Consider the following 72,089-nt stretch of genomic DNA (forward strand, 5'->3'; position numbering starts at 1 on the left):
GTAGGAACTTGATAAGGTAGTTGTACCTTCTCTTGAATTGGAAGGAAGTTCATCACAGAAATCAGTTCCAGTGATGTCTACACCAATTAGTGAGGAAGTTAATGATGATGATCATGAAACTTCAGATCAAGTTACTACCAAACCTTGTAGGTCAACCAGAGTACGTTCCACACCAGAGTGGTACGGTAATCCTGTTCTGGAGATCATGTTACTAGACCATGACGAACCTACGAACTATGAGGAAGCGATGATGAGCCTAGATTCCGCAAAATGGCTTGAGGCCATGAAATCTGAGATAGGATCCATATTGGAGAACAAAGTATGGACTTTGGTTGACTTGCCCGATGATCGGCAAGCCATCGAGAATAAATGGATCTTCAAGAGGAAGACGGACACCGATGGTAGTGTTACTATCTACAAATCTCGAATTTTCGCGAAAGGTTGTCGACAAGTTCAAAGTGTTGAATATGATGAGATTTACTCGCTCGTATCGATGCCTAAGTCTGTCTGAATCATGTTAGCAATTGCCACATTTTATGAAATCTGGCAAATGGATGTCAAACCTGCAATACTTAATGGATTTATTTAAGAAGAGTTGTATATGATACAACCAGAAGGTTTTGTTGATCCTAAAGGTGCTAACAAAGTCAGCAAGCTCCAGCGATCCATCTATGTACTGGTGCAAGCATCTCGGAGTTGGAATATACGCTTTGATAGTGTGATCAAAGCATATAGTTTTATACAGACTTGCGGTGAAGCCTGTATTTACAATAAAGTGAGTGGGAGCACTACAGCTTTTCTGATAACTGTATGTGAATGACATATTCTTGATCGGAAATGATGTAGAATTTTCTGGAAAGCATAAAGGAGTGTTTGAAAGGAGTTTTTCAAAGAAAGACCTCGGTGAAGCTGCTTACACATTGAGCACCAAGATCTATAGAGATAGATCAAGATACTTGATAAGATTTTTCAATGAGTACTGCTACCTCTTGAGCACTGCGTTGGTCTTCCTTGAAGAGGAAAGGGTGATGCAGTAAAGTAGCGTAAGTATTTCCCTCAGTTTTTGCGAACCAAGGTATCAATCCAATAGGAGGCCACACGCGAGTCCCTCGTACCTACACAAGTAAACAAACTCCTCGCAACCAACGTGATAAAGGGGTTGTCAATCCCTTCACGGCCACTTGCAAAGATTAAATCTGATAAATATGATAAGATAATATTTTTGGTATTTTTATGATAAAGATGCAAAGTAAAATAAAAAGGCAATGGAAATAACAAAGTGTTGGAAGATTAATATGATGGAAAATAGACCCGGTGGCCATAGGTTTCACTAGTGGCTTCTCTCAAGAGCATAAGTTTTTACGGTGGGTGAACAAATTATTGTTGAGCAATTGACAGAATTGAGCATAGTTATGAGAATATCTAGGTATGATAATGTATATAGGCATCACGTCTGAGACAAGTAGACCGACCACTGCCTGCATCTACTACTATTACTCCACACATCGACCGCTATCCAGCATGCATCTAGAGTATTAAGTTCATAAGAACGGAGTAACGCCTTAAGCAAGATGACATGATGTAGAGGGATTAGCTCATGCAATATGAAATAAACCCCATCTTGTTATCCTCGATGGCAACAATACTATACGTGCCTTGCTGCCCCTACTGTCACTGGGAAAGGACACCGCAAGATTGAACCCAAAGCTAAGCAGTTCGCCATTGCAAGAAAGATCAATCTAGTAGGCCAAACTAAACCGATAATTCGAAGAGACTTGCAAAGATAACCAATCATACATAAAAGAATTCAGAGAAGATTCAAATATTGTTCATAGATAAACTTGATCATAAACCCACAATTCATCGGTCTCAACAAACACACCGCAAAAGAAGATTACATCAAATAGATCTCCACGAGAGAGGGGGAGAACTTTGTATTGAGATCCAAAAAGAGAGAAGAAGCCATCTAGCTAATAACTATGGACCCGAAGGCCTGAAGTAAACTACTCACACATCTTTGACTATGGTGTTGATGTAGAAGCCCTCCGTGATCAATGCCCCCTCCGGTGGAGCGCCGGAAAAGGCCCCAAGATGGGATCACACGGGTACAGAAGGTTGCGGCGGTGGAATTAGGGTTTTTGCTCCGTATCTGGTAGTTTGGGGGTACGTAGGTATATATAGGAAGAAGAAGTACATCGGTGGAGCAACAGGGGGCCCACGAGGGTGGAGGGCGCGCCCAGGGGGTAGGCGCGCCCCCTACCTCGTGCCCTCCCTAGAGATGCCCTGGCGTGGACTCCAAGTCTTCTGGCTCGCATTTGTTCCAAAAATCACGTTCCCGAAGGTTTCATTCCGTTTGGACTCCGTTTGATATCCTTTTTCTCCGAAACCCTGAAATAGGCAAAAAAACAGCAATTTGGGTTGGGCCTCCGGTTAATAGGTTAGTCCCAAAAATAATATAAAATGTATAATAAAGCCCAATAATCATTCTAAACAGGATATAATATAGCATGAAGCAATCAAAAATTCTAGATACGTTGGAGACGTATCAAGCATCCCCAAGCTTAATTCCTGCTCGTCCTCGAGTAGGTAAATGATAAAAAACGGAAATTTTGATGCGGAATGCTACTTGGCATAATTCTTAATGTAATTCTCTTAATTGTGGTATGAATATTCAGATTCGAAAGATTCAAGACAAAAGTTCAATATTGACATAAAAATAATAATACTTCAAACATACTAACTAAGCAATTATGTCTTCTTAAAATAACATGGCAAAAGAAAGTTATCCCTACAAAATCATATAGTCTGGCTATGCTCTATCCTCACCACACAAAGTATTTAAATCATGCACAACCCTGATGACAAGCCAAGCAATTGTTTCATACTTTTATGTTCTCAAACTTTTTCAATCTTCACGTAATACATGAGCATGAGCCATGGATATAGCACTATATGTGGAATAGAACGGTGGTTGTGGTGAAGACAAAAATGGAGAAGATAGTCTCACATCAACTAGGCGTATCAACGGGCTATGGAGATGCCCATTAATAGATATTGATGTGAGTGAGTAGGGATTGCCATGCAACGGATGCACTAGAGCTATAAGTATATGAAAGCTCAACAAAAGAAACTAAGTGGGTGTGCATCCAACTCGCTTGCTCACGAAGACCTAGGGCATTTTGAGGAAGCCCATCATTGGAATATACAAGCCAAGTTCTATAATGAAAATTTCCACTAGTATATGAAAGTGATATCATAGGAGACTCTCTATCATGAAGATCATGGTGCTACTTTGAAGCACAAGTGTGGTAAAAGGATAGTAACATTGTCCCTTCTCTCTTTTTCTCTCATTTTTTTTTATTTGGGCCTTTTCTCTTTTTTTTTCTTTTTTTGGCCTCTTTCTTTTTTTCTTTTTTCTTTTTTATTTTTTCGTCCGGAGTCTCATCCCGACTTGTGGGGGAATCATAGTCTCCATCATCCTTTCCTCACTTGGGACAATGCTCTAAAAATGATGATCATCACACTTTTATTTTCTTACAACTCAATACTTAGAACAACATATGACTCTATGTGAATGCCTCCGGCGGGGTACCGGGATATGCAATGAATCAAGAGTGACATGTATGAAAAGATTATGAACGGTGGCTTTGCCACAAATACGATGTCAACTACATGATCATGCAAAGCAATATGACAATGATGGAACGTGTCATGATGAATGAAACGGTGGAAAGTTGCATGGCAATATGTCTCGGAATGGCTATGGAAATGCCATAGTAGGTAGGTTGGTGGCTGTTTTGAGGAAGTTATATGGTGGGTGTATGATACCGGCGAAAAGTGCGCGGTAATAGAGAGGCTAGCAATGGTGGAAGGGAGAGAGTGCGTATAATCCATGGACTCAACATTAGTCATAAAGAACTCATATACTTATTGCAAAAATCTACAAGTTATCAAAGCAAAGTATTACGCGCATGCTCCTAGGAGGATAGATTGGTAGGAAAAGACCATCGCTCATCCCTGACCGCCACTCATAAGGAAGACAATCAATAAATAAATCATGCTCCGACTTCATCACATAACGGTTCACCATACATGCATGCTACGGGAATCACAAACTTTTAACACAAGTATTTCTCAAATCCACAACTACTCAACTAGCATGACTCTAATATCACCATCTTCATATCTCAAAACAATTATCAAGCATCGAACTTCTCATAGTATTCAACACACTCATAAGATTTTTATTTTATTTTATTCATTTTAGCATAATGGGATTAATTTCCCAATTAAAGCCAATTACCATGCTATTTAGGACTCTCAAAATAATATAAGTGAAGCATGAGAGAATAATAGTTTCTATAAAACAAATCCACCACCATGCTCTAAAAGATATAAGTGAAGCACTAGAGCAAAACTATATAGCTAAAAAGATATAAGTGAAGCACATAGAGTATTCTAACAAATTCTGATTAATGTGTGTCTCTCTCAAAAGGTGTGTCCAGCAAAGATGATTGTGGTAAACTAAAAAGCAAAGACTCAAATCATAGAAGACACTCCAAGCAAAACACATATCATGTGGCGAATAAAAATATAGCTCCAAGTAAAGTTACCGGTGGAAGTAGACGAAAAGAGGGATGCCTTCCGGGGCATCCCCAAGCTTAGGTTTTTTGGTGTACTTAGATTATCTTGGGGTGCCATGGGCATCCCCAAGATTAGGCTCTTTCCACTCCTTGTTCCATAATCCATCTAATATTTACCCAAAAACTTGAAAACTTCACAACACAAAACTCAAAACAGAAAATCTCGTGAGCTCCGTTAGCGAAAGAAAACAAAACACCACTTCAAGGTACTGTAATGAACTCATTATTTATTTATCTTGGTATTAAACCTACTTTATTCCAACTTTTCTATGGTTTATAAACTATTTTACTAGCCATAGATTCATCAAAATAAGCAAACAACACACGAAAAACAGAATCTGTCAAAAACAGAACAGTCTGTAGTAATCTGTAACTAACGCAAACTTCTGTAACTCCAAAAATTCTGAAATAAATTGCTGGAAGTGAGGAATTTGTCTAGTGATCAGGTGCAAAAATAATCAACTAACAAGAACTCTCTGAATAAAAATGGAAGCTATTCTCGTAAGCGCTTAAGTTTCTGTTTTTTACAGCATGATCATATAAACTTTACCCATGTCTTTGCAACGGTTCTACTTGGCACAAACACTAATTAAAAGCATAAAAAGACATCTAACCAGAGACTAAACAAATTATTTATTCAATAAAAGCAAGGAAAAACATTGGGTTGTCTCCCAACAAGCACTTTTCTTTTAAAGCCTTTTAGCTAGGCATTGATAATTTTAATGATGCTCACATGAAAGACAAGAATTGAAGCGCAAAGAGAGCATCATAAAAGACGTGACAAACACATCTAAGTCTAACATACTTCCTATGAATAGGCATATTATAAGCAAACAAATTTGCAAGGAAATCAAAAACTAGCATATGCAAGGAAGAAGGAAGTGAGGATAGCAATCTCAACATAACGAGAGGTAATTTAGTAACATGAAAATTTCTACGACCATACTTTCCTCTCTCATAATAATTACATGTAGGATCATATTAAAATTCAAGAAAATAGCTATCACATAACATATTCTCAACACAATCCTCATGCATGCAAAGTTTACACTCTTCCAAAATAGTGGGATTAACATTAACTAAAGTCATGACCTCTCCAAACCCACTTTTATCCAAAACTTCATAAGATTGATCAAAATCCAAATATGTGGGATCTAAAGTTGACACTCTTCCAAACCCACTTTCAAAATTATTGCAAACATTATTATAAATCTCATATTCATCATGGGGATTAAATAAATTTTCAAGATCATAAGAAGAATCACCCCAATCATGATCATTGCAACAAGTAGTGGACATAGCACAACTAGCATCCCCAAGCTTAGGGTTTTGCATATTATTAGCACAATTGACATCAAGAGAATTTATAGTAAAATCATTGCAATCATGATTTTCATCAAAGGAACTATCAAGTATGGGTGCAATAGCAATGATCTCATTTTTAACATAAGGAACTAAAGCAAATTTATCTTCATAAATATTGGCATCGTGGCCACAAGAATAGCAAGCATCATGTTCATCAAGGGATATTTCATTCAACTCATCGGAATCATCATTATCTATAGATTCATGCATATCATTATTTCCTTCCAAAGCAACAGTCATTCTCTCAATAAATTCTTTGACATAGACATTATGAGCATAGTTTTCATAGCAATGTTTAAGTATGTCAAAATTTTCAAATTCACGAATTTCAAGCAAGACTTCATAAAGATAATCTAGTGCACAAGACTCACTAGCAATTGGTTCATCATAATTGGATCTCTTAAAAAGATTAGCAAGCGGATGAGGATCCATAGATCTTAGCTTCTCTGTTTAGTAATAAATAAACAATTATTCCAACCAAACGAGCCAAGTAAGGCATCAAGGAAAACGAAAACACGAACGGAAGAAGGGTGAATAAAACGGCAAGGGTGAAGTGGGGGAGAGGAAAACGAGAGGCAAATGGCAAATAATGTAATAAGAGAGATGAGTTTGTGATGGGTACTTGGTATGTTGACTCTTTGCGTAGACTCCCCGGCAACGGCGCCAGAAATCTTCCTGCTACTTCTTGAGCACTGCGTTGGTTTTCCATGAAGAGGAAAGGGTGATGCAGTAAAGTAGCGTAAGTATTTCCCTCAGTTTTTGAGAACCAAGGTATCAGTTCAGTAGGAAGCCACGCGCGAGTCCCTCGTACCTACACAAGTAAACAAACTCCTCGCAACCAACGCGATAAAGGGGTTGTCAATCCCTTCACGGCCACTTGCAAAGATTAAATCTGATAGATATGATAAGATAAGATTTTTGGTATTTTTATGATAAATATGCAAAGTAAAATAAAAAGGCAATGGAAATAACAAAGTGTTGGAAGATTAATATGATGGAAAATAGACCCGCGGGCCATAGGTTTCACTAGTGGCTTCTCTCAAGAGCATACATTTTTTCCGTTGGGTGAACAAATTACTGTTATGCAAATTGACAGAACTGAGCATAGTTATGAGAATATCTAGGTATGATCATGTATATAGGCATCACGTCCGAGACAAGTAGACCGACTCCTGCCTGCATCTACTACTATTACTCCACACATCGACCGCTATCCAGCATGCATGTAGAGTATTAAGTTCATAAGAACGGAGTAACGCCTTAAGCAAGATGACATGATGTAGAGGGATAAACTCATGCAATATGAAATAAACCCCATCTTGTTATCCTTGACGGCAACAATACTATACGTGCCTTGCTGCCCCTACTGTCACTGGGAAAGGACACCGCAAGATTGAACCCAAAGCTAAGCACTTCTCCCATTGCAAGAAATATCAATCTAGTAGGCTAAACTAAACCGATAATTCGAAGAGACTTGCAAAGATAACCAATCATACATAAAAGAATTCAGAGAAGATTCAAATATTGTTCATAGATAAACTTGATCATAAACTCACAATTCATCGGTCTCAACAAACACACCGCAAAAGAAGATTACATCGAATAGATCTCCACAAGAGAGGGGGAGAACTTTGTATTGAGATCCAAAAAGAGAGAAGAAGCCATCTAGCTAATAACTATGGACCCGAAGGTCTGAAGTAAACTACTCACACGTCATCGGAGAGGCTATGGTGTTGATGTAGAAGCCCTCGATGATCAATGCCCCCTCCGGCGGAGCGCCGAAAAAGGCCCCAAGATGGGATCTCAGGGGTACAGAAGGTTGTGGCGGTGGAATTAGGGTTTTGGCTCTGTATCTGGTAGTTTGGGGGTACGTAGGTATATATAGGAAGAAGAAGTACGTCGGTGGAGCAACAAGGGGCCCACGAGGGTGGAGGGCGCGCCCAGGGGGGTAGGCGCGCCCCCCTACCTCGTGCCCTCCCTGGAGATGCCCTGGCGTGGACTCCAAGTCTTCTGGCTCACATTTGTTCCAAAAATCACGTTCCCGAAGGTTTCATTCCGTTTGGACTCCGTTTGATATCCTTTTTCTCCGAAACCCTAAAATAGGCAAAAAAAAACAGCAATTTGGGCTGGGCCTCCGGTTAATAGGTTAGTCCCAAAAATAATATAAAATTGTATAATAAAGCCCAATAATCATTCTAAACAGGATATAATATAGCATGAAGCAATCAAAAATTATAGATACGTTGGAGACGTATCAAGTACATACCTTGACAAGATTTTGACGTAGTTCAAAACGGAACAGTCAAAGAAGGAGTTCTTGCCTGTGTTACAAGGTGTGAAGTTGAGTAAAGACTCAAAACCCGACCACAGCAGAAAATAGAAAGAGAATGAAAAGTCATTCCCTATGCCTCAGTCATAGATTCTATAAAGTATGCCATGCTGTATACCAGACCTATTGTATACCCTTCCCTGAGTTTGGCAAGGGAGTACAATAATGATCTAGGAGTAGATCACTGGACAGCGGTCAAAATTATCCTTAGAGGACTAAGGAAATGTTTCTCAGTTGTGGAGGTGACAAAGAGTTCGTCGTAAGAGATTACGTCGATGCAAGCTTTGACACCGATCTGGATAACTCTTAGTCTCGATCTGGATACATATTTAAAGTGGGAGCAATTAGCTAGAGTAGCACAGTGCAAAGCATTGTAGACATAGAAATTTGCAAAATACATACGGATCTGAATGTGTCAGACCCGTTGACTAAAATTATCTCACAAGCAAAACATGATCACACCTTAGTACTCTTTGGGTGTTAATCACATAGTGATGGGAACTAGATTGCTGACTCTAGTAAACCCTTTGGGCGTTGGTCACATGTCGATGTGAACTATGGGTGTTAGCCACATAAAGATGTGAACCATCGATGTTAAATCACATGGTGATGTGAACTAGATTATTTACTCTAGTGCAAGTGGGAGACTGAAAGAAATATGCCCTAGAGGCAATAATAAAATTATTATTTATTTCCTTATTTCTTGATAAATGTTTATTATTCATGCTAGAATTATATTAACCGGAAACATGATACATGTGTGAATACATAAACAAACAGAGTGTCACTAGTATGCCTCTACTTGACTAGCTCGTTGATCAAAGATGGTTATGTTTCCTACCCATAGACATGAGTTGTCATTTGATTAACGCGGTCACATCATTAAGAGAATGATGTGATTGACTTGACCCATTCCGTTAGCTTAGCACTTGATCGTTTAGTATTCTGCTATTGCTTTCTTCATGACTTATACATGTTCCTATAACTATGAGATTATGCAACTCCCGTTTACCGGAGGAACACTTTGTGTGCTACCAAACGTCACAACGTAACTGGGTGATTATAAAGGTGCTCTACAGGTGTCTCCAAAGGTACTTGTTGGGTTGGCGTATTTCGAGATTAGGTTTTGTCACTCCGATTGTCGGAGAGGTATCTCTGGGCCCACTCGGTAATGCACATCACTATAAGCCTTGCAAGCATTGTAACTAATGAGTTAGTTACGGGATGATGTATTACAGAACGAGTAAAGAGACTTGCCGGTAACGAGATTGAACTAGGTATTGGGATACCGACGATCAATCTCGGGCAAGTAACGTACCGATGACAAAGGGAACAACGTATGTTGTTATGCGGTTTGACCGATAAAGATCTTCGTAGAATATGTGGGAGCCAATATGAGCATCCAGGTTCCGCTATTGGTTATTGACCGGAGACGTGTCTCGGTCATGTCTACATAGTTCTCGAACCCGTAGGGTCCACACGCTTAAAGTTCGGTGATGATCGTATTATGAGTTTTTGTGTTTTGATGTACCGAAGGTAGTTCGGAGTCCCGGATGAGATCGGGGACATGACGAGGAGTATCGAAATGGTCAAGACGTAAAGATCGATATATTGAATGACTATGTTTGGACATCGGAAGGGTTCCGAGTGGTTCGGGCATTTTCCCGGAGTACCGGGAGGTTACCGGAACCCCCCGGGAGAAGTTATGGGCCTTATGGGCCATAAGAAGGAAGCACACCAGCCCACAAGGGGCTGGTGCGCCCCCTTTGGGTAGGAGGCCGAATAGGAGAAGGTTTGGGGGGTGCCCCCCCTTTCCTTCTCTCCTACTCCTCCTTCCCTTCCTCTCCTACTCCAACTAGGGAAAAGGGGGAATCCAACTCCCGGTGGGAGTAGGACTCCCCTAGGACGCGCCATAGAGAGGGTCGGCCCCTCCCTCCTCCACTCCTTTATATACGAGGGTGGGGGCACCCCAAAGACACAAGTTGATCACGTTGATCGTTCTTAGCCGTGTGCGGTGCCCCCCTCCACCATAATCCACCTCGGTCATATTGTAGCAACATCATCACCGTTATCACACCGTCGTGCTGACGGAACTCTCCTTCAACGCTCGGCTGGATCGGAGTTTGAAGGACGTCATCGAGTTGAACGTGTGCAGAACTCGGAGGTGTCGTGCGTTCGGTACTTGGATCGGTCGGATCGTGAAGACGTACGACTACTTCCTCTACGTTGTGTCAACGCTTCTGTTGTCGGTGTACGAGGGTACGTAGACATCACTCTCCCCTCTCGTTGCTATGCATCACCATGATCTTGTGTGTGCGTAGGAATTTTTTTGAAATTACTACGTTCCCCAACACTACATGGAGGCACCACACACACATAAGGCCAACTCCACCGCGCGACCCCAAACGGGCGTCCGTTTTGTCCGGTTTCTGTCCGTTTGGGTAGGGCAATGGGGTCGTGTCCGGGCTTGTCCTGGGATGCGGTGGCCGTGCGCCCAGCGCGCAGACGCATCCCGGCCGCATTCTCTCCGCGTACTTTTTCTATGCAAGCCCTTCTTGGTTTCATCATTCATTCTTGGTACATGGGAATACATCACCAAATTTTGACTAGAAAAGTAAGACCAAAGAAAACAAGAACCACAAGAATACATTTTAGAAGATATCCAACTTCCATAACTGCTCCTGTTAGTTGGATTAGTGCCTTCTCGATGCATTCATTGTTGATCTGCGGAGGAGACGCCTCGATCTTGCGTGTTTCCTTCTTCTTTGAGTCTAAAGAAGTCGATGTTGTTTCCTCGCATCTAGTCTCGTGTCTAGCCTCTAATCTAGCAACAAGTGCACTTGTCTCATCTACAGCCTCTATGCTTGCTACAAGTGCACGAACATCTACTAAATTACGCTCTATCAATATATCGATGTACTCTTCTTTCCAATACCAAAACTTGCATCCATTCTACACAACAAAATTTGAAGTTAGCACAACTAGTCAAATCTAGAGGACAAACCGAAGCTAAAAAGAGCACATACCCCGTCGGTTAAGCACTTGATGAACACCCATCCGGGATGTTCCGGCATTGTAGACATGCGGCGCACAACCTTCTTTGTGCAGTGGTCGCACTTAATGAGCGGCAACGGTGCGCCGACGAGCTTTTGGGCTAGCACCGAGCCCGGCCGGCCGCCATTGGTGTATCTGTCGGCGGACCACCGACGGTGTAGATCCGAGCGGCTAGAGGAGGAGCCACTGCCTGCATGTGGCCTTGCGGCACTGCCATGGCCTTCCGGCCCGGTGTCCGGCCAGTCCATGGCATGGCGCGGCCTCCCACAGCCGGGCGAGCTCAAGACCGACCGGATCCGGTCCAAATCCGGCCGGCGGGTGTGCAAAAAAAGGTGGCCGTGGTTGGGTAGCTAGGGGGCGCCGAGGGGAAGAGCCGGGGCGAGCGCGCGTCCGAGGTGCACAGCTACAATGGCAGCGGCGGCGGCTGCGAGGGAAGAGTGGGGAAGGGTGGAGAAGAATGGAGGGCGTGCGGCCGGAGGGAGGGAGGGGCGGATAGAAAAAGGCGCCCCTATGCCACCGACGGACGGGCCAGGGGAGGACACGCGCAGACCGTTTCACCCCAAAAGCGGCGCAAATTTGGGCCGGGGATGGATCCAAAGCGGACACAAAACGGACAAAAGCCCATTTGCGCCCGCGTGCTGGGCCGTCTGGTTTGTCCCTTTACCCCAAACGGACGGGGACGGACAGGATAGGGTCGCGCGGTGGAGTTGGCCTAAACATGTACCCACACCCACATGCATACACACACATGCGCCACACATATGACGTGCTCATCATTAACTTTTTGGTTCTGCCGATGGAGCAAAATAAACACTAAAACTAAAAAACTTTTTTGAAGGAGAAACAAATTAAGGGCATTGATATAATGATATTATCTCACGAAACAAAATGAAAAAAGGGGCAACTATGTGTTAGGTGTCTAAATTTTCTCGGCGTTCAATCAAATCGCTCTCCACCATTCGATCTAGATCCAAAGGTCTAGCTGGCTTCTTCACCCACCCTTTTCTTCCCTATATGAAAACTGAATTAAAAACCACAAATTCAAAAAGGAAAATAATATTATTCAACTATGTGTAACATAATAGAACATAAAAACTTATACTATATCTAGCCTTCTATCCCTATACTTATATACTAGAATTAAAATAAAGAAAATAAAATAAAATGAAACTATACGGGAGGCGTTTTGGCTCCCGGGTGTATTTGCACCCGGATGAACAGTACCCCAAAAAAACAATTTAAATGTTTTCGAAAAATTCTGAAAAAATTTGTGGATGATCATGTTGGTGTAGCAACACATGCTTGACAAATTTCATGCGGAGCGGAGCAGCGGTGTTTCGTCGGTGAAAAAAACAAATTTTGGGTGGCATTTTGGGGTGACATTTGGACTTTGATTTGTTTTTTTTTTTGCGCAGGCCAAAATGCTTAATTTCTTGTATCAAAATTTACAGGGAGCATTTGTATGTGACAAATATCACAAAAAAAAATTGTCACAACAATTTTTTTTGACATTTGAAAAAAAAATGGCCCCGGGTGCAAATGCACCCGGGAGCCAAATTGACTTTCTGCATATACTTAAAGTAAAATTTAAATAAAGGAAACCAAAAAAAATGAAGTTTTATACATAATAATTTATTGTCATTGGTATTACCGTTCAAAGAAAGAAAACAAAAAATAAATTAAACAAATAATGACAAAATTTGCATACAATTTACACAGAAATTTTGTTTTTTATAAAATGCAAGAATAAATATATAATTGCGGAATTTTCACAAAAATAAGTTTTTCAACAAGAAATGAATTAGTGACATTGGTATTACCCTTTAAGAAGAAATAAAATAAAAAAATAAACAAATAATTGCATATTTGCACACACACACACTTTACAAAAAGAGTTGCATTTTCTATACTATGCAAGAATAAGCATATAATAGTCAAATTTCTCAAAAATATAAGTTTACTGAAAAGAATTGAATTAGCGACATTAATATTATTCGTAAAAATAAAATAAAACTAAAACTAAATGAAAATAATGAAGTTTTCTAAAGAATAATGAACAAGTGGCATCGGTATTAACCATAAAGAAGAAAGAAAAAGAAAGAAAAATTTAAACAAAATTAAAATAATAAAGTTTTCTAAGGAAGAATGAATAAGTGGCATTGGTATTACCCTTAAAGAAGAAAGAAAATGAAATAAAAACTAATTTCTTTTATTGTAAGACTTCTCTTAGTTGGATAAATGAGCCTCCGGCCCGTTTAAGCATTCAACGTCCCCGGTTTTGGAACCTTCTAGATGTTCTCAGCCTCTTATTTGTTTTAGGAAACTTCTACAAGCTTCCTTAACCAGTTTTTTTCTTGTTCTATTTTTTTGTTTTCCCTTTTTTCCTTTTTACTGTTTTTTTTCGCCACTCTTTCCCATTTCTGTTTATTTTTCTTTTGTTACTATTTCGTTTTTTCTTTTCTTTCCTTTCACTTTAATTTTTCATTTCCAATTTTATTTTTATTTCTTCAAAATTTTCCTTTTTAAAAAAAATTGTTGTGTTCATTGTTTTGTTCAAACATCTGAAAATGTCTAGGATTTTCAAAAAATGTTCAGAATTTAAAATGTTCCCATTATAAATAATTCATCACAAATTTTAACAAGAAATCATGTTTCGAAAATTGTTTGCAAAATGTCCATTTTGTTAGTATTTCAAAAAATGTTTCACATTTCAAAAATTGCTTGTACTTTTCAAAAAAAATGTTTTTTAAAATTTTATTCAGCATATTTTTCTTCAAAATGTGCACAACGTTTTAAAAATTTATTCGGAATTTCAGAACATGTTCCTGCTTTAAAACATAGTCCACAAATTTAAGAATATGTTCATGTTCCCATATTTGCAGGTGTTTCAACAATTGGTTGCGGTTCAAAAATTGTTCACAAATTTCAAATAAAGTTCATGTTTTCAAATTTTGTTTGTATTTTTCAAAAATTATTCTGAAGGTTATTTAAAAATATTCGCAACTTCATAAAATGTTCCCGTTTTAAAAAATTGCTTATAAATTTTTAAAAATATTCATGTTTCCAAATTTTTAGAAGTTAAAAAAATATCCTATCCCAAAAATTGTTCATAAATTTCAACAAGTGTTCGTGTTTTAAAATTTTCTTCGGCAGTTTCAGAAAAAAAACCGCTTTTCAGAATTTTCAGAAAATGTTTTCAGCATTTAATGATTTGCGCTGCCATAGAAAAAATTGCGCTCGTAATTTTGGAAATTTTGCGAAGTTCTACTGAGGTTCTTAATAGTTTGTGTTGTCTTATAATCACTAAAGCGCGCTGGTTCAGCTGGTTGTATCGCCTTCCCGCCTTCCCGAGTGTTTCCTCAGCTGGAGGTCCAACAATATGTGAAAGAACGCACTCAACTTTGACTTAGTGCTAAGAAATTCTCAGGCGACTAAACTATTATGGTATTGTTAACGGGATTGCTAAGAAATCCTCAGGTGAAATATTTTGGAAATGATGGAGCAGATAACAGCACGCAGCACAGTGCAACTAGGTTGTAAATTATTAATCCAACGCTCACAAAGAAAGCAGCGACAAGATCCTAAAAAAAACAGCAACAAAATAATCCACGGCTAGGTGCGGTCCACCGGGCGAGCAACTCCCGGCGTCGGTGACATGGCCGGACACGTCTTCCCGCGCACCACCACACGCTTGGTTCGCAGGCGACACCGGCGACCCGCGCGCCGTACACAGCAGCAGCAGTGCACCGCAACTTGCCGGCGGGGCGCGGCCGCGACACAAGGGATCCCATGCATGCGCAGGTGTCTGCTGTACTGTGCCACGCGGCTCCACCGAGGCGCCATGATCAGCTGGTCCGCCGGCCCCGCGCACGCGGCCGCGCCGGCCGGGAAGACATTAACGCACGCTAGAGAAGCTGGTGGTCGGCGAGGCGGACGGCGGCGCGGCAGAAGGGGCAGCGGGAGGCGGCCTGGACCCAGGGCACGGCGCAGGCCCAGTGGAAGCGGTGCGCGCAGGGGAGGTGCGCCAGCACGTCCCCCGCCCGGAACTCCTCCAGGCACACCGCGCACTCCGCCTGCTGCTGCTGCTCCTTCCTCCGGCCCCAGCTGAACCGCCGGCCGCCGCCTCTCTTCGTGAACACCTCTCGCTGCAGCGTGCTCGCCGCCCCTGCCGTGTCCTTCGCCGGGTGGTCGCTGGTGGTGCTCGACGGGACCGGGAGCCGGAGGCTTCCCGTGCTGTGGCGCCTGCAAGTCGCAACGCAGAGGATTGATTAAGCCACCGTTACTTTCCTTCAAGCTCGTATATTAGCAGAATCAAATACAGAGCCAGCAAGGCAGAGCTCTGCTCGAGAACAGAGAAAACACAAGGAAGTATATATTTGATACTGACTCAGATTTTCTTGAGAATAAATCAGCATCTGCAGCCCAGCTGAATGATCAGTGAGTGACATCATGACTACATCTACATGCATGAACTCACTCATCAATCATGAGCAAATTACATCCCACCCTCCCCAAATAAGTACTAAAATTTCTCTCTGAAAACGAAACGATGCCACATGAAGTTATATTCCTGCACAAAAGTAATTTGGCTCCTTCACTAAAAAAGGACCTGCTATCTAATGATTCATGCCCATGTTTCTTATTGCACAATCCAACCAGTTTTTCAGCAAACAGGGGTCTCTGAAGTCCGAATTCGGTCGGAATCTTGAGTTCTTGACACAACATGAAGTGAATTCAAAAAGGGTAAGAAGAACCGTAAGTACCTCTTGACCACAGATTCTCTCTGGCTCCTGAGCTTGTGATCCAGCCTCTCCTTGGCCTCCCGGGCGATGCTGTCCAGCTGCGTCGCCCACGCCTCCTCGCACACGCCGCTCCTCTGCTACAAACCCGTTCCATCGACCCACAGGAAACGATCGAGATTAGTACTGTAATCCACATGCAAGCATCAATCAAACAGTAGGATGATGCACAATCCATGGCTTCTACTATAGTTGTTATTACCTTCGCAAAACCTGCCGAGCCGAGGTGGGCGTGGTCATGCCCGAACACGCCCATCAACGCCGGCCGCCGCGCGCCGGCGCACGGGGCCTCCGGCGCCGGCCGGAGCCGTCGCCTCCTCGCGAACTCGACGCCAGGGAGCATCCCGGCCATGAGGCCCATCCACCGCCACCACCACGTGATCTGTACCACGACAACAACACAGCACCCGCCTGCCGCCTAATGCCTACAAAACGCACGTACCTATCCACCAGCAGCAATCTACCAACCTAGCTGATATATTCAGGGGCTAGGAGAGAATTGTATGTGGAAAGCCTCCATTTTGAGCAGGAAGAGGAGGAGGAGAGCGTCCATGCCCGGCCGACCATCAGCCTGCAGGCTCGTCGTCCGGACGGGGGGCAGCGGCTTTCTATCTAGGGGAGGTTGGAGGAGGGGGTCATGCTCATGGAGTGGGCGCGCCCCAACTGTGCATGCCAATTGCCCCAACCACCTTCACTCTATTCATAGCATAGCTGGGAAATCGAGTGGATGCGCGTGTATTTATGCGATCCCCGTGGGCCCACGTGACCGGAATTTCGAGCATGATTTTTATAGGTGGTGCTAGGACAAACCTCGTTGGATAATCGGCTCCGTGGCTATATATGCGGCACCTGTCTGAATGGCTGCCATACGCTCTGTCTAAGCCTAGCCTTCCAAGAATTGCACACTTTGTTTTTATCTTTTTCGTTTTCTACTTGATTAAGTCACTTGGATGCGTAATAATTAAGACACATCTAGATATATCCAAGGCATACCCTTTGCCTGGAAAAACTGTTTTGGACTCATTATAAAGTTTCAACAAAAGTACAAAGCAGCTCAAACATACAAAACTTACATCGAGGTTTTTAAACCATTGAGCGACTACTACTACCATCAGAACGAATTAATCTGAAGCCCTTAACACCAAAACTCACAGGCCGTACGCCAGACGAGAAATCGTAAGCTTGCAACCTCCAGGAGATGACGGAATCTATGCCCAATCTTCCTTCATCTTGTCCCGCTGGGCGAATTCGAGGTGGATTAGAGCCCAGAAGACCATCTCAAACCACCGAAACAATGGTGGGGTGGGAGATTTTTTTTTCATGCTGCCACCGCCATTGTCTCACCACTTGTTCCTCTACCACGAACTCGGACACTCAGATCCAGGGTTACCTCATCCTCTCGCCACCGCAGAGTCAACGGAGGCTTACCGGTACATGCGACAGCACCGGCGCTGGCGGTTTAAAGGGGAAACCCTAGGAAAATCAGGTGCTAGACTAGAGTTGCACACCTTCAGCCGCATTTTCTAGATCTCAAACTTTTGGCTAGCGAGAGAGTCCTCGGAGAAAGCACAGGGGAACACTATTGCGTTTCATCTAACTCGAATAATTGCACATTTTGTGGTGTTGATGAACCAGATGACTCAGTTGTCATGTCGAGGAAGAAAATTTTGTGTTGCTTTAGTGCACCAACTACCAAAATCGCTGTCGCAAATTATTACACAGCAATAGTCCTTTTGCCTGCGAACAAATATGTAGGATAATTAGAAGGACAGAGGTATCTTCATCTCACCAGCTCCATCTTTGCTCGCATTTTTCTGGATTTATTTCAGGCTTGCCGGCGATGTGCGTTTAATGGGAGGAGACGTTCCCATCGACTACAAAGACGTCTGTCGTGACTTAATCTTAAGATGATGTGACGGCTTAGTGTCTCGGAGATTCTCATAGGAGTGCGGTGTGCGTGCGTACGTTCCTAGGAATGAGTTTATGTGCACATGTATAAGCTTTGCGTCTGTAATGTGTTAAAAGAAATACTCCTTTTGCGCTGATAAAAAAATTACTCATTTATACCGTGTCATAGGGGTAAGCTATGCGTGCGCGTGTTCACACGAATGAGTTTATGTGCGTATGTATAAGCACTGCGTTTGTACCGTGTTAAAAGAAATTACTCATTTTACGCTGATAAAAAAATCGAGCACGAAACATAGATAAAGCGTGAAGGAATGAAAGCTCATCAAACTCGACGTGACCAATCGGTGGAGCAAACCAATCAACCGGCCATCCCATCCCCCACCAGGTGCCATCGAGATCTCTTCAAGCGCACGAAAGCAACATAGTTGGACTCTCCGGCGGGCGGTGGCCGCTCCAATCAAGACGGACAGGGACCCCGGCCACTTTTGATTTTCTTTTCACACCGCCCTAGATCGGAGCATCTACATATCCGCCGCCGTCGCCGTCGATGGCCAGCCAGCTCAGGCGAACAATGCGTGGCCCTTGTGGGCGACGCGGCCGAGTGAGCGAGTGAGTGGGCGCGTAGAATCCAACGAACGGGCGAGGGAGCGAGGTGGCCGACGTGCGCCTTGTGCGCGGCGCAGTGCGATCGACGTGGATGCGTGCTGAGTGCGAGATGGGGAGCCCGGAGAGGGAGCAGACGGCACCCCCACCACGCCCAGTTGCCATGCACCGTCGCTCTCCTCCTCTATACCGCCTGCCCCTTTCGCCGGTTGGGTGCGCGACCGCGATCGGTCTCGGTGCTTATCGTGAGTTCGTGACGGAGGAATCTAGATCGAGGGAGAGGTGCTGGCGAGGATCGATATTATTTGCTCGATCGCGACGAGAACTATGCTGACGCGACCTGCTTTGAACCGGATTCAGATATGGGTTAGGTGCTGTGTGCGTGCATACTGGAGATAGATAGATACCTAAACAGTGCGTTTAGGTTGTTCGGTTGCGACATGGCATCCAATCTGCCGCGCGCAACGACATGGGCGAATTTTTTGTGGTATGCCTAGTTTTAGTGCGTCACTACATTAGTAGAAAACAGGGCTTTGGTTACAGGGCAATATTAACATTAGTGAGCATTGGTCCCGGTTCGTGCGGCTAAAGCATTAGTCCCGGTTCACCTGAGCCCTTTAGTCCCGGTTTGAGACACGAACCGGGACTAAAGGGTGTGATGCCCTTTAGTCCCGGTTCGTGTCTCAAACCGGGACTAAAGGGCTCATTTTCGAACTCTACCGCCCCCCCCCCACCCCCGGTGATCGCCTTTTTGGTTTTGTAAAAAGCAAAAGAAAATGATAAAAACTTCAAAAATTAAAATCCTTCGAGATGTAGTTATGTTACTACATCTACTAGTTAGGAAAATTTAAAAACTTAAATTTAGACATGTTTTGCAAAATGTGTAATATCAAAATGTTCAGCACGAAAATCCGCATCCGATTTTGACGGCCTACGGCCGGTTTGCAAATTTTTAGAATCCTCAAATTCTAAAAGGAAAAAAAATTATGCTCAAATTTCTGTTTTTTTTTTGAATTTTTGTAAAATCTGGTCAAACTATGGTCAAACTACTTATTCAAGAAGTATTAGTGTTACTAAATAATTATTCAAGAATATTAGTGTTACTAAATAATTATTTTAGTTTTTTTGAATTTTGGTCAAATCTGGTCAAACTGTGGTCAAACAATGGTCAAACTAATTATTCAAGAAATATTAGTGTTACTAAATAATTATTTTAGTTTTTTGAATTTTGGTCAAATCTGGTCAAACTGTGGTCAAGCTATGGTCAAACTACTTATTCAAGAAATATTAGTGTTACTAAATAATTATTGTTTTTTAGAACAATAATTTCAAACTCAAACAGTGAAATGTGTGACTTCATGCTCAAGCTAAATTCCTGAGGGTTAATGGGATTGACATCTTACTATTGTCAGGAAAACAACAAGTGCAGACTTGGAAATGAGGGAGAATAGAACCCGGAAGTTAAGCGTGCTCAGGCTGGAGTAGTGAGAGGATGGGTGACCGTCCGGGAAGTTAGATGATGAGGGGTGATTAGAGATTAGAGGTTAAATTGAGCAGTGATGAGGGGTGATTAGAGATTAGAGGTTAAAATAATTCAAAATTTTGAAAATCATAAAATTTAAAAAAAAAATTAAAAAAAATCATAAAATTTCCTTTAGTCCCGGACTAAAGGTGGAGCTCCAGGTTGCGGCCACGTGGACGGCCTTTAGTCCCGGTTCGTATAAGAACCGGGACTAAAGGGGAGGCTTTACTAACGACCCTTTAGTCCCGGTTCCAGAACCGAGACTAAAGGCCCTTATGAATCGGGACTAAAGACCCTTTTTCTACTAGTGCTAGTAGGTTGGGTGTGTAAAAGGCAATGTGATGCCACCAAAGCACTAGCGGCATTATTTGTAGAGGACGATTTATTCACGTGTTATTTATTATTGTTGTTCTTTGTTTCTTTCAATGATCTTTTGTGAATTGTGACAATCCATGGCGACGGAAACCCTAGACGCTGCCTCATCTACTCTGTCACCCCATCTGCTCTCCCTCTCGCCGCCGCTAGCGCGCGTCGCTGGGGAAACCCTGTGCGGCCTTGGCGGCGTCGGGGAGGTCCTGATTGCTGGCGGCTTGCTTGTAGAGAAGTTGGAGGGCTATTGCGGGATGACGAAGTTGATATGTGCTTGAGTGGCGGCCTTCGTGGGAGTCAGTAAATGGTCCTTCAAAAAGTGCTCCACCGAAGTGGAGTCCCAAAGGTGGCATTGAGCTATGCTCATGGCACACCGCCGGTGGATGCATGAGGAAGAAGACTTCGACACCTCCCAATGATTTGATTGTAATTTTATATTTTATATAGATGTTTTGTAAGGACCTGTAACGCTCAATATATGGTCTTGGGCCCTTTCACAAAAAATGCTTGGATATGTATGCATTGCACTTCTATGACAATTGACCAAGAGAAGGGGAATTATTGTTGTTTCTATTCATTGTCTTATATGTGGGAGAAGGGGGGGGGGTGTCATGTTTTTATCAGATGAGAGGGGGCATAAGTTCTTAGAGAAGATGAGAGATTTATTGCTTGATAATGTTCATTGGGATACAAAAGGAATCAGCGGGCTGCGCATCCAAATATGTCTGCCTCCATTAAGGGGGGGGGGTGAAATTTTCACTAAAGCATGCACATCTCTATTGAACTATCTCCACGTCAAAGATGACCAACTAGAACATTGCCTTCCACCTATTAATCTCTCTTAGAACATTGCCTTTCACTAAAGCATGCTCCTCGAGTTCAATCTTTGATCACATCAGATAATCAACACTCTTGTTGCATGTAGCTCAGAGGCCATAGACAGAACCTCACATATCATTGTCGCTTCAAGAATTTCCGTTGCATTCATACCTTCAAGTACCATGGCTGAGGCACCCTGGTAGCTTCCATGCTCACAACGGCATACAATACCGGAGGCACCACGTCTCTCATATTTTGCTAGCCCCTCATTAACATGGATTGAACATGCCTGGCCATGGAGGAGTCGAGTTTCTTGTCGATGAACTAATCAATCTTTTCATGTCCAAGCTTGCATCCAAGGAGTTAGCTTCCATCTCAGAGATATCGACCATAAACCAGGTTATAAAAGCATGGGTTCATAAAAGGAGATTGCAATTCATTTCCATGTATCACACGCCTTCTCGCCCACCATATGGCCCATAAAATCACAAGCGTTCTTGCATAGTTCTCCCAGTTCGGCCTCTTGCTCATCTCAAACAACCACAATTTTGCATCATGTGTTTTATCCAAAGTAAACATTGCATAATGATCCTGACCAGTGATGACCCAAACAAAAGGTGCCATGTTGCACTCCATCAATGAATGCCTCTAGGTGTCGACTGTTGTCCCGCGGAACCTATACAAGCCACATTCACCACCATGTGATGTTGTACCTCACCCGTGGGTAGGGATGACCTAGCAAGACATCATGAAACGTACAAAGCTTAGGCAGAGCTTAACTCCCCATAACCTCTTCTAGCCCGACCGTTCATCGACTATTTTCAATGTCAGGATTTTTATCAATCCACGCTTATCTTATTCTTTTCGTTTCCATCACCATCCTGTAAGCTGAACGTGTAGAGAATGTGTCACTCTTCTTAAAATGCCTTGCCCCAAAACCGTTCTGCTAAATGTGACTAATTGGAATACGCCAAATGGCCTCCACATCCATCAGTAAAATATGTCCGTGTAACTTCTTCAATTCGGGTGGCTGATACAATTAGTTTTGAAACTAGTTCCAGGGGAGGTGGCTCGGTGATCACATGGACACATGCCAGACAAACGGGTCACGAGGTATCCAGTTATCCTGCATGATGCAGATAGACGCTCCGACCTCAATCTTCTTGAATAATCCCTGACAAAGCACATTCCGACCGTCACATATAAAGGGAGAAGCACTTCTTGCCACCGTAATTTCGTCTTTTTTCATCCATCCACCTCGCTCCCATAATTTTCCTCTGCTTCTGTACTTTCTTTGCAGCTTTGCAAGTCAATGGGCATGGATTTTTGATATGGGCCTGTAAAAAAGTTCGACCTGACGATCCGCCCTTCCCTGCCGGCTGCAGCAAACGATTTTCCCCCCTTAATTATGCATGTGCTAAAATTTCATATCCTATATACCTAAATAGATGATCCCCACTACTTTGATTTCTCTTAACATGCAGCCATGCCACCTCAGCATATGTGCCACATCAGCTGCCATTTTCCCATCGGTGCTTCCGTTTTCAACTGCATGCATGCAGAGGCAGCTGAACTTAGTAATTGCATGCTGAGGCTTTGACCGCATGCCTTCTCCACAACAATTTTCTCTTTTGTCTTCTCAATTACTCAACCACCGAGTGAATTCCTTCTCTCTATCTCTCTTCACCTTCTGCACTATAAATCCCATCATCTTCATTACCAAATCGACACTTTGCCTTCTTCATCTCATGGGTTTGTCCACCATAGCATCAGTTGATTCAGTTCCACTTCCACCTCGCTCAGCCCTGTTATCCGATTGCTCCACCACCGCCTATGAGAGACTCTTATCCATATGTGTGCACTTTTTTGGCTGCCATTAGCGGACGGAGAAGCAGAGAAAGGTCCCTTTCTTCGTGCTCCTCAACAGTCGTCTTCAGGTCAAAAGATGAAGGGTTTCATCATGAACGCCACAGGACCTCTCGGATGTACATACATCTTCCTTCGAAGATTCATCTGATTATCCATCCTGTAATCCGTCTTCCATGCATGTCAAGTGGGCTTGGATATCAAATGATAGATCACATGACTGGTAAGATATTTTCCTTGATTCTTGGTTCCATGGGGCATGTGAAGTTTCTTGCTTGTCTGGTTGTTATTTCGCACGCATCAGAATTGGTTATTTCCTATAGATGTGTGTGAATCATGACTGTTGCTGCTGTTCCAGGAAGAGGTTCAGTGCACGTACGCATCAGAAATAGCGGGCGACGGCGGACACCCTGATGCACGTTCCAAATCTCCATTGACCCAAAATCAGTTCAAAGCTGGATAGGCTGCTATTGCTAATATCCAGCTCAAAAACTTGCCGGTGTCCAAGCCTCATATCCAGCTTATATATAATGTAAGAATAAATTTCAAACGGTGTCCAGAGACACCGGCTAGCTTTACGTGCCTCCGTCCCTGCCATCTTCCAGAGTCCTGCAACATTGATGGTAAACAACGTGAATGCTAATTATACTAGCTTCATGTATTACTTTATGCATTGAACTTAAATCTATTCAGAATTTTTTTTTTTAGGAAGCATTCAGGTCTATGCATGCAAAGCCATAGTATATTTCATTTTTCACGGGCTTTCAATTAATACATGCAATTTTGACCACTCTAAGTCATCATTTGTGTAAATCTCTCCATCATGAGATAAGGCATCCTATATCACACACACACACACACACACACACACACACACACACACGCACACGCACACACACACACGCGCACACGCACATGCACACGCGCGCGCGCACACAGAGACACAGATGAAATTACGGTGGCAAGAAACGCTTCTCCCTTTATTACTAGGTATAGATAAGAAGGTTACATCATGTTTTTTCTTTTCTTTTCCCTTTTATGCCTTTAGTTCGTACCCTTTTTCTTTTGATTTTTTTTACAGTTTCTATTGGCCATTATTCAATTTTCAATTTCTGAACATATTTTAAAATTCCAGGATATTCTATAACTTGGTGGATATTTTATATTTTGTGAACCTTTTTTCAAATTTACCATTTTTAAATTTCAATTGTTTCCCAAATTGTTATTTTTTGAGATAGAACAATTACTAATATTTTTTCCGCAAAAAAAATTTACTAATATTTTTTAAAGTTCGTGATCATTTCTACAATTTGGAACACTCCTTTAGGTTTGCGATCACTCATAATATTTTTTTAAAGGAAAATTTTAAATCCATTAACATCTTAATTCAAGAATTATATTATAAATTCAAAGATATTTCAAAAATTGCAAACATTTTATGAACTTAGTTTAAATCCTCTATAATTTTATTTTTTTTAATATTATTTAGAATTTGTTGACACCCTTTTAATTCGCAAACATTGTTCAACTTTGGAAACATTTTATAAATACTTGAGCACTTAAAAATCTGAAAAGATTTTCAAAGTTCTCAACTAATTTTTAAATTAATGAAAATTTTCAAATGTATTTACATATATTTATATCGTACTACTTTCATAAATATGTGTCAATTTTTAAAATTTTGGAACATTCAAACAAATGTTTTTAAACACAGTACAGATGCAGACACTTATACATATGCACATACACTCACCCGCTATGAACCTGCACACACACACCCGTATGAGCACCTCCGAGATATTGAGCCGACACATCATCTTGAGATTGACGAAGTCGCCACTGACACCTTCGTAGTCGACGTGAAAGTCTCCTCCTATTAAACGCACAACGCCGAAAAGTCTGAAATAAATTTAGGAAAGTGCGAGCGACAATGTCAAGTCTAGGACTTAAACCCTGGTGAGTGGGGATACTACTGTCCGCCTAACCTTCCAACAAGAGGTTGGTTCGCATATTCACAAACTTTTGAAAATTTTCGCAAACATTGTCTTGTTTGTGAACATGTTTCCCAATTAATTAATTATTTTTAATTTGAATGATATTTTTTAATTCATGAAGATTTTCCTAGTTAGTCAAACTTTTTAAAACTTGCATGATTTTTAAATTTTGTTGGATTTATAAATGAAGACATAAAAAGAAAATAGAAAAGAAAAAAATGTGAGCCTACCACCCCTTATTGTCCCGGGCCAAATTGCGCTGGTTATCTTCTCGTATCAGTAGAGAACTCCTATTGGACGCTCATTGGTGTCCAATGGAGGAGGTATCACCTGAACCGAGACGCTAATGTGCCGGCATTTTGGTGCGCTCAGTTGCACGGGTTAGCCTTTCTTTTTCTCTTCATTTTCAGGTGGTATTTTCATTTGAAACCTGACCGTTGGACTTTTTTAAAAGCTATATAATTGATAAAAATATTTTAGGTAATGCAGGAAAAATTAAAATGGTCAGTGTGTATTTGTAGAAAGTATGGTGTGCATTAGATAAATAGTTCGCCATATATTTTAAAAAATAGATGATATAGAAAAATGTTTGTGTATTTTAAGAAGTTGTGATATTTAAGAAAAGTTTATAAAATGTACAATATTGTTCACGTTGTTTTCAAAAAATGTTGTGTGCCATTAAAAATAGAGTAATGCTAGTGCCACAGACCCTCTGATACTGATCCAACCGACTGAAGTTATGTGGAATTATTTGGTTGGAGATTAAGGGGTGGGGACAGGCCACCCCCTTGGAGTTCAGGGGTAGAGCTAATTAGTATGAGGGGGTCCCTAAGATGGCCGTTGAAGTCCCTACAGAAAAATGTTTGTGTATTTAAAAAAGTTGTGATATTTAAGAAAAGTTTATAAAATGTACGAAAATGTTCACATAGTTTTCAAAATATGTTTTGTTCCATTAAAAATAGAGTAATGCTAGAGCCACAGACCCTCTAATACTGATCCAACGGACATAAGTTATGTGGAATTATTTGTTTGGAGATTAAGGGGTGAGGACAGGACATCCCCTTGGAATTCAGGGGGAGAGCTAATTAGTATGAGGGGGTCCCTAACACGGCCGTTGAAGTCCGTTCATATATGATTATTGTTAAAAACATGTTCAATGCGAATTGATCTTTTCTAGCATGTACTCAAAAATGTTCAAAACATTTATTTGAAATAATGTACATCATATATTTGAAAAAAAATCAACATGTATAAAAATGTTCCACATCTATACACCATATATTAAAAAATAGACATGAATTGAAAAAAAGAAAAAGAAAAAAGGAAAAAAAAAGGAAAGAAACCCAATAAATAAACACAAAAAAACAAAGAAAACCCGGAAGAAAACTCAAAAACAAAAACCACAGAAAAAGGAAACACGTCTTTTTTTTAGGGTGGAAAACCAACTTTATTCATGGAATTCCACATTGAGTGGGATACATCTTGGGTCATGGGGGGCACCAAACCAAATGTGCCTACCCGGCCCTCTAGATAAACGAAATTTTGCTAAACTATGTGCTTCATAATTAACAGTACGATTCTCAAAAGTAAAAGTACAATGGAACGATGAAGCTTTCAGATTTATCTCGCTAATGATTGCTCCATATGGACCACGTGCGTCCCTTCTGATGTCCAACACCACCTGCTGGCAGTCCGATGCAACCACAAAATGATGAATACCCAAATCTTCGGCGAGGGCTAGGCGCCTCCCGACATGCTATTGCTTCTAGACTTGCTGGATCGGTTACCCCTTCGATCACGAGAGCAGAACTGCCAAGAAAGTTTCCACCTTCATCCCTGCAGACTGCAGTGGCAGAACCTCCTGTCCTTCCCCGGACTCCTGCATCAACATGGATTTTACAGTAACCTGTTGGTGGCTTTTTCGGCTTCGTATTTCTTTGCATTAGCGTCGGCACGCCCCTGCCTTTCTGCTCTTGACAACCCCTTACCACTTCTAGTTCAGAAATGAAGCTCGTGATAAAACCATGTGTGGCATGGGGACTTTGGAATATCGCCTCATGGATGGCTTTCCGCCTAGCGTACCATATCGACAACAACGTCACGGCCACAAGGACGAAATCTTTGTGGGACATTGAATCCATCAGAGTGAACAGCCATTGCTTCGCCTTGGGCTCGGTTGTTGTTATGATTTTATGTGTAATCTCCTCATTCATAAGAGCCCAAACGCTTCTCGAGGAGGTGCACTCGACAAGGGAGTGGTGCCATGAGTCCCGAGCCCCACATAGACCACAACAGGGTGAATCAGACATGTGGCGATGTGCCTGCACATCATTTGTCGGCAATGAGTATTTAGATAGACGCCATAAGAACATACGAACTTTCCCTGGGACCTGAGTTTTCCACAAATGTTTCCATGCTCGTTCCTCAGCCCTGGAGCTAGACGGCCCTGGCCCCTCCTCGAGCCATGCTTCCCTTCTGTTTCTAGTTGCAACAAGCATGTTGTACGCTGATTTTACTGAGAAAAAACCATGTTTTTCATGATGCCAAGCCCAGAAGTCGGGAACATTGCGAGTGCACAGCGGTATCCCCAATATCACTTGAACATCCATTGGCAAGAAAGTTGCTTGCACCAGCTGCTTATCCCATGTTGCTGACACATTAGAGATGAGTTCAGAAACTAGCATAGGTGGGTTCAGGGTCCGGCAGGCGTAGGGCCTTTTCATCTCGTCCCTTGGCAACCAGTTGTGTGTCCAAATTTCCGTTGTGCTTCCGTTACCAATCCTCCTGATCAACCCCTGCTTTAGAGTGTCTCTACCCTCTACTTTTGCTCTCCATACCTGGCTCGGGTGCCCCCCTAGCTCGGCTTCAAGAAGATCTATATTTGGGTAGTAAACACTTTTCAGAATTCGAGCACTTAGGGTTTCAGGATTCTGCAAGAGACACCATGCCTGACGAGCCAGCATGGCCAGATTAAACAGTTCGAAGTCTTTGAACCCTAATCCCCCCATGCTCTTAGGTTGGGTCTTTTGATAGTGTTTACAGGGAACAATTTCTGTCTTCCATTGATTAAATATCAGTTTGTGACACTTGGGGTTTATATGTCTGAAATAGTTCACTACCTATTTGCTAGGTGCAGGCTGCTATCAAAGTTAAGGCTTTGGTCATCATTTGCTTCACCTCATCTGGACGGGCTGCAAGGTAGAAAGAGAAAGGAAAAGAGTATTTCTTCTTATAGGAGCTTCACCTCATCTTGTAGTTTAAGGAAATTGATTCATATATTATGCCGTATCGAGTATCTGCAGGCTAATTGCCAAGTACAGGCCCACCATGCCATTCCTCGTCTGAAAACAAATCAATTGAAGTGGAGCTTCACAAGCGCATTTGAAGTATGTGAACAACCTTTTTCCTTGTAACCTTTTGAGTACCTCCTTTGTGTGTGCTATATCTAGGTAATAATGATTCAGAACTAGCATGTTGATCTTCAAACTTTGAAAGATAACTTCAGGCTATAGTTTTTGTTAATGACAAATCTCATAGATTTCCAGGAAACCCAATGAGGTTTGCGTTTCCCTTCTTTGCTCCCCCACCAGAACTTTCTAATGAACATGTTTAGGTGTTCACAAAGCCCTCTGGGAAGTTTAAAACAGGACATAGAGAACACCGGTACTGCCTGGGCCACAGCCTTTACAAGAACTTCCTTCCCTGCCATGGACAGCGTTTGCTCTATCCAACCTTGGACCTTGCTCCACAAACGATCCTTAAGATACTTGAATGCACCATATTTTGAACTACCAATATCTGAGGGCATCCCTAAGTACTTCTCGTTGAGAGTTTCATTAGGGACGTTGAGTGTATCCTTAATCTCCTGTCTCACCGCATCCGGCGCCCCTTTGCTGAAATATACTGATGATTTTGAGTAGTTGATGCGTTGCCCAGTTGCTTGAAAATATGTGTCCAGAACTTGGTATACCTCGTTTGCCCCCACACCGTTTGCCTTGAAAAATAGCAGACTGTCATCAGCAAATAGAAGATGACTCACTGGTGGCGCCGTAGGAGCTACCTGTAGGCCATGCATGTTGGATGACTCACTCTTGGATTTTAACAGGCACGAAAGGCCCTCTGCTGCTAGCAAGAACAAGTATGGAGATATCGGGTCCCCTTGTCTGATACCTCTTGAAGGGATGAACTGTTGCAACTTCTTCCCGTTGAACAAAACAGAAAATTTGACTGTAGTAACCATGCTCATAACAATATTCACCCATCTATCTGTAAAGCCCAACTTAAGCATGATTACTTTTAAATAAGTCCACTCGACCCTATCATAGGCTTTCATCATATCAAGCTTGAGTGCGCAGGATTGATTTTTCTTTGCTTTGTTTCTCTTCATAAAATGCAAGCACTCGTAAGCCGTGATGATGTTGTCTGTGATCAACCTGCCAGGAACAAAAGCTGACTGCTCTTCCGAGATTATGTCAGGAACAAAAGCTGAGTGCGCAGGAAACACAGCTCTAGAGAAGGAAACATAACTACCGCAAGCAAACCCTTGAAATGGGCCGGCCCACATCACGCCTACTGGTGTTTGCCGTATCAGTCCGCGTGAAGATTTATTTTCCACTTCTAACAGAAAAATCCACTCAAAAAGAAACTTCCAAGAGAAAAAAATTTACCGCTCAATTTTTTAAAATGATTTACTTGCAGATTATAACAGAATTTCTTTCTAATCACAACTACTTACGTATATCCTTGGTTGGGTCAACGTCGCTGTCCAAGAGGCGGAGGAGGAAGCATTTCGATCGGCGATGGTCTCGTCAGTCCGATGTTGTCGGTCGCTGTTGACCCGTTAGGCCTTGTTTGACAGGAAGGGATTGTGGAGGTTTGGGGAGGAGAGGATTCCAGGGGATTTGGTGAATCCCCCTCTTCCACCCAATCCCCTTGAAACCTCAAATCCCCCTCCAACCACATATCCCTCAAATCCCCCTCCATACAGAACACTGTTTGACAGGGAGGGATTTCCATATTGAACTAAAATGGTGTAAAACAGTTAAAAATCTAATCTTGCAACAGTTCTTCACATGAACAACATAATTTGCTTGACTTGGAACCAATATATCATCACATAATTGCAATGTCACATAACAGCAACATAATCTCTCACATCAGCATGACTTGGAACCAAAAATATCTCGTACGTTTTCAGCATTCACAAGTCCGAGGAAAGGCATGCGTACATTTAAGCATGCTGAGAATACATAAGACATGCGTACATAAGCATGCTGACAACAATAGCGCCGACACAAAAGCAACTGACGAGACTCAAACAGACGATTTCGAGGGACCCTGCAAACGTCCCATTCTTCCCGTGCTTTGTTCCACTTCTCAACCTGGTTTAATGACACCAGAAAAAAAACTGATGATACTGAAGAAAACAAGGTAATAGTATGAATTATTTCATGGCCTTGTTAGAGCTACATCAAGACCAACAGAATACAGAAACTTCCAGACCGAACAGATTTTTCGTGGAAGAGAAAAACTCACAACAAAGTCCGATGAGCAAACAATTTATTTGCAGTTTGAAACAGTCACAAGGCAAGACAAGCACAAGAGTAGTCTCAAGTAATTTCTTTTAAAAAATGTGCAGTAATTTCTTGAAAAAAAATGTGCAGTCACAAACCAAATTGCCTCCCTTCTGAAACTCCAAACACTACTACTACACTGTCTTATCTTAAAAAGAATGTGCAGTAATTTCGTTTGCATATACTATGTTAGTGAGCTAAGTAAATAAAGTACACTACCTTCGCCAAGCTCTGCTGCACACGGCGATAAATTCCTTTTGAAGTAATCTATCCATCCTGGAAAACAAGTGCAGCAGAAATGGGCAATTAAGACAGACTTGTAGCTTGTCGTCGACAAAATAGGCAATTAAAACAGAACTACAGAACACTGGGTTCTGCACAAACTGATGCAGCAAAAACCTATGCGAGGGCCATGAATTTTAAGCACAAACTTTTGGAGCTGAAATGAAGAGTGGATTACTTATTTTGGTAAAGTATTTGCGCTGGGATCACTGGATCACTCAGGGATGGTACTCAGGTAAATACGTGGACTGATCACTGGATCTCGGCGAGTGCTACAGCCTCTGTCAGCATAATAATCTACAGTACAAGAATAGAGGAAAACAAGAAATCTCCACCAACCAAATAAGAAGTCAACAATGCTTCTTGCTGTTGATGCTAAATAAACAAGCAAGCAGGTGCACAGCATTGTAGAACAAGACGGAGCACTGCTCCAATATCCATTACAGAGTTGCAGAAAAGATGCACAAATGGAGATCAACTTTGTCCCCAGCAAAACAACACAATGCATCAAATACACATCTGTTCCTAAATCACAAACCCATCATAGATGGGCAAAACATCTCTTGATAAATAAAGATATATGTTGAACTCCACTCCACTCGTCTCAGTCGGATTTCACAGACTCGTCGTCCTCCTCCCACACCAAGTTGATGCAGCCAACGAACCAACAAAGCATTGGCACCGATTCGGCAGTTCACATCAAGCATTACCACTACTACTTGCAGATAACCACATCAAGCATTACCACTACTTGCAGTTCACATCAAGATTCGGAGTCGACAGTGAATCACTAAACCAACAGTAACCTGCTACTAGATATAGGGGACACAATCTAAGAGGAGGTGAACTTGGTGATGGCTTTGGTGCCGGCCCTCGGATACGTCGTGCTTGGTGAGCTCGCCGGGGAAGATGAGGCGGCAACCATGGCCGGGCGGATTGAAGAACCCTAGACGACGAGGGGAAAGGAGGGGAGGCGAGGCGAGGGCTTACCACCGAGGAGAAGGCCAGTATGGAGGAGGAGGTACGCCAGCGTAGAGATGTCGTTCGACGGCGTGTTGAGTAGGAATCGAGCGGCGGCGCGGTGAGCAGGCGGCGGCGGCGTGGTGTCGTTCCTCCCAAATCCGCGAGGCCCCCCTCGAGGGTTCTGTACCGCGTGGAAAGGAGGGTGTAGGAGGGGGTCGGAGGGGGTTGGGCCGTCGAATACCCGCGTACCAAATGGGCCCTCGCGGTTCTGCGGGGTTTCTGGGCCACGCGAGGAAATTGCCTTCAAAACCCCCTCGATCCCCTCCTACCAAACGAGGCCTTAAGCACGTTCTCTCACTTGTATCCCTTTAGACTAGGACTGATTATGTTTCTGCCGATGTTCATGATCGGTCGCACGACTTTATATAACTGGCTAAAATGTCTTACTTTCGGCCGGGGATCAGTTCCACATAATTTCCCTCGGGAAAAATCAATCATGGCTATATCATGCGTTTTTCTTCTTGCTTGCCAATCTAACTAAAAAGTGTCATCTAGCTAATTTACTAAGTCACTTAGTGCTCTTGCAACGAACTAACAGTAACACTAAATCCGGCGTAGTAGTAAATCAGTTCGCTTGTGGTTCAATTGTGTCAAACTCTCAGGCCATGGGAATGTGTTCCTTTGCTGTGTGGGTTTCAGTCCCCTGGCCAGGGATTCTTCTATATCCCTGATTTGTGTACGTCTAAACAAAACTCTGAGAAAACTAATACTGTAGTCATCACTATCATAGAGGGGACTGCTACTGTGAAAGAGATCGAGCATGAATTTAATTGCATTTTGCCCGCAAACTTGGCAAGAAAAAATGGCGTTGCACTGCTCGTTCCATCAGTCCAACTCAGTTTGTCATGCGGTTTCCTAATGCCAGTGAAGTTGAGAGAGCATGCTGTTATGGTAAACGTCTCCCTTTGAAAGATGGTTTGGTTATTGTTTGCATTACTCCCTGGTCTGCTTCTGTGGGGGCTAAGGGGAGCATGGAAAAAGCTTGGGTGCGAGTGAGAAACATACCATTAGAAAAAAGATGCTTTGAACATGTTGCTTATGCTGGTGGGTTGGTTGGTATAACTTTGGAAGTTGATGAGGCAACTATTCATAAACCTGAATATGCCAGGATATTGCTTGGGTGTCGAGAGGTTAAAAAAATTCCTCCATCTGCTGAAGGGATGTTGGGCGAGCAATTTTATGACTTCTTTTATGAAGTTGAGAAAGTGGTATTGGTTGGGGAGGAACAAAATCAGGCTACTGTTACTGTTGATAGCAGTGCATCCCCCTCGTTTCCGAAAAAAGCTAGGGTGGATTCATACCCTGCTTCCTCTGCGGAACCAGGAGACACCAATGCATCTATGGTTGGCAATTATTCCTCACAAAATTATGAAAAAAGTTCGCAGAGGCTGACGGTGGTAACTGAGAATGAAGAAGAGGAGGATAGTGACGAAGGGAATCATACGGAACTACTTATTGAGTCCATGGCCAGGGAACATGACAAAGAAAAAGTACCATATTATGATTCTCCTATGAACATGTCTTCTGATAGCATGGAGGATGGGATGGGATGTGACAATGAAGATGTTTCTGTTACCAATGTTAAAAAAGGTGCTTGGGAAATCATCCAAACTCCTATTCCTCCTTCCCCCATGTTTCTTCAATATTATGATAACTCTCATGGGGCTGTGTTTCCTCCTGTGCCAGATTATGTGAACTGGCCTTCTTTACCTCATATTGTTCCTCTTGAAGAAGATTCAACTGAGGGGGGAGAGAACTGCAGTGTGTACACTGTTGAATCGCCATCTGGGTCTCCTCTGCATGATGTGGTGGCTCCTGAAAAGCTGTCTTCACGCAGACAGTTTGAGAAGCTGGAAAACATGGAAGACAGGACCGCGAATAGGAGGAAGAAACGAGATCTTGAAGGTAAAAATATGCTTGACACAAAAAATCAATTCTCTGTCTTATCTGATACTGAGATCGTGTTGCGTGCATCTCTCATGGGAGTGCAAATTCCTGATGATAATTTTCATACTGTTGATGTTATTCGTGAACTAGAAATATCTAGGAATTTACTTCTTGATAAGAAAAATGAAAAAGCTCATTCCGATATAGCCATTAGGGATGGACTGGGTAACAGTACTCCCTTGTCTTTAACTTGGGATGAATCAGATAAGGGAGAAGAGGATGAACCCTTCATCCTTGTCCAATCTAAACAAAAAAAGAGGAAAAACCTGCGAAGGCGAACAATGGTTTTTTCTGCACATAAAGATTCTGTTAGACCCATGACTAGAAATCAGAAAAAAGAGGAAGAGGGTAGGGCTGCTATGCATCCTGGCAGACCTACCAGGGCTAGAGAGAAACCCAGTCGTTATAAATGATTGGCATCTTTTGGAACTGTAGGGGGGCAGGTAAGAAGGGCATGTCTACCTGCCTCACTGACATGATTAATGCCAATGAGGTGGATTTCCTTGGATTACAAGAAACTATGAAGAGCAACTATTCCCCTTCGTTTTTTAGAAAAATGGACCCACAACAAAAATTCCATTGGGAGTGGAATCCTTCTAGGGGGAAATCTGGAGGCATCCTTTGTGGGGTTAATAAAATCAAGTTTGACATTCTTGAGGTGGTTCATGGGAAATATATTTTACAGGTTAATTTGGTGGATAAGAGTAAGAATTGTAACTGGGCCTTGCTGGTGGCTTATGGGGCCGCACAAGATGATAGTAAGCCTGAATTTATAGCAGAGTTATCTTCTATGTGTCATAGGATTGTTATTCCTTACATAGTGGGAGGAGATTTTAATATTTTGCGTCATAGTGGGGAGAAAAATAAGAAAACCCCATTGTCCCATTTTTCTGATGTCTTCAACTCTGTGATTCATTTACTGGGGTTGAGAGAAATTATCATGTCAGGAGGCCTTTACACATGGTCGAACAAACAAGAGCACCCTACTTTGGAAAAGTTGGATAGGGTATTAATGTCCTCGGATTGGGAGGATCTTTTTCCTTTAGTCTCAGTTCATAAAATGGTCAAAGAGATATCTGATCACAATCCCTTGCTTTTAGATGGGGGGATTGCTTCCTCTAGAACTCCTGGAAATAGATGCTTTAAGTTTGACAATGCCTGGTTGAACAACCCAGAATTTCTTCCTCTGGTGGCTGAAATATGGTCCCAACCTATTTACACTAATGATCCCATTGATGTATTAAACATCAAGCTGAAGAGAGTTAAGAAATTTTTCAAAGGTTGGGGGTCCAATATATTTGGTCAGAATAAGATCAGGAAAAATCTTATTAAACTCGAGCTACAAGAGCTAGAAAAACTTGAGGAAGAGAATGACCTTTGTGGGGAGGCCTACACTAGGAAGTTGAACATACTAGTAGAGCTTAACAATATGTATGTTGAAGAAGAGACCCATTGGCATCCGTTTTCTAATGGGAGATGGCTCCTGAAAGGTGATAATAACACAGACTTTTTTCATAAAGTGGCCAATGGGCGACGTAGAAAACATTCTATGATCTCGTTGGAATGTGGAGGGGTGATTGTAGAAGGGACTAATAATCTACTGTCCCATGCTACTGCATATTATAGAGACCTATTTGGACCGGCTCCTGGTAATATTTGTAAGAGTGATGCTTCCATTTGGGCCCAGGATGATAATATCACACCTGAAGATAATGAGTATCTGACACGTCCCTTTTCTCTTGAGGAAATAAAAACTGCGTTGTTTGAGATGAAACCCAACCGCGCTCCTGGACCGGACAACATACCGGTGGAGTTCTATCAACATTGTTGGGATGTTGTGAGCCCTGATTTGTTCAATCTTTTTGAATGGTTTTACAAGGGCAACTTGGATGTTCAACGCTTGAATTATGGGATCATCACGCTGCTGCCTAAATCAGCTGATGCTAAAACTATCCAACAATATAGACCCATTTGTTTGCTGCGGTGTCCCTATAAACTGATCACTAAAGCTATGGATCTTAGGGCCGCGAAGTTTGCTAATAAACTGTTTAGTATTCAACAGAATGCATTTATTAAGGGGAGACATATTGTGGACGGAATACTATCCTTACATGAGGTGATGCACTATACTCATGTGAAAAAAGAAGTGGGAGTGATCTTTAAGATCGATTTTGAGAAGGCATACGACAAAGTGAATTGGGAATTCCTACTTGATTGTCATGTTAAGCGTGGTTTTAATGCAAAGTGGTGTGGATGGGTGTCGCAAATCCTAAGGAATGGCACGGTAAGTGTCAAGATTAATGACGAGACAGGACCTTATATCCAGAGTGCTAAGGAGGTGCGACAAGGTGACCCACACTCTCCGTTCCTGTTCAATCTTGCAGCAGACTGCTTGACTAGAATGGTTCTTACAGCCCAGAAAAATAATCTCATCAAAGGGCTGGTTTCTGGATTGATCGAGGAAGGGGTGGGCATCCTACAATACGCTGACGATACTGTCTTGTGTTTTGAACATGATATTGAAAAAGCCATCAATATTAAGCTGGTGCTTTATCTCTTTGAGCTTATGTCGGGGTTGAAAATCAACTATGATAAAAGTGAAATATTTGTTATCGGAGGAGATAATGAAACGGACAGGATCTATGCAGAGATGTTTGGCTGTCGAGTGGGTACCTTACCCATGAGATACTTGGGGATGCCAGTTACTTATTCCGCTCTCAAAAATATTGAGCTGGACTTCCTGGATGGTAAATTGATCAAAAAACTTGATGCGTGGGTAGCATGCAGCTTCTTCGGGAGCTAGGCTTACTCTGTTGGGGTCTAGTTTGGATGGTATTCCATCGTATCTAATGTCCATGTTGCTTTTCAACAAAACCTTTGTTGAAAAAATTAATAAACACCGCAGACGTTTCTTTTGGAGGAAGAAGAATAAGAAGCGAGCTTATCATATGGTCAAATGGACTAGGATCTGTTGATCTAAAAGAATTGGTGGCCTGGGTTTGAAGGATATTCACAGGCAGAATATTAGTCTCCTGGTGAAATGGTGGTGGAAGTTAGAAACTGGTGATGGGTTATGGCAACGTATTGTTCGAGCGAAGTATTTCAGAAATAAAACCGTTGCGAATATTCACGGTCGTTTCTTTGATTCCCCTTGCTGGAAAGCTATCATGAAGGTCAAAGAGGTTTATATGGCTGGGAGGAAAGTCAACATTAATAAAGGGGATTTGGCCAGGCTTTGGCATGACCCGTGGATTGATAACTACATATTGAAGGACCAGTTCCCTGTCCTGTACGATATCTGTCAAAATCAAGAGTGCACCATTGCTTCCTTTGTGGCCAATAACTATAAGCTAGATTTTAGACGTAGGCTGTTTGGTGATTTAGAGGAACAATGGTCTTGGGTGGTGTGCGAGGCTAAGAAGAAGATTATGAACGATAACCCTGATACTATCTCCTGGTCTATGCATAGTAGGGGCAAATTTACTACTAAATCGGTCTATGAGTGGCTAGAAAGAGATTTATCTGGACCCAGCTATAAAATGATTTGGAAAGCTACGATCCCCTTGAAAATAAAGATTTTTCTATGGCAATTGTTTCAAAATGCTGTGCCTACGCGCGATAACATGCGGCGCAGAAATTGGCCTGGAAACCCTATGTGTTCCTTCTGCACAAATGTGGAAACTGCTAATCACCTCTTTTTTACTTGTCCTCTCGCCCGTACGGTTTGGGGCACACTGGGGTTAACAGCAGGAGTCTCTTGTGCCCCCGGATCTATTTGGCAAAGCTTAGCTTGGCTATATAAATTCTTTCCAAACGGAAAAAGATTTTATATGATGATTGTTGCAGCCGTGTGCTGGGGGGTGTGGTGTCTTCGTAACAAAACTACTTTTGACAATTATAATGCTCGTACTCCTTTGGAGGCTGTCTTCACCGCCTGTTCTTTTATGTTATATTGGGCAGGGTTGCTGAAGGATGATGACAAGACAAGATTTCAGGCTGGTGTGAAGAGACTTGCTCAGGTGGCGGCTACCCTGGCAGACAGACCATATACGCATGGCAGGCGGCTCTTGGGAGATGGGGATGGCATTCAGATTGGCTAGTCTGTTCAGTGCTCGCTGTGGTTTAAGTCTTATATCCACTGGGGTCTGATGCCCGCTGGATCGATCTTTTGGTGTTGTTGGTTCTGTTCGCTGGAGTTTTATCCTCTAGTTTGTTTCATCTGTGTCGTGTAGTGGTTATAGTGTCGTCAGGTTTTCGCCCCACAGTTGATAGTCCGTTTCAGGGTTGTCATGCAGTGGGTTTCCTGGCGATGCACCAACTCGCTACACCCTTTTCAGTCTCCTTTGCTCAATAGTTGTTCTATTTTGGCTGATGCCTAGCTAGTGATCTTCGAACAATGATACCTGACTGATGTATTTCCGTTGGTTGCAAAATTAATGGAAAGGGGTGTGTGCCCGGTTGGAAAAAGTAAATCAGTTCGCTAAATCCAGCTGGTTCATTGAACAAATCTCTCTCTCTCTCTCACACTCTCTCTCTCTCTCTCTCTCTCTCTCTTCGTACGTACTTGTTGAGGAAAACAAACAATGAGTGCTAGGCTGGCTCCCCTCGCTACTGCAATGCTCTGTGCTGTGGTAGCCGCGCTGCTGCTCCTGCCGGCGCCGCCGTCGTTGGGCGCCGAGGAGGAAGCAGCTACAAGCCGGAGTAACTGCACCACCCACTGCGGCAACATCAGCATCCCATACCCGTTCGGGGTGGAGCCCGGCTGCTACCACGACAGCGGCTTCAACCTCACCCGCAACCAGTCCTACAGCCCGCCCCAGCTCTTCCTCGGCGACGGCACCGTTCAGGTGCTCGACATCGATCTGCCCAACGGCACGGTACGTATCAACAGCAAGCCATTGGAAATCCCCTATGGCGACAATGGAAAAGTAAGCCGCCGCACATGGCGCGCCGGCGGCCTGGGATACGCTGCCGACGGGCCATACTTTCTAGCGGGAGCAGGGCGGAACAACTTAGTAGCACTCGGGTGCAACTTCCAAGTCGTCCTCTTGGGAGAGAACAACAACCTTGTCAGCTCTTGCTCTCCTTTCTGCCCGGGCACAGGTTACAAGGATACAGATACCTGCTCCGGCATCACCTGCTGCCAGGCAACCATACTGGAGGGTCGCGCTTCCTACGGACTCCTCGTTCAACGGGTTGGTTTCGGTTATTATAGATCCTGGGTCAATGTGTTAATTATGGAATCGGACTATTTGCTTAACGTGACGGACTATTCTTATGACCAGTACACAGTCCCTGCCATGCTAGGCTGGGCGATCAACAGCTCCGTATGTCATACCAATGGGTTGTCACCTGCCTGCCGCAGTAATCACAGCTTCTGTCTTAACTACACCACAGATTTTGATCAAGGTCTTGTTTATGGTTATGAGGATCAACGGCATAACTGCAGGTGTGCTGGTGGTTACCAAGGCAATCCATACATCTCCCATGGCTGCTATGGTAATACCGTAATAGTAATACACTGCTCAAATATTTCTTTTTTTTTTATCTAGATGCTCAAAGTAATTTACTCCCTCTGTACTCTTATATTTCTTTAGGGAGGCAATACTTTTATGCAGCCACCGCACCTAGCTAAGTAGAGTGTTTTCCGAGTAACCATATCATCATGAACCTCAAGGATGGTGATGCTAACACAAATTTTTTCTCCTAGCTATGTAGCCACCACACCTAGCCAAAGTTGAACCTCAAAATAGATAAGCGCCTTATAAATTAAGATGGAATTAGTTCAATATACATATACATACGGGATTTGCTATCTCTCAGTCACTTAAAAAAACATTAATAGATATGTTTTTTCGCTCACAGTAATACAAATCATCAAAATTGGTGTAGCTACAAGATCTACAAGCTCACTCCACCAAGAGCTATCTGATCTGAACCTTGAGAGCCTCCACCATGTAGTATGTAGTAGCCGGTGTTGACGTATAAATGTATTGCCTAGTCTCTTCCATCATATCGATTTTTTGGTTACATTGGCTAGAGCATGCACTTCTACATGGTATTGGAGCCTATAGGTCTTGAATTCAAGAACCGGTTGGCTGCAATTAAATTGCAGCACACTTTCGGTCCATGTTTTAGTCTCTTCCATCAGATCCGTCTTTTGCTTGCATTGGCTAGAGCATGCACTTCTATAGGCAGAGCTTGCATTTTAAGTGGACTTATCCATGCCACAATTATCAGTTTAGTTATGACATGGTTAACTTTATATTAACTTCATTCTTTACTACAGAAATATATCACTTGTTTTTTAAACTATATATGGAATCAATTTATAATCTTTACCATATTTGGAAATCAAATAATTGGAAATCAGATCTTCAATTCCACGACAGCTTGCGCGGCATTGACCAGCAAATAGTTGTTTCTTAGCCGACCGACTTGTGTGTTTATATACATTTTCTACTCATTGACTACATGAACCTACATCGGTATAACTAATTTTGGTTTTTTCTATGTTGTGGTACATCCAGATATCAACAAATGTGATTATCCAAACATCTATCCATGTTACGGCAATTGCAGAAACACACACGGAGGATATGATTGCCAGTGCCCTCCTGGCTTCATGGGCGATGCTTTTACACCAAATGGATGTGAAGGTACAGCTCAACTTAATTGATTGCTTTATGCTTATTTGTTCACTACGATGTTATATAGGGACCAGCCGGATATTTTTGTAGTTCTACTACCTGCAGAATAGTCCAGCTAGTTACCTATTTAGCATGCATATTGCTTATTCATTCATACTTTTATGTGCTTTGCCCAGACATTGACGAATGTAAACACAAGGAAACATATCCATGTTATGGAATCTGCATCAATTTGCCTGGGACATTCCATTGCCGGTGTCAAGATGGTGCCTATGGAGATCCATTGATGAAATTGGGATGTGTCAGCGTCAGAACAAAAAGGCCATTTACAGGTAATGATACCATATTTTTATAATCATCATCAATCTATTATTTTTGAAGAATTCAGCTGCCCGAAATTAATGACTTTGTATTTTCGTCTATGATACCATATTTTACAGGTTTGGGAATAGGTCTTGTGGCTAGTGGCAGCTCAATCATTTTACTTTTAGTGCTCGCTGCCCCGTTTATAGCACGCAAAATGAAGTTAAATAGGGCAAACAATCTGAAAAGAAGATTGTTCAAGCAAAATCATGGGTTGTTGTTGCAACAACTAATATCCCAGAAAAGAGATTTTGGTGAAAGGATGATCATTCCTTTGTTGGATCTAGAGAAGGCCACAAACAATTTTGATAGAACTCATGAAGCCGGTGATGGAGGCCACGGTTTTGTGTATAAAGGAATTTTAGACCTACAGGTTGTCGCCATCAAGAAATCCAAGATCGTTGTACAGAGAGAAATTGTAGGGATTAGTGAACACTAACTAGGGGATAGCAAGACTCCATGGTTCGTGTGCTCAGGATTTGGATAGGAGCGTACTGGAGAGTTCTCTCCGTTTCCTTTCCTTTTCTTTATAATCAAGAGTACACCATTTTACACTTTAGACCCTCTGACAACAAGCTATTTACACTTGAGTACAAGATATAACTCAACACTCCCCCTCAAGATGGGGCAAATACATCAAATAACCCCATCTTGCAACAAAGACTTGAGAATTGCCTATCTGGTAACCCTTTAGTTAAAATATCTACTACTTGGTTAGAAGAACTCACATAGGGCATGCAGATGACTCCTTGGTCCAGCTTTTCTTTAATGAAGTGTCGATCAATCTCAATGTGTTTTGTTCGACTGTGTTGTACTAGATTGTGCGCAATATCAAGAGCTGCCTTGTTATCACAGTACAACATTAAGGGTTTCGACCGAAACAAGCCCAGTTCCATTAATAAGATCCTTAACCACAAAATTTCACATATTCCATGTGCCATGGATCTGAATTCTGCTTCTGCTGTAGACCTGGCAACCACACTCTGTTTCTTGCTACGCCATGTAACAAGATTTCCTCCAACAAAGGTACAATAGCCAGATGTTGATCTTCTATCATCTAATGAGCCTGCCCAATCTGCATCTGTATAACATTCTATCTGTAAATTGCCATGGGAAGAATATAACAAACCTTTACCAGGACACCCTTTAAGATAGCGAATAATCCGATTTACTGCATCCATATGATGGGTTCGAGGATCATGCATAAATTGGCTAACAACACTTACAGCGAAAGCAATATCAGGGCGAGTATGTGATAGATAGATCAAGCGCCCAACAAGTCTTTGGTATTGTTCCCGGTCTACGGGTGAGCCTCCCTCTTTAACAAGGCGACAACCATGTTCAATTGGTGTAGAAGCTGGACGACACCCCTTCATTCCAGTTTCTGATAGGAGATCCAAGATATATTTTCTCTGAGAAAGATAGATACCTTTTGAACTCCTAGAGACTTCGATTCCAAGAAAATATTTTAATTGACCCAAGTCTTTAACTTCAAACTCCTGTGCCAGTTGCAACTTCAATCTCTTAATTTCCTCCTCATCATCTCCTGAAATAACAATATCATCAACATAGACTATCAATATAGCCAGTTTGCTTGCATTACGTTTGTAAAACAGAGTATGATCGGCATTACTCTGTTTATAACCCATTAGTAGTACCGCGCGTCGAAAACGATCAAACCATGCCCGAGGTGATTGTTTTAAGCCATATAATGATCGATGCAGCCTAAGTACTTTGCCCTCAGTTTGTGCAGTGCCAAAACCTGGAGGTATATGCATGTAAATCTCCTCTTGGAGGTCTCCATGAAGAAAAGCATTTTTTACATCTAGTTGATGTAAATCCCAGTCAAGATTAGATGCACATGATATCATAGTTCATATTGTATTCATTTTGGCAACTGGAGCGAAAGTTTCTTCGTAGTCTATCCCATATGTCTGAGTATACCCTTTTGCTACTAAACGAGCCTTGTACCTCTCAACCTTACCCTCAGGATTATGCTTAATGGTGTATACCCATTTGCACCCCACAGGTTCTTTACCAGATGGTAAGTTCACGAGTTCCCATGTATTGTTCTTCTCCAAGGCTGCCATCTCCTCTAGCATGGTTGTCTTCCACCTAGAATCCTTTATAGCATCCTTCCAATCTCTTGGAATAGATGTGGAGTCTAAAGAAGCAATAAATCCTTGGAATGTTGGGCTACATTTTTCATAAGAAATAAATTTGGCAATATCATGCTTATAGACAACACAATCCTTAAGGCGCGCTGGAATATCAGTACGTCTTGCAGACTTACGCAATGCAATAGGAGGATCAACTATAGGAGAACTGGGAGCTGCTACAGATTCTACCATACCTTCTCCCTGAGTAGACTCCCTCGGTGAAGAAGAATTTTCTGGGGCATCAATATGGTCAATATCTTCTCCAGTCCCATCATTAGTTGTTGGCTCAGAAGAAGTGTCAGGCTCAATAACTTGTTGACCGGGAAAAGTGTCACTTACCTCATTTCCATCGTTACTATTAGCATCTTCCTCCCCCTCTGGTTCATTCTCCCGCTGAGATATATCAATCATAGGAGTTAGAGCTGAGCTACTGGGAGTAACATCTTTACTCATATTCTCCCCCTGACTATCAACACCATGAACAATTTTACCATCTATAGGATAAAATGGCTCATTTTCATGAAATGTGACATCCATGCTGACAAAGAACCTTTTCTCGTTAGGGCTCCAGCACCGGTACCCCTTCTGGGTAGGAGAGTAACCCACAAATATGCATTTAACTGCACGTGGATCAAGCTTCCCTGCTGAATTCCTATAGTCATGAACGAAACAAGTACATCCAAAAACCTTGGGGGGAACAATGAAAGAATTAGCACCACTCAAACACTCAACCGGAGTCTTATGATTTAAAACCCTTGATGGCATACGATTTATTAAATATGCCGCTGTCTTGACAGCTTCACCCCAAAGGAATTTTGGCACATTCATCATAAACATGAGGGATCTAGCAACTTCTAGCAGATGTCTGTTTTTTCGTTCTGCAACCCCATTTTGTTCAGCTGTATTCACACATGTGGTTTGATGTATAATGCCATGTGAAGCTAAGAAATTATCAAAATCCTTGTTAACATACTCAGTTCCATTATCTGAACGAAATACTTTAACACTAGCATTATACTGGTTGCACAGCAGAGTGTAAAAGTTTTTAAATGCGGACAAAACATCCGATTTTCGCTTGAGCAAATACAGCCAAGTATATCGACTAGATTCATCAATGAAAGTTACATGCCACCGTTCTCCTGATAGAGAGGTTACAACTGCTGGCCCCCAAACATCTGAATGAACTACTTCAAAAGGTACATTACTCCTCTCACTGTTGCTAGGATAATTAGTTCTCGTATGTTTTGCTAGTTCACATACATCACATACGAGTTGCTCTTTGCAACAGGAGGCCAAAAGTGAGGGAAACATGCGGCCTAGTGACTGAGATGATAGGTGCCCAAGTCTATAATGTAGTAATAACAACTCATCTGTAGCGGAGACACATTTCACACTAAGTGCAAGTGAAGTCGATGCGTTGTCGAGGTAGTAGAGGCCGTCATATTCAGTTCCAGTCCCAAGAATTCTTCCTGACTTCAAATCCTGGAATACACAAAATTTAGGTTCAAACCATGCTCTGCAATTTAGTGACTTTGTAATAGAGCTGACCGACAACAAATTCACAGGAAAATTAGGAACATGTAAGACAGGGCTTAATGATAGGGTTGATGTGCAGTTAACAGATCCACAACCCATTATGGGAGCTGAAGACCCATCAGCAATGCGAACTCTATCTTTCCCAGAACGAGGCAAGTATGATGAAAAATTCTTTGGTGATCCTGTCATATGATTTGTCGCACCTGAATCAATGATCCAGGGCGCACGTAAATGGTTCTCACCTTCTGTAGCCCGAGAGCCGACAGCTTCACTAGATCCTTCGGTAGCAACGGCCATCAACTTTGCCTTGAACTCTTCTAGCGCATGAGCAGCGATTGCAGGTAACTCTGCTGTCGATGATGTAAGATGAGCTCGGTCCTGCTTCTTCTCAAAGTTGTTACCGCTGCTGTTGAACCTGCTTGTTTGTCTTTGCTTCCATCCCGGAGGATAACCAACCAACTTGAAACAATTCTTCTTCACATGGCCAGACATCTTACAATGATCACACACAACTTTGTTTCTCCTTCTGTAGTCAAACTTAGTAGTATTTGCTTGATCACTCCAAGAAGTAACAGAGGTTTGCGCGTGAGTAAGTGCAGCACGATTATCACCATGCATCTGTGGCATTGCTTCCTGGTTAGCCAAACGAGTTTCTTCTTCAAGGATACTAGCAATAGTTTGATCCAAGGTAGGCCAGTCAGGAGATGCTTGTATCATCTGAGAGCGAAGTTTAAACTCGGGAAAAAAAACAAAAAAAAAAAGCTGCACCAACAATGGTTCAAACCATTCTCTGAGGAGAGACAAATCTCTAGGATCATGTGGCTTGAATGGACGGAAGAACTCCAGATCTCTATAAAGTTTCTTGAGTTCCCCTGCATATTCTGTAACTGATTTTTGATCTTGCCTAAAGTGCCACATCTCATGCAATATTCTGCTAACCTGCATTTTGTTTGATTTACCAGAAAACTGTTTTTCAATGCTTGTCCAGACTTCAGCAGCAGTTTGAAAACTTTCAACTTGTTCCCGAACAGTTTTTTCCATTGAGCCCAGTAGCCAAACCATGACTCGCTTTTGATTCTGCTCCCACTGCTCCTGCACTACATCCGTTGGTTTCTTCTCATCTTCACTTAGGTACTTATGCAGGCCATGAGCTTCCAAAATTAACGAGGCATTGCGAGCCCAACTAAAATAGTCGCCCGGGCCAGTCAATTTAACTGGATTCGGTTCAAGGATAGACTTCTGAATTTCAGTCGAGCTACTAGACTTTACTTGGGCCTGCTCCATCAGCTGAGCAAGCATTCGCTGCATACTTTCACAAAGTTTTTCAACACTTGAATCCACACTCTTATCCTTGCTGTTATCTCCCATGCCTGCTTGCTCCAACAACAGCAACTACTTGAGAATTAACTCGGCAACTCACAGAACTAGGCCAACAAATCAGTAACTCTCAGAGGTCGCAGCTATCAGGACGAACCTCACCAATAACCACAAATCAGTGACTCAGTACGCAGTAGAATCACCACAAATAGACATAACTTCAGGTAGTGAACCGCAGAGGATTCAGACCAAACTTGAGGTTGCAACTCACAAGACGAATCCCTGGAGAAAAACAGGGGTATACCTCAGATCCGGAGCGCCGCCTCCCGACCTCCCCGTCGTTCTTCCCCAAAAGAAATCCTCAGATCCGCTGTACTCGAACACGCTGCCGTCAAATGTCGCACACCAAGCTCCGTCCGGACCGCCGTGGTCTGATACCATGTATGGATTAGTGAACACTAACTAGGGGATAGCAAGACTCCATGGTTCGTGTGCTCAGGATTTGGATAGGAGCGTACTGGAGAGTTCTCTCCGTTTCCTTTCCTTTTCTTTATAATCAAGAGTACACCATTTTACACTTTAGACCCTCTGACAACAAGCTATTTACACTTGAGTACAAGATATAACTCAACAGAAATCGATGACTTCATAAACGAGGTTGCAATTCTTTCTCAAATCAACCATAGAAATGTCGTGAAGCTAATCGGATGTTGTCTTGAGACAGAAGTCCCATTACTAGTTTATGAGTTCATTTCGAATGGTACTCTTGATCAGCATCTTCATGGTGAAGGCCCAATATCACTGTCATGGGATGATCGAATAAGGATCGCGCTTGATGTTTCTAGAGCTCTATCTTATCTTCATTCAGCTGCATCGATGCCTATTTATCACCGGGATATTAAATCATCCAACATTCTTCTTGATGATAATTTAACAACAAAGGTATCCGATTTTGGAGCTTCGAGGTACATTCCAATTGACAAAACAGGGGTGACTACAGCTGTGCAAGGAACAATAGGTTACTTAGACCCTATGTATGTATTATACTGGTTGCCTAACAGAAAAGAGTGATGTTTTCAGTTTTGGTGTTCTGCTTGTAGAACTCCTAACTAGAAAAAAACCATGCCTCTACCTTAGTGGTGGCAACGATGGTGTTGGTCTCGTTTCACATTTTGTTTCACTACTCGCAGAAGGTAACCTTGATGAGATAATAGATCCTCAACTCATAGAAGAGGAAAATGGGGAAGTCCATGAGGTAGCTACGCTAGCAGCGATGTGCATTAAATTGAAGGGAGAAGAGCGGCCTACAATGAGGGAGGCAGAGATGAAACTTGAAATCCTGAGAGTTAACATGCGTGTGGCACCTGATACTGCTGCACCAAGGAGATATGATGGAGGTCAAGATGGATCTCTATGGATGCCAGCTGAAGGAGTTGTTGTGGAAGCAAGCAGGCAATACACTATGGAGGAAGAAATATTATCGTCTGGAAGTTATCCTCGATGATCTTGCTGCAGTGTCCTTGACAACTCGATGTTCCGCATCTTTGCTTCTAATGCATCGCAAGTGAAATAGTGAGTTGAAGGAAAAAAATAGAAGCATGACAATACAAGCCGTGTGCTTCTTTCTTTGTATTCGAATAAATTATGTATTTTATTAAGGAAACCCTTAGCTACTGGAATCTCCAACCTCTTACTAATGCATATTTCAGTGTGTGGACGTTTTAATTTTGGTTTCATGTCAAATTATTTTAAATTTCAGGAAACTCTTCCATTTCAAATACTTGGATATCAATAGTTTTGGTTTCAGGAAGTAAATCATAACCTTCAATGTGTTTCTATGTTGATTTTTTAAAGGTTATGTTCTATATTCTTGTGAGAATACAACTAATTTTGCATTCTTGAATGTTGTATAAGATGTAGTGTAGTCTGGACACCTGAAATGCAGGCACTGAAGCCCGCAGTCTGAGTCGGGTTTTTGAACAAGAACCCTAGTTGCATCAAGGGTCTGACCTCTGACGACAGGAATTGGAGAGAAATAAACCTGGAAACACAGCAATTGTGGCGACAGCTTGTTGACGCTACAGAGCGGCGTGCAGACGGAACGCTGCTGGCCTCCCTCCATCCATGCGAGGCGTCCAAGATACAGCGTATCAGCAAGGTGCAACAGTGTGTCTCGGTCGTCATCGTCATCTCACCAGCGTGCCGTCGTCGTCAAAATAGCCTGAACTGCTCAGCGGCGACAGTGCCCGCACGACGAACCCGAACTGCTCGTTGGTACCCTGCCCTGTTCTTTTCCGGGCGGCACCGATCGATCGCGCGTCGCGGGCGTTCCAGCAGCTCGTGCAGCGGAAGATCGATCTTGGTGGCTCGGGTCGTGTGCGTGGCCGCGTATGCTCCCTGAACTAGACTTATTTCCCCTCGTGCCGTGCCTGGAGAGAAACAGAAATCCTCGGGCAGAGTCCCCATCCTGAACGAACAAGCGTAGGTAGCGCGCGGTTTAGTACCACCTCGGCAGCCGAGCCGCCTTGGGCTGGAGGGGCGCCTACATAAGCAGCGCACAGGGCAGCCGTAAAACTTACTTACCTGGACGGGGTCGACGGCCGATGAAGAAGGGTCGTGGCCTAGGTCAATGTCTTGTATTGCACTTGGTGAGCGCGTTGACCTATCATCTCCCCTCGTGGGAGAGTGAACGTCATAATTTGTGATAGAGGAGGTACGCGTTTGCGCGGCCTCTGCCAATTCTTATCTTCAAATTTTAGTTCTAAGATAAATCTTTTTACCCGGCACTCTGATTGAGTTTCAAGACCATGCAAAATTATCATGGTGTTCTTTTGAAAACCCGTTGGATGTGGCTCAAAGGCACAATTTCATACTAAATTGGCAATATGTTTCCCTCGATTGATCGCTGTCATGGGCCGGGAGATATATTTGGATTTGAATTATGGTGAAATTGGATCGAATTTTTGCATATATGTTGCTTGGATTAATTTTTAATTTTGTGTAGTTTCTGTTTAACCCTGTTCTGCAGCATCCATGGCTAGATCTTTTCTCACTTGTGAAGTTACTTTTACATGGTAAATTTCTCTGCGTGTTACTCCTTAGGCTAGAGATCATCTTGATTTTGCACTGGTTTCCTTACAGAACACTCTGATCACAGTTAGATAGTTACAACTATATATTTGGTGATGGTTTTCAATTTTGATGAGATGTGGATGTGAGATTAGTCCTTCTATTTGTAGCTGATCATCTTTTGTTATTAAGGAAACTTTTCCAATTTTAATTATAATATATGGCACTTTATAATATTTGTAAATTGCTTTGGTGCTCATATTCGACAAGAAACATTTCAAAACAACCAAGTGTTAGCAATTCAGCACACGTGTCAGCCTAGGGGCAGTAAAAACGTTTCAACACACAGCTCATACCACAATCTCAGAATGCAAACTCTGACAAGAACTAGGCTGTTGATTCTGTGGCTAGTTTCCCAGAATTTGATTCTGGAGAATCTGCAGATGTAGACATGAAGTGTGCCATAGGCATCGTACTATCTTCATGCTTTACAACCAAGAATTGGTCTTTAGTCTTCATCCTCAACCAAGCTAGGGAACTAAACTGTCTTCATCCTTTACAACCATCGTACTGGCTTCATCCTTTACGGCCAAGAACACCAGTAGGGCAAGCAAGGGGCAACTGAAAGTCATAAGTCCACAGTTGACAAACAGTTGGGATATCAATGACGTCTTGTGTCTGTTGACCTGCCATGCAACAGCCGCCCCTGCACTTTGCGCCCCATTTTAGAACCCGATATACCTACAGTCCTACAGAAAAGAGGTGAAGAGTTTTATTGCGATGTTAAAAAGGTAGGTTTATCACCAAATCAAAAGTCTTTTGTCGGAGTTTAGAGTTCTTAAACGGAAGTAACATACTATATAGATGTAACGCCCACGATGCGGCTATATCTCCCACGTGTCGAGGCACGACTTAGAGGCATAACCGCATAGTGGTTTTGTCGCAAGAAGGGTCATCTTCACACAATCTCATGTAATGAACAAGAATGGGATAAAGAGTTGGCTTACAATCGCCACTTCACACAATACATAAATATAATTCATACATCATCCAAAATACACACATGGACCGACTACGGTCAAGATCCAAACGAAAATAAGATAACCCCAAATGCTAGATCCCCGATCGTCCCAACTGGGCTCCACTACTGATCATCAGGAAAAGACACATAGTAACGACCACGTTCCTCATCGAACTCCCACTTGAGATCGATCCCATCATCTGCACTGGCATCGTCGGCACCTGCAACTGTTTTGGTAGAATCTGTGAGTCACGAGGACTCAGCAATCTCACACCCGCGAGATCAAGACTATTTAAGCTTATAGGAAAGGAAGGTGTAATGAGGTGGAGCTGCAGCAGGCAATAAGCATATATGGTGGCTAACTTGCGCAAAAAAGAGCGAGAAGAGAAGCAACGGAATGGTCGTCAACTAGCAATGACCAAGAAGTGATCCTGAACTCCTACTTACGTCATTCATAACTCAGACCGCGTTCACTTCCCGGACTCCGCCGAGAAGAGACCATCACGGCTACACACACAGTTGATGTATTTTAACTGGGTCAAGTGACAAGTTTTCTACAACCGGACATTAACAAATTCCCATCTGCCTCATAACCGCGGGCACGACTTTCGAAAGATAATACCCTGCAGGGGTGTCCCAACTTAGCCCATCATAAGCTCTCACGGTCAACGAAGGATAAACCTTCTCCCGGAAAGACCCGATCAGTCTCGGAATCCCGGTTTACAAGACATTTCGACAATGGTAAAACAAGACCAGCAAAGCCGCCCGATGTGCCGACAAATCCCGATAGGAGCTGCACATATCTCGTTCTCAGGGCAACACCGGATGAGACATCCTACGAGTAAAACCAGACCTCGAGTTTCCAAGAGGGGGCCCCGCAGTCTACTCAGTTCGGACCAACACTCGAAGGAGCACTGGCCCCGGGGGGGGGGGGGGGGGGTTAAAATAAGATGACCCTCGGGCTCGCGAAAACCCGGGGGAAAGGCTTAGGTGGCAAATGGTAAAACCAAGGTTGGGCCTTGCTGGAGGAGTTTTATTCAAGGCGAACTGTCAAGGGGGTCCAATAAATCACCCGACCGCGTAAGGAATGCAAACTTAAGGAACATAATCCCGGTATAACAAAAACTAGGGCGGCAAGAGTGGAACAAAACACCAGGCATAAGGCCGAGCCTTCTACCCTTTACCAAATATATATAGATGCATTAATTAAATAAGAGATATTGTGATATCCCAACATATCCATGTTCCGACATGGAACAAACTTCAACTTCACCTGCAACTAGTAACGCTATAAGAAGGGCTGAGCAAAAGCGGTAACTTAGCCAAACAACGGTTTGCTAGGAAAGGATGGTTAGAGGCTCACATGGCAATATGGGAGGCATGATATAGCAAGTGATAGGTAACGCAACATGGCAATAGAACGAATAACTAGCAAAGCAAAGATAGAAGTGATTTCGAGGGGTGGTCATCTTGCCTGCAAGGTTCTTAGAGTTGTCGAAAGCTTGATCCTCGTAAGCGTACTCAACAGGTTCCTCGTTCACGAACTCGTCACCCGGCTCTACCCCAAACAAGAACACAAACAAACGGAACCACAATCAACCACGAGAAATGCACAAGCAACATGATGCAAAACATGTATGATATGCAAGATATGATATGCGATGCATATGCATGCTCCGGAAGGAAAATGATGAACAAGGCAGTAACTTGGCAAACCAAGCATGCCACTGGAAAGATGAGATGATTTCGGTCGAAATCGATATAAAGTACACCGGAAACGGATGCACGGTTTGCAAATGGCAAGCAAAACAAGAATGACACGAATCTGCGATTAACAGCATGATAGCACTTAAAATGCAACCAATAACAATGCTACAGCACTCCAACATAGCAACAAAACATATGGCAGTACTCTACAGGAGATGCTTGACAAAAGATGAACACTGAGCTATGGCTAGATCACAACATATCAAGCTCAAACAAACATGGCAAAAGTGCAAAAGATAACAGGTTCACAGACTTAGTGAAATTACTGGACATGGCAGAAAACAGCATCAGGTAGCAATGTTCAGAGCACGAACACAACATGCTACAGGAACTTAACATGGCAAAACAAGGCATGGCAGTATTCTACTAAATGCATATGACAAAAGTCCCTTACTGACCATAAGCCAAAAAGGACCAGAAGATATGATGGCAAGCATGTAAACATAGCAAGTTTCATTATCAGGTTTCAGACTTAGCAGAAAACAGAGCATGGCAGAAATAATAATATGAAGGCCTCTTTCTGAGCTTGATGCACTCATTACAGAGCAATGCATGACAAAACAAGCATACCTACAGCAAGAAGGCATGTTTATGAAGCTATCCATGGCAAGAACTAGTACATAGCATATATGGATCAACACAACAAGCTTGGCAAAAATGAATATCATGTTAAGAATCTGCCAGAAATATTTTATAGCGAAAGTAGAGCAAGATTGAGTCATGCTATGGTACTCCATAATTGCAAACAAGGGCAGGAATGGATCAATTACAACTATAGCTACAAAACATCCTTACTGAACATCTCCAAAATATGCATGGATCTCTCTGTAACATCAAGTTTACATGGCAACAAAATAACAGCAGACAAGGACTTAGAGAAATCACTAAGTCCCTGAAATCAGAAACATTACGGGGCCTAGTTTGCATGCTTGTGCTAGTCACCACAGAGATCACAAAAATACATGTCATATACCCTTGGAAAGATGGCATGACATCAAAACACATGTAGAGCTCATGCCCATAAGATGCACAGATAAAATGATACAAAAATGACAAATCTGCAAGTTCTGCTAAGAACCAGCAGATAACAGCAACTAGCCCTCTTGCAACAGAGATTTGGGCATCAAGATGACCTTTAATGAACATGGTGCAATTGAACAAAATGTAGAGCATCACGAGACGAACTATTTGACATATTACACGCACGAAACGGAGCTATATGCAGAGGGTTATGCACTGTTGAACATGGGCATGTATTGTGAAAGATCAATGACTTAGAGAAAAATTAGGGTTCGGGAAAGTCAACCGCTACAGTGCCCGATCGGATCTGGCGAAGGAGCTCAGGCTCGGGCTCCCGTGGCCGGCGATGGAGGGCGGCCGGAGTTGCGGGAGGAAGAGGAGGCCGGCGGCCGGCGACGGGAGAGGAAGGAGGCGGCGCGGGGAGGCGTGGCCGTGGCGGCGGGGCACGGCGGGGCCGGGCGGCGGCGGGGGCGGCACCGCGGCGGCCGGCGGACGGAACGGCGGGGCGGCGACCGGCGACGGCGGCGCTCGGCGGCGGCGGGCGCGGCTCGGCCACGGGCGGGGAGCGGGCCGGGAGGGCCGCGGATGGGCTCTCCGGGCCGGCAGCGCGGCGACACGTGGCGGCGGCGGTGGAGGTGGACGCGTCCGGCTCCGCCCGGATGTGTCCGGCGGCGGAGAGGGACGAGGGTTAGGGTTTGGACTGTGTTCGTATACGGGAGGTCTCACATATTTATAGGTAGAGGGAGTTAAGAGGCTCCAAATGACGTGCGGTTTTCGCCCACACAATCGTGATCAAACGACCTACATCATGGAAGAGAGTTTGGGGGGTTTTGGGCTGGTTTTGAGGGGGGTTTTGCTGCAACGCACAAATGGACTTTGCGGATGCCCGGTTAACCGTTGGAGTACCAAACGACCTCCAAATGGAACGAAACTTGACCGATGGTCTACCGGTGGTATACCAAGGCCACATGACAAGCCTCGGTCCATTCCGAGAATGTTTGACACCCGCTCATGAAAGAAAAAACAAGAGGGGTGCACCGGAGGAGATGGGAGCGCCGGATTGCAAAACGGACAACGGGAAAAATGCTCGGATGCAAGAGACGAACACGTATGCAAATGCAAAGCACATGATGACATGATATGAAATGCATGACATGAACAAAATGCAAAACGACAAACAAAACCCGACCACGGAGGGAATATCATAGCACATAGCCGAAAATGGCAAGAGTCGGAGTTACAAATATGGAAAATTACATGCGGGGTGTTACAATAGATGAACTTGCACATCTATATCTGGGAAAGATAATTGAATCCTTTTTCATGGAAAAGGGCAGACAAGTTGTAATGTGATAGGTGAGGATTTAGTTTCTTGTCCGGGTAATTGACGGGAAAAAAGAGACAAGGGGAGACGAGACAACAAATTATGAACCAAACATTAGGCATTTTCTTGCCCAACTTGCTTGGCAGGTTAGGCCTTTCATACCCACCTAGTAAGTTTCTCTCTCAAAGAACAATGATCCAGTAGAACGTGGACATTGAGTTAGAATTATTACCTACCGAGGACCTGTGAGTCGTCTGAGAGGGCAGCAATGATCCAGTAGACGAGGCTCTGGAAGATGGCGTCCAGCAGCCCATAGCTAAAGAAGAGCAGAAATGGGCTAGCGTACCGACGTCCATCCTTGAAATCGATGAGGTCCTCCCACTTCCCGTCCTTGTACCTCAGTTGATTGGCGAGGCCTCCTCCCCAGATGGCGGTACCGAGTGTGGCGACGATAATCACCCATATGAATCCCCTCTTCCTCCAGCTCACAAACCCAAAGTCGAGGAAGTAACCGATGCCGGCGGAGCCGATCATCCATGCACACCCCAGTAGAATACATTGTTAAGGCCCTAGGTGCGGAGCATGAAGAGGATGCCGTTGACATTGTTGAACTGGTAGGTGTAGAAGAAGTTGCTGTCCCAAGCCGCGGGGAGCACAAGAAGCATCTTCCAATTGGTGAAGATCTTAAGGATCTCAGCACCCTCACTGGCTACGGAGGAGTAGGCGACCCCCGCGAGGCCGCGACCTTGCTCCCATCGTCACGGGTGATCTTGCTAGGCGGTAGGATGAGGAGGGCGAGCGCGCTTCCGAGGAGCATGAACACCATGAATGCGACGTAGGCGCCGTCGTTGACGCTACCGGCATCGCTGCCACGGTGGTAGTTGAGTGAGAAGGGGAAGAGGCCCCCAAAGACGCCTCCAAAATTGTAAAGGCACCAGAAGATGGAGATGTAGGTGTCGCGGCGCTTCGGAGGCGGGTAGGCGGTTATGATTGCACCCTGGGCAGCCCAGAGGAGGCCCGCGCCGGCGCCGAGGATGGCCCCTGCGGCGACGGGAAACGCCATGGAGCGGCAGTGGTTCTAGTAGAGGAAGGAGGCGTCGTAGAGCGGGTATATGAGAGCGCTGAGGAGGAGGGTGGTGCGTGGGCCCAAGAGGTTGTGAGCCGCGCCGCCCAAGATGCCGAAGACGGCGAAGCACAGGCGTAGAGGGCGGTGTTGGCATTGTGGGCGACGCTATGGTCAACCTGGCCACCGCCACCGCTGCCCGAGGGCGCGTTGAACATGCCAGGGCAGCAAAAGCACACGAGGCCGATCAGGCACACCTGCGCCACTGGGGAGTTGGTGCGGAGGAGCCCGCACTTCACCGGCGTCGGCGACGACCGATGCCCCTCTTCCACCACCTCCGGCTGCGGCGTCACAACCGCACCAGACATTTTTGGCCTTGTGCACTGCAATTTTGATAAACACCACCGTGCTCAAGATAAAGGGTACGGTTAGATCGATCTATAACTTGGAGCTACGTAATGAGAGAACAGACTTCCATGGATGCAGCAGAACTATTCGTATGTATAGAGAGAAAGAGAAGCAGACCCACAGAGTAGAAAAGGAAACGAATGGAAGAAAGAGCTAGGGAATGAAAGTAGATGCTGACTAGTCATGAGTCGTGATAGAATGCACTGCGTGGACTTGACTAAGTTTTGAATAATTACAAAGCTATCAATTTGTCTCAACAAACAACATGCAATTTAGTTTTCGTTTTCACTTTTTTCTGCATTGTTCGGTTTCTGGTACGGATATTTGTGTCATATATTACAATTTTCTTCAGGGGCGTGCGTCACACTATTATATATATTGATAGATGTATATTTCTACATCTAACCGCAGTGATATACATAATTGGTGGCTTGAAAGTAATGGATTTTATTAAAGCAATAAAAAAAATCAAATTTTCTACTTCATAACAATATTTTTGTTGGCAAAAGGTTTCCCACTAAACCACAGATCGTTGAAAAACAATCGCTCCTTGTTTCCAGAAATGTTCCGTACCGCAAAAAACGTTGTTTGTTCCCAAAATTGTTCCTTCCACAAAAGACTTTTTTTTTCATTGTTCCTTCTTCACTAAAATATTATCTCTTCACAAAAAGATATTCTTTCTTCATAAAAAATGTACTTTTTCTTCATAAAAAAGTATACCTTCAGAAAAAGATGTTTCTTCAAATTGTTCCCTTCACAAAAAAGGTGTTTCTTCTTCATAAAGAAATGTACCTTTTCTTCAAATATTTCATGTTAGATGTATATTGGATGAACTAGGGATGCAATTTTTTGGCCCTCAAGGTAACTTTGACCCTCCCTAGTTTATCCAAATTAACTAAATTTTATAAAACTGTAGTTCGTTTAGTTGAAGTAAAAAGGGTCGGAAAATAGCCTAAATGTACAAATTTGCACCCGTAGGATGAACAATTCTAGAAATAAACCTTCCACCAATGTGGTCTTTGGGGATATATGCTCATCACAAGTGATACTGTTTTGAGGTAACCACCTATGATAATGTTATCAGTGACCATTTTCGCAAAAAAAAAATGCTATCAGTGACCAAGGTGATGCATTTCGAACAGGTTCTTTTTTTACTAGTGTTATTACAAATATATATTTATGTGGATAGAAATATTTAATATTTAATTTACTCATCTAGGTCCGTCAACTCTTAGTCTTACAACCGAAAATACATGTGTACTGCAGAGAATTGTATTTATGTTTTTGTGTAGAATCAAATGTCTTTATCAAAGATATATGTTCTGCCCTCGCAAAAAAAGAAAGATATATGTTCTCGACAACTAGAATATCAAGGCTGAAGACTTGAATAATCTTACCAGTGTTTTGTAGCCAGCAACAATTCTAGAGACAGGTACAGCCACCCATGTCGAGGAGGAAGAGAAGATATTTTATCTCAATAGCATTTTACGGAAGATTCGTCCTGCCCACCACAATATGACGTCCATTTCCTAAAAACAAAATGACGTCGTATTAACCCACGGACTTAGAGGTAAAGACTTGAATAGTCTTACTTGGAGTGAATTGCAAGAAACCACCACATTTGGGGCTTCTCTTGCAGAAAACTACATGGTCGCTAATCTTTTGCAAAAGACACCGTACATTCAGTAATAGTTTTGCAGAGTGCACTGAACCTGTCATTTGGCGCGGTTGAGGGCGTTTCCGACAGGTGGGGCCCAATTTGGGTGATGTGGCCTAACGGACGCGCGGACGGCGCCGTTTGGTCCAGACCGACGCGGCCTGGTCGCGCCGGACAGACCGACCGCCCGCACCTGACCAGACCAGACATCTCCCTCCAGCTCCAAATCCATGGCGACGACGGAACCTGGCGGCGTGGACAGCGGCGGCGGAGTTGCTGCCGGTGGGGATGCTCCGGGCGGCGGTGCTGGAGATCCACCGGACTACTGCGGGAGCTCCCATCCCTCGAGCGCGCTGCCTCTTCCCCAACCGCCCTCGCCGCCGAAGTCGTTGGAATACGCGGCGGCTACTGCATTCGCCCAGGCGGTGAAGGCCAATCCGACGGGCAGCCACCATTTTGCCTCGTCCTTCGGCGGTGTGGAGTAAGTCATCCTCCTCCTTCTTTGTCATTTCCGCGATTGGTATTCTAGGGTTAGGGTTCTAGGGTTAGGGTTCTATGGTTAGTGTTCTTGGGTACGTGTAGTACGGTTAAGGTTCTAGGGTTAGGGTTCTAGCATTAGGGTTAGTGTTATATGACATCTTCTCTGTCAACTGATTGTTGGTGTCACAGAAATTAATTTTAACATGAGTACTTTGACACAAATCCTCTGTGTCTGTTGTTTGATCAAATACTCTCTTTCACCAACTTTAGTATTGTAAATTGAATCAGAAATTTCTGTTGCCACCAATTTTAACTCTGTTAACTGAATTTTGTGAACACTGTTAACTGAATTTATTGAACACTGTACACTGTTAACTGATTTTTTTAACACCGTTAACTGGATTTTAACACTGTTAATTGAATTTCTGTTGCCACCAATGAAACCTCTTAACAATAATTTTAACATTCTTAAATGAATTACTTAACAGCAAAATTAAATGCATTTTATCTGAATTTGTAGCTTGGATGATGAAGAATGGGAAGTGAGGTTCCATTTCCTACACAGAGATAACTTGGAAAGAACAATCTGTTTATCAGGCATAACCTTCTGGAATCTCATTGCCCTAATAGAGGTAGAAGGCTATAGTTCAAGGGATTTTATGTATTATGTTAGAGATCCAGGAGCTGGGGTGTCAGGAATGGAAGAATTAACTGATGATGACAAGGTGGAAGAAATGTTGGATCACATAGCTAGTAAACGAAAGAATGTTGTTAACATTACAGTTATGAGAAGTGATGCACCTAGACCAGTTGATTTGAACATTGGTCATGCTTATGAAGAGCAGGTTCCTTTGTCAGAAATAGGTGTACCAGTTGTCTATGAGGTAGACAATTCAGGAGTTCTTTTCCCCAGTCCAGCGAAACCCCAACCACAGCCAGTCCAAGTAATGAACACACAGGAGAGTTCTTGTTTGTTGAAGCAAAATGGCCCAAGTGAACCTGAGTTTGCTTTGGACAATGGTAATGAGAGGCATGAGTATTTCATGGAGACAGACCAAGAGCAAGAGCACATTGAGCAGATGATGGAGCAGAAAAGAAATGAAGAAATTCAGAGGTACAGGAGTAATAAGATACAAAGAGAGAAGTACAAGGCAGCAAAAAGAAAACTCCCACAGCTGCTTGCTGAGGAGTTCACTGATAGTGAAAGTGAGGATGAAGATCTAGAAGATGAGGACATATTGGCTAGGTTGGAGGCAATGAAGAGGCATAGGGATGATCCACTATATCACTTTGAAGGAGACACTGATGTAGAAGAGCTATATGGACCAGATGAGGAGGAGGAGGAGAATGAAGGAAGAGATGAAGAGGAAGGACAGGAGGAGCCACTAGATGAGGGCTTGAGAGGAGGAAGCAGTGTAGGAGGAAGGAGTGCAGGAGGTAGCAGCAGCACAGGAGGAAGTAAGAGGAGGGGGAAGGGGCCAACAACAAGATCCCATGCAAGTTTGGATCAAATCATAGAGCAAGACTGGGCACCTTCATCTGATGAGGAGAGCAACCCAGGTGACTTAAGTCAGGAGAGAATGATTGGGCTCAGCTTCCAGCATTTAAGCTACCAAATGGTAGGAAGAGCAGGGCCAAAAAGAATAAAGTTAGGGTTTGGTATGATGAGAAGAGGGAAAACCCACAAGAACAATTTGTCAAGAAACTTTGTTTCCTAGATGTGCAGCAGTTCAGAAGGGCACTGCTTACATTTCACATCTCACAAAATAGGAACTACTCATTTCATAGGAACTGCTCAGATAGAGTTATTGTAGTTTGCAGTACAGATGACTGTCCTTTTTTCATTGCTGCTTCCAAAATTGCACATGAGAAGACATTTTGCATAAAGAAAATGAACTTGTACCACAATTGTCCTGCTGTTGGAGAGAGCACCAAAGTGACTGCTAGGTGGTTGGCACATGAGTGTGAGCAACAGTTAAGGTCTGACATAAACACACCAGTCCAGGCAATATTGGACAATTTGAAGAAAAAACATGGAATTGAAGTGTCCATTCACATGGCCTACAGGGCAAGGAAAGCAGCTAAGGAAGTTGTCCAAGGAGATCAGAGGGCACAATACACTAGGATAAGGGATTACCTCCAAGCTGTGCTGGATACCAATCCTGGAAGTAGATGCATTGTTACAACAAAGCATTTAAAGACTCATCCTAGCATAAACCCTAGATTTCATGGCTTGTTCATGTGCCTCAATGCTTGCAAAGAGGGCTTCCTAAATGGTTGCAGACCCTTCATAGGTACTTGCATAATTATTTTCCCAACATTTTTCCCATTGCATTTGGTTATGTTTGGTACTAATGTGTTATGTTTGGTTTTAGGTGTTGATGGTTGCTTTGTTAAGTTGACAATAGGGCAACAAATATTGGCTGCAACTGGAAGAGATGGTAATAACAACATCTTTCCCATTGCATTTGCAATTGTTGACAAGGAAGACACTGCCAGCTGGTCCTGGTTTCTAACCCAGCTCAAGTATGCTCTTGGTGGTGAGTCAGGGAAGTATGGCAACTACACTATCATATCTGATAGACAAAAGGTACCTCACACATCATCATTCTTATATTTACTGAAGTTTTACCATGCTTCGTACTGTCAAATTGTTTGTTGTTATACTATATTTTGAACACTAGTTATTTAAACAGGGCCTTCTTAAAGCCATAAACAATGTCTTCCCAAATTGCCCTCAAAGATTCTGCCTTAGATATATTTATCAGAACTTTCAAACAGCTGGCTTTAGAGGTGAAGAGTTAAAGAAGTATATGGATCAGGTTAGTTATTCATATACTGAGCATGGTTTTGATCAAGCAATGGAAGGCATGAAAAGAGAGTGTGAGGCAGCTTGGAAATGGCTTAGAAAGATACCCAAGCATACATGGGCTAGACATGCCATGGACAAGGCAAAACTTCATCCAGAAGATTTTGTTAGTGATTTCTTCAAGAATCCAATGTACCAAGCAGCCTACAATCCAATTGTGTATCCTGTGCCTGGGCCTGATCTATGGCCAAATACTGGGACCCCTGACATAGAACCACCAGTTTTCAGAGACAAGCCAGGAAAGAAGCAGACTAAGAAGAGAAGGAATCAGTTTGAGAAGCCAGCTCCCAAGGATACTTCAAGGATGGCAACAATAACCTGCAGCAATTGCAACTTGACAGGTCATAGGTACACTAGCTGCCACAAAAATCTGAAGCCAGCCCTAGCAATGAGAAGGAACCAACACCAGGTTAAATCTTGTGTATATATGTTGTCACTGCAGGTTAAATCTTGTGTATATTTAATACTATGTTCTAATCTGTCTATATGTTGTCACTGCAGGAAAACAGGAGAGTTGATGCACCAGCAGCAAGGGCAAGAGCTCTTGCTGCAACCAGTGCAACACCAAGGACAGCTCGATCAGCTCCAGCTGCAACTGGGGCTGCACCTAGAGCAGCTCCTTCTGCTCCTGCTCCAACAAGGCCAACTTCATCTTCTGCTGCTGCTTATAGGCCTAATTCATCTTCTGCTACTGCTGCTAGGTCAAGGGCAAAGAGAACATTCATACCACCAAGAGTGTCAGGTACTGGAAGAGTGAGAAAGCCATCATACAAGATGTCTGAATGGTTCAATTGTTCTCAAGGCAGCAAGAAGTGATGTCATGTTGAAACATGTTTAATTCAGCCTGTTTTGGCTAGTTTGTGATGAAGAATATTAAGAATTTCATGTTGAAACCAGTTAGTTCAAGTCCAAGTGGTGGACTATGTAATGTACCTAATGGTTGTGATGCACTATGGTACTCTGGTTATGATGATATGATGATGAACTTATTAGTTATGATGTTTTCAAGAAGTTTTCATTCTGTTGTTGTGATGATGATCATAGTTTCATAGTTGATATGATGATGATCTTAGTTTTCATGGTGTTGATATGATGATGATCTTAGTTTTCATTTTGGGTGCCTCGGCGTCGACAAAACCCAAAATGGGTCCACTTGGGCATTTTGGGTGCCTCGGCGTCTACAAAACCCAAAATGGGTCCACTTGGGCATTTTGGGTGCCTCGGCGTCGACAAAACCCAAAATGGGTCCACTTGGGCATTTTGGGTGCCTCGACGTCGACATATTAATTTTACAAAACCAAAAAAATTTGCACAAAAATTGTTTGGCCTGGGGCTCGAACCCAGGACCAGTGGGTAGTAACCATGCGTTCAATACCAATGGGATAGTGCCAGTGATCTTGTTTGAGTAGCATCCACTATTTTACTTATATTTAGTTAGGCACGCACTGTGTTGAGAGTGCGTCGCGGCCCGCAGCGTGGTGAACGTGCGTTCAGTATAACTAGTCGTTTCGGTTTCTCACCGTTTAATACCTGTCCACCCACCGCTCTCTCCGCCCACTCGCCGCCCGCACCGCCCACTCCTCTTCCCCCTCTCTCCTGTCGAAACCACCGTCGACAGCCACCCCCACCGCCGTCGCCATGGACCGGCAGCTGGCCATTGAAGAGCTCGCCGGCAACAACCAGGAGCTGCGCGCGCAGTACAGGGAGATCGCGCATTGGTTCCCCAGTCTGGCGATGCTGAGGAACCATGCTCGCGGCCTGGTGAAGGTGATGACACCTGCCGAAAGGCAGTGTGCCTTCCCTGCTGGCCGCACCGTCTCGCCGGCGACCATTCTCCTATGGGCGATGCGCAAGGTGCAGCGCTCCCCCGACCCCAGGCAACGCGCCCGTTGGTGGATGTACCGCTCATCCACCACGCCGCCGGCTGCCGCGGATGACATCACCGACGCCGTCCTCGCTCTCCCAGCCCCCATCAACAACGCCTACTGGGAGAGGCGCAATCCATGGGTCCTCGGGCCAGACGAGGACTCTGACGCCGAGTCCTCTGCCGACTACAACTCTGACGAAACTGACGACTACTCCTCTAGCGACGAGGTGGACGAGGTCGTCGTACTCTCCACCGACTCCTCCGATGACGAGCCTGATGTGCAGCTCCTGGCGCCCGTCCTCGACGCCGTGGATGGGCAGAAGAACAACCCAATTGATGTGGATAAGCTGCCGGAGGTCGTCGACAACCCAGAGCTCGTTGTCGTGAAGCAAGAAGAGGAGGGCGGCGGTGAAGATGTGGTGGAGCCAGTGCCAGCCAAGAAGAAGAGGGCGGCGGTGAACAACAATGATGTGCGGCGCTCCCAACGCCTGAAGATGCTGAAGAAGGAGGAGTGACATGCTGTCTTCAGTTTCGTCAGTAGAAGAAAAAGTTTAGTTTGGTCAGTATGTTAGTTTACCAGTTCTATCTATGTCAGTTGTATCTATGTCAGACTATCTATGCAGCTACTATCTACATTAGTATGCCAGTTCTATCTATGTCAGTTCTATCTATGTCAGATTATCTATGCAGTATGAACTTGCTATCTATGTTCACTATCTACTTGCTATAATCCAAGCTGTTAATTCATCACAAACTGAACTTAATACAAGCTGATAATTCATCACAAACAGAGTTCTCTCACAAACAACATACAATCCAAGGTTCATTGCTACAGAAATAGTAGAGTTCACCACAATAAAGCTTAACACATTACAAGCTTTCCTCCATAGCTACTACAAAAGACATCATTGACACACATGGTCAGACAGCAACACAACTTAGTCGTCATCACAAATAGCCTTAATCTGGTGAAGCTTCCTCTTGTTGCTATCACCTGCTGTCTTGAGCTCAACAATGCAGGAAGCAAGAGTACTCTTCTCCATAGTCAACTTCTCCTTCACTTTCATCAGCTCAGCAATGCAACAATCCAGCTTATCCTTCTCTTTCTTCAGGTCATCCTTCTCTTTCTTCAGGTTAGCATAGCAAATCTCCAAAGTCCTCTTATCAGAGCTCAACTTTCCCTTCTCTTTAAGATGGTTGAACTTCAAATTCCTAATGACAGTGGCTTGAGCTACATGAATTTGCTTTAACTGGTCAACAACAGCCTTTAATTTTTTGATCTCAGCATCCTTTGTCATGCTGCTTTCCACACTAACTGAAATGTTCTCAGCATCATTCTTCTGGTTTACCTCAGGCTGGCTATCGTCCTTATAATCCAAGAGGTTGTTCACATCTTCAACAAGCTTCTCATATGTGTCCTGCAACTATTTTTTCTGCTGTGTGAGATTGTGTACAGTGCTTGAATGCAACAGGCATGCCATCTTGTTTTCATGCTGGCTATGCTCATACATAAGCCACAGCTTATGAATAGCATTCTGCAGATGCTCTGGCCAATGCTCATCTACCCACTGCACTAATCCACAATTTCCAACACCCTACAAAAGAAAAAATCAGTTCAAAATTACAGACATTACTTACAGATTCAGTTAAAATAGCTGATTCAATTTATGTACCAGAATCAGATTCATTTAATGATGAATAATTATGAAAACTACAACTAAGAACAGTACCTATGAACCCTAGAACTAAATTCAGTAACTATGAACCCTAGAACATGAGCAGTAACTATGAACCCTAGAAAATGAACAGTAACTACAAACCCTAGAACAAGAATTGGAATGCTGCAAACACAACTTAAAACTTACTTCAGTGGCACAGGCAATGAACCTCCTACCAGTGCTTATCCCCTCAAATGCAACATACTTCCTCCCTGAATTCCCATGCTCACAAATCACATTCAAGTCGCCAGCAAGACCCTCGAACGACGGCTCATCAATTGTAGCTGGGATCTGAGAAATCCAACAAAAACTTGTTCAAATCAAGCAAATGTTCAACCCTAGAAACCCTAGAACAGAAATGAGCAATAGAAGGTTCTGACCTTGAGAGGGGAGTCGTCAGAGGAGATGTACTGCGCGCCGGAGCCGTCAGTGCTCTCACTGTCGCTCCAGGGCACCATGGCAAACGGCGGCCGGCGGCGACCGGAGAGGAGAGGAGCAAATGGGGGGGGGGGAGCGAGCGAGCGTGGGAGCAGAGAGAGCGAGCGTGAGAGCAGAAAGAGCGAGCGAGATGTGGTCGGGCGCGGGTGGTCTGTCTCTGGCGACCCGACCGCGTCTGTCTTAAGCAAACGGCACCGTCCGCGCGTCCGTTAGGCCACGTCAGAGATTTTGGGCCCCACCTGTCGGAAACGCCCTCAACCGCGTCAAATGACAGGTTCAATGTACTCTGCAAAACTATTACTGAATGTGCGGTGGCTTTTACAAAAGATTAGGGACCAGGTATTTTTCTGCAAGAAAAGCCCAAATATGGTGGTTTTTTGCAATTCACTCTCTTACTTGAGTCTTGAAGTCTATTAATTAACCCACGGACACGCATGCACAGTCGACTTGACTTGTCCAGTAGATTTGTCGTGTCCCCATGACTCCATGTTGTTTCCATGGAGGCACCTTGTGCCGTTGGGCCTCACGTGGCCATTTGTGGAAGACTAAATATCCATGGAATGCTAGTTATTTTTGCCACCTCAGCTGCTCAACAAAACGAGTGAACAAATTGAACCTCTGTAAAGGACTATTAGGCCGCGCTTGGCATCGGGGTATTGTAATATTGTATTTAATTTACAGGTGTTACTTATAGGACTGTGATGGATTTTCGGCAGGATAAGAAACGACTGACGGATACCTGTATTTTTTACAAGGGTACAGGGCCGTCTTCAGAAATTCGAGGCCCTTGTGCGAAATGCAAATGAGGCCCTAAAATCTGAAAAATTCCCATAGCTAAAGAATACTGTCACTTTTTGGCTCAAAAGCATACTCTCACTTAAATTATACATACATGTTATTTTGTATATTATTTGATAATATATCATACGAACGATCTTCCCCAAGTATTTCACCCACTGAGCAATGAACATATAGCAATTTTCTTAATTAACTGGAGAACCGATGCACATGTTCAGTATACTCATTTAGCCACTAATTATTTGATAGAAAAAATAGCCTAAAACAAGTTTGCTTTGTCTTGGGCGCACCTGATGGACATTGACTGGTCGGTGATGCGTAAAATGAATCTCCAGATTGATCTGAACGTGGCCTTGGCGCTCAGCCAGCGGCTGCCTCCTGCTTTGCTTGGCTGTGTTGGGCCCCCTGTTAGCCTTGGTTAGCCGTGATTTTTGAGGAAACTCATGGCGCAAATTCTGCAGCGTAGCCCGTGCCCTCGTGTTCTTTGCGACCGCGCCGACGGCAAGCAGATGGGAGCTAGTCGAGAAATTAGATCTTTTGCCCCACTTTACTTCTCCATTGGATCATTTGCCCTCCCTGAGAGGCTACCGGGTGGGGCCCGGGGCCACTGTCATTGAGACAATCAAAGGGCAAATCATCCAACCCCTTATAAAGTGGGGCAAATCATCCAATCCCAAGGAGCTAGTCAGGGGGCTCAGGGAGTCGGGAGGACCGAAAAGGAAGCAGTTTTTTTTCTTTTGAGAGGTGCGAAAAGGAAGCAGATTGATCGGGAGCAGGCCGGAGAGAATTTGGAGAGGCTCGGGGATGAAACCAGGCTGCCAAGCCTAAAACCAATTAATCAAAGCAAAATATAACTAGGCCCAAATTGGCCCCCCTAAAACTTGGGGCTCTGTGCGGTCGCACTCCTCGGACATGCCCATGGACGGGCCTGCAAGGGTATTTGAAAGGAAACGACAATCTAAACATGGCCTTAGCTTCCCATGGGTCATTTAATCATTTGAGCATTTATAATAGATTCATGGAACCATCGCTATATTTGAGCAGTTCATACTCTTGTTAGTCCAACAACTAATCTGAATATGGTAACTTACTATAGAGCATGCATACAAACATGCTAATATTCATTGGCAACAAAACAATAATTTTCATATAGACGAACCCCCCCGAACAACAAGATATTAATCGCATGTCGTTATCTGACTGAACCCGTTATACAAAGAAAGGAAAATGGATGAATGCTTTAGAAGCTGATTTATTGCTCAGTATTCGACAATGGTTGTACTGAATATATATTCCCAAAAAAAGTTGGAAAAATGAAAAGCCAATGTAATTCATGTTACTCGCAAAACTCCATCTACCCATGTCATATTTTTCATGTGTATGATCATGAACTTACGTAAAACAAACCAATCAAGAGGAAGAGTGTCATCCAATCCATGAAAACACTGCAACGAAAAGCCTACTGGTAAGGCCCTTCTTGTATGAAAATTTTAAAATTCTCACAACTCAATATGCTACTATAAGGCACTTACCCTCCAACTTCTTTAGAGCAACTCTAGCAAACCCCGCATCCGGCCGGCCCACAAAACGTGTTTGCAGTTCATGAAAAAATGCCTTTGCGGGCCGGCGCGGACGGCCGCAGTTGCAGACCCCGCATAACGGACTTGTAGAAAAGGATATTCGCGAAATATGCTCTTTTACGGGTCGGCTTTGCGGGGTCTGATCTGCGTGCAGTCGTCGCACTGTATGAGCGGTATCGGGGAGCCACAGAGCCCAAAGTTAGCATCAGCATTGTCCGCGTGCAGTCGTCGTACTGTATGAGCGACACCGGCGAGCCACAGAGCTGCTGCGCGAGCGCCGAGCCCGGTGGACGGCCGGACGAATCCATGCCCGCAAACCGTCAGCGGCGGCGGGAGGACGAATCAGTACCTGCATGTGGCGATGCGCCCTTGCCGGGGCTGCGGGAGATGCTCCCCGACCATTCCATCGCTTGGCGCAGCCACCGGCGGCCAAAAAGTCAAATCCGGCGGCCCGCGATGAAGGGCCGCAGATCCGCAAATCTGGTGGCCCGCCGACGCAGGGGGGGGAGGGAGGCCTCGTGCGTGTGGCGGCCTTTCGGCGTGCACCCGTCGGCTGCTTTTGCCGGAATCTTGGGCGGCGGCCTGGCGGAGGGGCGAGGGGGAGAGGGGAGGTGGTTGGTGGGGAAAGCGCGGGCTGAAATGTCCCCCCACCAATCGCTTCCGCTTATATGCAGGGCACCGCAGCGGCGAGGGGGAAACCCGCGTATTCGCGGGTTGGGTCCGAGATTTTGCCGCACCCCTCAAAAAATTTTACGGGTCGGTGCAGGATGCGGGGTCTGATCGGGCAGGTTTTCCCGCCTCGACCCACATTTTGGCGGTTATTTTGCGGGTCGGGGCGGGATGCTGGGTCTGCTAGAGATGCTCTTAGCAACATCTCCTCTTCACTCCCCTTCCTCCTCTTTGTCGCTTCCTTTGCCTTCTGATCCTCCTCCTCTTTCATCAAACACTGCTCTTCATCTTTTCTCAAATGTTCTTCCTCCGCTTCCCGCCTCTTCGCAAGAGCCTCCTGCATCTCCCGAACATGCTTTGGGAGCTTCTTCATGTCAACCTTCCCTTTAGGCACCTCGCCTCCTTTTCCTCCTTCTTGACCTCTCTCCCATTAGGTGAAAGGCTGATCAATAAAATAGTCTTATATTTTTAAGACATATAGATGTATATTAATGTTGGACAATGTGCAACACAATATGTACCTAATTGTAGGTGACAAATATGTGGGGTAAGAAAAATAAATCAAAATACTAAATCTCACCTACAAGTAGAGCAAACCATTGCCTATAGCTAGTGGTACCTACAAGAAAAAATGTATTTTGGTAAATATTTATTTTTAACTCTATAGAAGATAGTGATAATGTTACATGTCTAATAACTTTCCAGATGAGATGTAGCAGATAACAATGACGACGACGGGCCGGCGGCGCAGCAGCTGCTCATAGCACCCATCTCGCTCGACTTTCCGGATGGATGGGTTCCTCTGCTCTCTGATTTGGGGGAGAGAGTGGGGAGGGGGAGAAGGGGAGAGCAGGCCTGGGAAGTGCCGTGGATGCAAGGCACTATCACTTTTGCATCTGCGTGCTTTATAGATTGTTTTCTTCGCTTCATGGTTTATTTTTGCGGGCACTGGGATGGGATTTATCTCAAATCTCAAACCATTGACTTCTGTGCTTGAGTAAAGAGCATAAAAATGGTGCTTATTTGGTCCACACAAAATGTGGATGGTAACGAGAAGAAAATAAATGCGGCTGGCTCCAGTGGTTAATTGCCGCGTAAACATAATTTAATTTTGATCACATATACTCCCTCTGTTTATACAAATATAAGATGTTTTGAATATTTTAATATGGACTACATACATATTCAAATTAATGAACAAATACTATAAAACGTGTGTGTCTATTTTATTTTTTTTAGTTCAAGTTTGGTATTTTGACCAGAGATATAAGCTAAGTCGAGAGTCACCGTAAAAAGAAAAAATTGTCGGTTGGAGTGAGGCATTTTGGAGCTCAGGCTCCATGAAGCTCTTTAAAAAATATCAAAAGTATATTTTAATGCTTCAAAAATTCTGAAATAATTTATGTATGTTCGTATGGATGTATCCTATGATTTATAAGTGTAGAAAGTTTCACAGTGAAATACATTAACATACGAGGTGCATAGAAAAAGACAAATTCATGCAACTTTTTTATAGTGAACACTGTGTGTAGTGTTTGTCGTGTCAAAATCACATATTTGTCTTTTATGTGTAGATTTCACCTTAATGTATATCATCATCATCATCATCAAACTTTATGCACATATATAGTATATATCCATATGAACTTGTGTGATTTTGTAGATTTTTGTGGAACTTTAAAATGTGATTTTTGAATTTTTCAATAAAACGAGCTCCATGGAGCTCGAGCCCTATGTGCATTTTCGAGTCCAGAGAGGATATATATTTTTCTTTTCAGATATACACACGAATGTTTAAATCTCGATAAGTCAAGCGGGTTAGGGGAGCGTGGGAGAAGGAGTAAGTCGCCTTTCGTGATCGACCAATTTCATACGTCTCTAGAGGGCACGGGATTCTTTCACTGTTGTGTTGGCTATGTGGGCACAGAAAAGACCTTGTGGAGGCAAAGAGGATAAAATCATAGCCGGTTGTGTGCAGAGGCAGCTAGAGGATATCTCGGCGGCTGGGAGTAGGCGGCTTGAGGGGAGTTCGGTGTCTCTCCTGGTTGGGCATTTGGCGGCTGCGAGCACGCGGCTAGGAGCGACGTCTTTCCTAGCCGGTCATTCGGATGCAACCTTGGCAGTTGGAAGCAGTCTTTTCCGTCTGGGCGTTCGGTGGTTGAGACCTCATCGATGGGGAGTGGTGTCTTTCCCTTTCCTTTGTTCGATGTCTTCCCATGTGGTGTTGTGTTCTTCTCACTTCCCATTGAGTATCTAGATTATTTCCATGTTGCCTTCCTCCTGCATTTGATTGTATGGCTATCATTAGTTGTTCCTTTAGAGTGTGTTGGTATATTAGAGTGGCTTATTGTTAACATGCTTCACGAGTTTCATTTGGATTGATCTTCAGTGTTTTATTTTATTGTGAACCATCGATGCTTACTCTTATGATGATCGTTCACTCGTGGGCAACCTTTGGTTGTGTGCGTGGATTGGTGATCCATGGTGTTATTTTTGTTGTTTTGTTATGGCATGGAGAGAAAGCCTTGTGTTTTATTTCTGATTTTGGGTTGTTATCTTGATGTGTGGTAAAGATTAGATGTAGTTGCTCCACAGTAAAATGTGTAGTATTATCGCCACCGATCACAATATGGGGCTCCCAAATCATTTTTACATGTCATTGATATATTTGAGTAGGCCAAGATTGATGCATATCTGTGCATTGAGAAGATAGGTTATCCTATCATATACATATGATGATGCCACAGTCCATCTTTCGAAAGCGTCTTAGCAAAGTGTACAAAATTCTTCTAGTTATGTTCATATCGAACCAAGATAAAATGACAGAATGTGTAAAATTCTCACCCACGTATATAAAATGACATGCTAGTGCCACAAAGAGTATGCATGCGTTGTAATAACATTGAAAGGGACTTTCTAAAATAGTGTCTATTAATTAGAAAATAAAGTCTCTACTACAATCACGCCAAATTATGTTATGATCACAGGTCAGCATGGTGTTCGGCTCCTCTACAGTTAACTTGTTATAGTAGCTGTCAAAATATGCAGTATAGTTGCAATCCAATGGCTCTCCTACCCCCTCTCACTCTTTGCAGCAAATGGAGGATTCCATAGACTGTGAGGACGACGGTTGCCTGAAGCGCACCAGTATGAAGCGGACATCCATATGGCTTACCGGCTTGTGTGTTTGCGAAGTTGCGCTTGTCATGGTTCGGGTCGCTAGATTAATAGCAGTCGGAGTACAACTCCATGAACGAATGCCGCCCTAGGTCGTGCAGACGACATTGGATTGCAGTAGTCCATCCAACACTGGGCAACATGGCTTCTCTGAGTGCCGCATCGTGCTCCCACTCTCCACATAGGACAGGCAGTTCGACATGCTCAACACCGCCTTCATGCACTCTGAGTTGATCCCAGCTGTTGGTGCTGGTGCACCAGCTGGCCCTGCGCTGCCTACGCGAGGCCTATCGCCATTGAAATCCTCCATTGCTGCAAAGAGTGTGAAGGAGGGATAGGAGAGGCATTGGATCGCAATTAGACGACATATTTTGAGACTACTATACCTGTATAGTAAGAACCCAACTATAGAGGAACCAAACCCGTCGGCATGGGCGCATGGCACCTTGCAACACATAATCACTTAACACCTCGCCTGGACTGTAGCTAGACCGTATACAATTTCATTTGCCTACCATGTCCACCTTCTGAACCTTAATGTCATGCAACTAATCTAAGGTGTGTTGTGTGTCTTCGTGCACCATAGTAAACACTGACCATCTCACATTCAAAATTTAAAATTTTGCAACCACCTCAGCACAGTTACACTCAATCACGACAGGTTTGGATGTAAATCCCACTTGTTTGCGCGGAAAATAGAAAAGGACAATTCTTTGACCACAGTAAAACCAGTAAACAAAGCAACTCCAATTATTTGAGAACAAATTATTGTAGGCATCTCTAGAATTGGCTACATACTTACACATACCATAGAAAATCATATACTTTAGGACCCACCATCAAGATATTTGTTATATTCTCTGTCAAGATATGTAAGAACACTGAAGTGAATGCTAACCATATCAATATATAAACTATCATTCATCTAAGTGGCATATATTAATCTGTGGAGACATGCATGGTTAAAAGTCATAGTAACTAATGTGATTATCCTTGCAAAATTAATGTGATTCAAATTGAGTGCAAGCGTATTTATAATGATA

General features: G+C 43.4%; 2 protein-coding genes, 1 long non-coding RNA gene, 1 other non-coding gene and 1 pseudogene across 5 annotated transcripts; 2 read left to right on the plus strand and 3 right to left on the minus strand.

The window, feature by feature from the left end:
• Window positions 1-14,864: 14,864 nt before the first annotated feature.
• On the minus strand, window positions 14,865-16,906 carry LOC123145938 (probable E3 ubiquitin-protein ligase HIP1). Of its 2 annotated transcripts, none has more exons than XM_044565469.1 (3): window positions 16,393-16,906; window positions 16,155-16,267; window positions 14,865-15,633 (listed from the first exon to the last, which is right to left on the minus strand). In XM_044565469.1, exons 1-3 carry the CDS (start codon window positions 16,549-16,551, stop codon window positions 15,297-15,299), a joined length of 609 nt encoding a protein of 202 aa, XP_044421404.1. In that variant the 5' UTR covers window positions 16,552-16,906; the 3' UTR covers window positions 14,865-15,296. The 2 variants fall into 2 exon arrangements, with proteins under 2 accessions (XP_044421404.1, XP_044421403.1); XM_044565468.1 differs by having other exon boundaries at window positions 16,155-16,270; window positions 16,393-16,905.
• A 13,521-nt stretch (window positions 16,907-30,427) lies between these two features.
• LOC123142031 (uncharacterized) lies at window positions 30,428-32,296 on the minus strand. The gene is made up of 3 exons (XR_006470499.1): window positions 32,117-32,296; window positions 31,064-31,120; window positions 30,428-30,652 (listed from the first exon to the last, which is right to left on the minus strand). It is a non-coding gene; the product is annotated as an uncharacterized lncRNA (long non-coding RNA).
• Window positions 32,297-38,679: 6,383 nt separating this feature from the next.
• LOC123142032 (wall-associated receptor kinase-like 2) lies at window positions 38,680-47,791 on the plus strand. The gene is given in 8 exon segments (XM_044561065.1): window positions 38,680-39,399; window positions 39,401-39,545; window positions 39,962-40,056; window positions 40,627-40,755; window positions 40,923-41,012; window positions 41,135-41,537; window positions 46,756-47,139; window positions 47,222-47,791. Coding segments are annotated over 8 exon segments (2,370 nt in total). The 3' UTR covers window positions 47,626-47,791.
• A 905-nt stretch (window positions 47,792-48,696) lies between these two features.
• On the plus strand, window positions 48,697-48,857 carry LOC123146708 (U1 spliceosomal RNA). The gene has a single exon (XR_006472902.1). It is a non-coding gene; the product is annotated as a U1 spliceosomal RNA (small nuclear RNA).
• An 863-nt stretch (window positions 48,858-49,720) lies between these two features.
• On the minus strand, window positions 49,721-55,822 carry LOC123142714 (UNC93-like protein 1; annotated as a pseudogene).
• Window positions 55,823-72,089: the final 16,267 nt, after the last annotated feature.

Source organism: Triticum aestivum, chromosome 6D (assembly GCF_018294505.1).
Source record: "Triticum aestivum cultivar Chinese Spring chromosome 6D, IWGSC CS RefSeq v2.1, whole genome shotgun sequence".
NCBI classification, from domain to species: Eukaryota; Viridiplantae; Streptophyta; class Magnoliopsida; order Poales; family Poaceae; genus Triticum; species Triticum aestivum.

Bases quoted from the DNA above. Each gene is read 5' to 3' on its own strand.
- LOC123145938 (XM_044565468.1), bottom strand. From the start codon at position 16,551: ATGGGCCTCATGGCCGGGATGCTCCCTGGCGTCGAGTTCGCGAGGAGG. The intron at 16,271-16,392 runs GTAATAACAACT...ACGGGTTTGTAG, and splicing joins GCTCGGCAGGTTTTGCGAAG to CAGAGGAGCGGCGTGTGCGA. The intron at 15,634-16,154 runs GTACTTACGGTT...TGCGACTTGCAG, and splicing joins AGAGAATCTGTGGTCAAGAG to GCGCCACAGCACGGGAAGCC.